General features: G+C 41.1%; 1 protein-coding gene and 1 pseudogene across 1 annotated transcript; one reads left to right on the top strand and one right to left on the bottom strand.

The window, feature by feature from the left end:
* The first annotated feature begins 20,044 nt into the window (after nucleotides 1-20,044).
* Nucleotides 20,045-30,503, top strand: LOC143110436 (myosin heavy chain, fast skeletal muscle-like; annotated as a pseudogene).
* Nucleotides 30,504-35,200: 4,697 nt separating this feature from the next.
* Nucleotides 35,201-45,676, bottom strand: LOC143110384 (myosin heavy chain, fast skeletal muscle-like). The gene is made up of 38 exons (XM_076273261.1): nucleotides 45,473-45,676; nucleotides 45,222-45,365; nucleotides 44,979-45,135; nucleotides 44,849-44,876; nucleotides 44,608-44,728; nucleotides 44,427-44,519; nucleotides 44,029-44,092; nucleotides 43,845-43,943; nucleotides 43,645-43,748; nucleotides 43,425-43,563; nucleotides 42,763-42,881; nucleotides 42,453-42,602; nucleotides 42,182-42,352; nucleotides 41,792-42,092; nucleotides 41,610-41,680; nucleotides 41,437-41,524; nucleotides 41,231-41,348; nucleotides 41,003-41,126; nucleotides 40,761-40,897; nucleotides 40,366-40,621; nucleotides 40,011-40,253; nucleotides 39,742-39,918; nucleotides 39,504-39,649; nucleotides 39,309-39,399; nucleotides 38,837-39,226; nucleotides 38,495-38,740; nucleotides 38,202-38,398; nucleotides 37,911-38,094; nucleotides 37,668-37,833; nucleotides 37,450-37,574; nucleotides 37,053-37,361; nucleotides 36,692-36,895; nucleotides 36,455-36,580; nucleotides 36,187-36,357; nucleotides 35,997-36,101; nucleotides 35,820-35,915; nucleotides 35,332-35,463; nucleotides 35,201-35,237 (listed from the first exon to the last, which is right to left on the bottom strand). Exons 1-38 carry the CDS (start codon nucleotides 45,674-45,676, stop codon nucleotides 35,217-35,219), a joined length of 5,817 nt encoding a protein of 1,938 aa, XP_076129376.1. The 3' UTR covers nucleotides 35,201-35,216.
* Nucleotides 45,677-72,089: the final 26,413 nt, after the last annotated feature.

Genomic DNA, 72,089 nt, shown 5'->3' on the forward strand with positions numbered 1-72,089 from the left:
GCTGCATGATGTCTTTGCGCCTGGCAGCGGTGCTTTGCCGGTGCTATGCCCGAAAATAGTTATGACCGCTGCGCAGCGAATCGGCGGTCATATAGGTTTAGTCAGATTCTTTTTTTTTTTTTTTTTCACATGGCCAAATTTCCGTCAAGGATTCCCGGGACACTGAAAGACCGGGGTACACGAAACTTGGTGGGCATGTAGCCCCACATGGATAGCATGGAACCATTGTTTTTTGTTGTATCTGTAGCCCCCCCGCTGGACTGGACCCCCCAAAAGGAGGGTAGGGCAGACATAGTTTTCTGTGAATATCTCGAGAACCGTAGGGCCTAGGACATACATGGGCAATATATGGCCCGCGGGCCACATCTGGCCCGTGGGCTTTCCCTGACCGGCCCGCGTAAGGTAAACAATAGTCAAGAGCCTAGCATAGAGATAATGCATGCAAATCAATATCGTTGTTTTTATTTTGAAAGCGACTGCTATTTGTACGCCCATACATTTGTGCGTGGATGCATACGACGTAAACACCCTCACTGATGTGCTGGTGAATAGAATTTATGCTTCTGCGTCGACACAATGCAGTTGCCTTTACGTCGGCGTAAACCTTTCAAAGTTTTGTGTCTCTGCGTCGCTCACCACCGCAAAGGTTGTTAGAACGAACTCCTACTGCTGCTCGTTGGCGATACGAAGTGTTCATTTCAAAACGTTACTGGCAGATAGACAGTTTACAATCAGATAACCCCGTAATTGTATACCAAAACATGTCTGAGTTTATTTGCAAAGCTTATGTTAGCGAACTAGTATGCTACTATACCCACAGGTTGCTTGAAGCAGCCGGCTCAACACACAGAGCGAGTTGACCAATCACAGTTATGTGCATAAAGTTAAAGCAAAAACATAGCCTACATTTTTAAAATAGTTTTCTTTGTGCATGTTGATCAACTAATGAAAGCCTACTATTGTCTGCTCCACATCTTCGTAGTCTAATTCTGCATAGAGTTAATTTAATGATGGTAATGATTTAATGATGAATATTGCTGAGTGTTGATGAAATGGTGGCACAGGCCTATCGGTTGTACTGACTTCTTCACATTTTCATGACCTAGCCTAATTATATAGATATTGTAGTACTTTTTTATATCAGTCTTTGAAAACTGAAAAAAATGTCAATGTCAAAAAATCATTTTCGAGAATGAGGATTAAATACTGGACATAGATTAAATATAGCTGTTTTTCCTTTGTCTCCCTCACATTTTCATCTGTTCTTACGACTAGTAAACAAAACCATATGATTTACTTAATGTTATACAAAAACAGAATAGAATTGAACAGAATTGAGTTCAGACTTGAGTTCGGTATTTTGGGTCCGGCCCTCCTCAACAGTCTCAGTTTGTCATGTGGCCCCTTGGGGAAATTAGTTGCCCACCCCTGGCCTAGGAGGACCACCTTTTTTTTGAATGCATGCCAAGTTTCGTGAACTTTCGTTCATGGGGGGCCATACAATAAAAAAAAATTTTTTTTTCTTTTTTGCATGTCCAAATTTCATCAAGGGTTCCCGGGACACTGAAAGACCGGGGTAGACGAAACTTGGTGGGCATGTAACCCCATATGTATAGCATGGAACCATGAATATCTCGAGAACCGTAAGGTTTAGGAGGACCATTTTTTTTTGTATGTTGATCTCAAGGGGCCATGTCAACCCATTCCATAACTATGTATAGCGCCACCTAGTTAAACACAAAAAAGTAAAAATGAGGTGTTGTAATCGCAGGTATCTGTAACCTAACATAGTCAGAACTGCACGAAATTGGAAGTGTAGGATCATTATGACACCCTCTGAATGCACGCCAAGTTTCGTGGAATTCCGTTCATGGGGGGCCACACAATAAATTAATTTATGTTTCTATACACCAACTGGCCTGTAGGTGGCCTCAGACAGTTTTCTGTGAATATCTCGAGAACCGTAGGGCCTAGGAGGTCCACCTTTTTTTTTTTTATGTTGGTCTTAAGGGGGCATGTCAACCCATCCCATAACCACTTATTTCATGTATAGCGCCACCTAGTTAAAAATTAAAAAGCAAAAAATTAGGTGTTTTCATCACAATATCTCTGGCTGACATGGTCAAAATGGCACGAAATTGAAAGTGTAGGATCATTATGACACCCTCCGAATGCATGCCAAGTTTTGTGAACTTTCGTTCATGGGGGGCCTTACAATAAAATAATTTATGTGTACATTTAGTGACCGTACACAAACAAGGATTCCCGGGACACTGAAAGACCGGGGTACACGAAACTTGGTGGGCATGTAACCCCACATGGATAGCATGGAACCATCGTTTTTCGTTTTGATCTGTAGCTCCCCCGCTGTACTGGACCCCCCGAAAGGAGGGTAGGGCAGACACAGTTTTCTGTGAATATCTTGAGAACCGTAGGGCCTAGGATGACCAATTTTTTCCGTATGTTTGCCTCCAGGGGTCATGTTAACCCATTCCATGTTCACACATGTGCATAAACAGATACACACGCACACACATACATTCACAGTAATCAAACGTATGACACATACTCACACAGTAGAAATATGTACGCATGCATGCACATGCACAAACACACATACGCAGGCAAACACACAAGCACATAAACATAAACGTGTACACGCACACATGCACACAATTCAAGAATTTCTCAGAATTATGAACAGGCAAGATGGGGGTGGGGTTGTATAAAATGAATTTTACATGTGAAATCTATGAACTAATCATGTTTTGGTACTTGTTGTCTAGCAGATACCAGTGAGAATTGAGTGTGGATAATGCATGACAGTTAGAATCATATAGGCCTTTCAGCGTGATTTATTTTTGTGGAAAAAATGTGCTGGACTGGGCGGCGGTCATATTTTGTACCGCTCTGCGGTACATCTAGTTCATATAGGTTTAGTTAGATTTTTTTTCTTTTTTTTTTCGCATGGCCAAATTTCCGTCAAGGATTCCCGGGACATTGAAAGACCGGGGTACACGAAACTTGGTGGGCATGTAGCCCCACCAGGATAGCATGGAACCATCGTTTTTCGTTTTGATCTGTAGCCCCCCCGCTGGACTGGACTCCCGAAACGAGGGTAGGGCAGACACAGTTTTCTAAATATCTCGAGAACCGTAGGGTTTAGGGGGACCACCTTTTTTTTGTATGTTGATCTTAAGGGGCCATGTCAACCCATTCCATAACCACTCATTTCATGTATAGCGCCACCTAGTTAAAAACAAAAAAGTAAAAATGAGGTGTTGTAATTGCAGGTATCTGTGACCTAACATAGTCAAAACTGCACGAAATTGGAAGTGTAGGATCATTATGACACCCTCTGAATGCACGCCAAGTTTCGTGGAATTCCGTTCATGGGGGGGGCCACACAATAAATTAATTTATGTTACTGTGCTGGACTGGGCGGCGGTCATATTATGTACCGCTCTGCGGTACATCTAGTTACACTATAGTCTGAACAACAAACAATTTTTATTGTTTCACTGATTTGATTTAAAAAACACACACTTTTACATCATGGTGATTGAGTCAGTCTGGTTGCTAGTTTTCACTAGCCTGACGAGCCAGACCCACATTAAAATGTAGGGTCTGGGCACTCACCGTTCACAGTGCTCAGTCCGAGGGGCGGGATAATCAGTTGTCTTTCAAATTCACGCAATAGGACAGCGGCAGCGCTATGAGTCCCATGCGTTTCCCACCAGCGGAGCTAGTTGGCTAGTTCAAACGTTTGCCAACATAATAAGAGCTTAACTCGTGTCACACTGTTCGCCAGCAGCAACATCCATCTCAACTCTGCCATCAATCATTATGTTAAGCCCACCTAATGACTCTACACGATTTCAATGGCCTGATTAAGTTTCGATTTCTGGAGCTCACAAGCCAACGGAGAGTTGATAGACTAGCCCTGGCTGCCGCTAGGGGCGCGTCTAGATTTCTAGGCTAAGTTTTTACATATTTGCTCACAAAATATCACAGTTTGCATTTAGTTTTTAGCAACTTGGACATGGATTATGGCTCAAAAGTTAAATTTACGAATACCCCCATCTCATTTTGTGAGCATGTTTTGCCCCTGACTCGCTAGCATTCTGCTTCTTGGTCAGTGAATGACTTGCGACTGATTGCGGCCGTCATATCCCACTTGCTGCAGCTTTAGTCAGGTGTTCCTTTAGTAACCATTAATAATTCAATTCAGCATTAAAACTCGTTATTTATGATACTTAAACAATGCACTTCACATGTATGCACAATGAAGACAATAACCGCACATGAAATCTGTAAAGTAATGAAAGATTAGGGAAATTCGAACCGTATGTTGTGCGGCTAACGTTTACGTTAGTGAGGCAAACATTCTTGCCAACATCAGGTCTATGTTATGCACGGCACATATAATATTCTTAGATGACATTTTAATTAATATTACACACCAGTGTTGCGCGGTCTGCCCGAAATTAAGCGGTCGCCCGCGGATGACCGCGGTCACCCGCGGTTATGAGTCATAAACAAAATATTTTAATGATATTCGGGTCATTTGCGGGCGGGTCAGTTAAAATTAATTAAATATATATTTTCTACAAATAGACCTACTTAAAATATCACGAGAAAGCTAGCATCAATACAGTAAAGCATCAATACAGTAAAGTCAACAGTAAAGAAGCAAGACGCGAGTTAAAATAATAAAGACACCCCTTCAGGAAAAGCGATATAGGCTATGGTTATGGTCTAGGCCTACTTCTTGCGAAGCCATTTAAAAGTATGACAGCCAAAACGGGCAGCCTGCAGGAATAAATGTTATGGCACAGACTACACAGCCATATCTACCGGTATGTATAGGTTCGCGCATGCATAAAAGTTACCTTAGTTCGTTGTGTTTGTGACTTTAAACAGTGGATGTGCTTTAGTAAAGCTTTGTGTTTCATTCAGCATTATAAACCAGTTCTTACGCTAACGTTTTGACCAGCAATGTATCTCTCTTGCCTACCTCGCCTCACCATTTCTGTTTTCGAAAGAAAGATGTATGTCCATGGCCTTCAAATCTTATCCTAGTGTTCTTATCCTTTGTGCGTTGCGTGCGTGCTTGCGCTCTTATTCTCATTCTTTCTCCTGCACAAACATTATGTCCTGCATGCTTACTGCGTGTAGTTCTACTGCATCAAGTTTCGTAAATAAATTAGTTTGTTTTTACAGAAATGGCCTACTGTCACACTGCATGCAGCCTATAACCAAAAGCACACATTTTGTAAATAAGCGGGTCGGATCGCGGGTCGGGTATAATTTTGTCCTAATTAATATTCGCGGTCCGAGTTGCGGTCGGGTTGATTAAAATATCGGGCGACCGCGGGCCGCTTGTGACCAAACCCGCGCAACACTGTTACACACATACCGGTATGTTCACTTCCGGAGTGTGTATGGTGGAGTGTTCAACATCTATAGCCATGAAATCTAGAAAGATTAAGGGTCTGGCCACGAGTAACTGTAATGGCCCAACTCAAGGAATGGCATGCAATTGGAAATATCACTGCACACAATTGAATAACACTACAACTAATGTTTGCTGATTGATTCCAGACTTCGACGATTAGTGCAGCTCGGTTTCATGGGCATAGGTAATGAGCATCATTACTCATTACCAGAGTAACTTGCTGAGCAGATTAAAATTGTGCTCTCGCGAGAACTCTGGATTAGCTTTAGGATGAGCCAGGGGCTCGAAACGTTGCACACAAAATAAAAAAAACTTTAAAGGGAGCTATATGGTGTGTGGATCTCTCTCTCTTGTTTTACTTTTGGAGTTTCTCTGATCAGACTTCTCTGATCCAGCACCCATCCAAAATTGTGAAAAGGTATGTGCGTGGTCACACTTCAACTAAGCTAAACCATAAATACGGACAGAATCCCAGGAACTACTGGGGTATAAGCCATAAAATTGTAACCGTCGATGGACTTAAAACCAGCTACGACATGACTAAGCGATTGTACGCTCATATAGACACCAAAAGTTCATGGGGCACTAACCTGGTTTTTAGATAAATGTCTTTTATTCGCAATGATTTGGATAAGTACTTCATTACCCATAATCCTGAACAATCCCACGGTGATGCCTCTGATTGGTGGAAAGTCCGTAACAGTAGGTTTCCACACAGCGAAATCACTGACCAACATGGCGTAGTCTTTTACTTTCTATGGCTATAACACAAAAATCTTAATGTGATTAAAAACTTTCTAGACGAACATTGGTACTTGTATCAACAAGGATTGTGGTTTATATATCACACAAACTTATTCAGGGCCTAAACACCATCAAATAGACCACTGTGTTAGTTTAAACACTCAAACTTCAGGTAGCTGACATTTCATTTGCATTTCATTGTAAGCCTAGCCAGGCAGCTAACATTAGGCTACATGCTGCAACACACGTATGAAATATATTATGTCTTAGTGACCTTGTTTTTCTATGAACATGAATTGTTCTATATAGGCAACATCAACTTAGTTGAGGCATAAAGACCCCTGTATATCTTCATAAAGTACTTAAACCTTTGAACTAGCTAGACATTCCAGTCAAATGGAAAACCTACTGTTAGTCTTTGCTGCTGTAGGCTACTGTAATGTTACTGTCTACTGTCTTCAATAAAAATATACATTTAAAAAAACTGTGTTGCGTTTTTGCAAGGTACACTTAGCATGATGGCTTTTTTCAAGGACGAGAAGTTTCACAAGTGCACAAAATATTTCTGCAGGTACGCATTTTTTTTGCACACAGACAAATTAATTCCACAGTTACAAAACAGTTCTACACTTGTGCAAATCATATTCTTGAAGACAAAACACTATTACACATGTGAATATCTTTTCACGGGCACACAATCTTTTTGGCGTTGTTCTGTCGCCGTAGACTGGGCAGTGCAGTGCTAAAGAGTGAGAGTGAGGAGAATCGAGAATGGGTGGCGTTACAGAGCAGTGGTGGTTGCTGCTCTTTGGAATAGGGAAAGCTCTGATAAAAATGGTCAATTATTAAATTAATATTATTAAGGTGCTATATTGTTCTTTGAGGGCAAAAATTATTCCAAAACCCAGAATAGACCAAACAGTATAGAGTTCTGAGACATGGCAGCTTGGGGGGAGTTTAAATAGGCTAGCCTACTAGAGTTATTTCTCTGTGACTATTCTGTACGTTCATCTGCCTTGCTGTTTCATTTTTAATCTCCCCTGGTAGGCTTTTAGCCAGGCTACACCGTTACAGTATATAGCAAGCTAAATAACTTAGCCTAAATACACAACTGAAACAAAAGCAAGTCACAAACTCTGTAACTCCACATAATGTCAGTTTCTATTTGTCTTTGTATACACAATGTGATTGGCCTGATAGAAGTTTCATTTTTCCAGCTCACTATGGCAAGCGATTTTATCATTTACCCGCTAAGTTTGACTATCTGGAATTAACATTGTAGATATCAACAACGTCTTTCTGACTAGTCGCAATTACATTTTGGATAGTTGGAATTGTCATTCAAGATATCTGTAACGTAACTGTGACTAGTCGAAACGTCAGATAGAGATATCTGTAATTTAGTTTTGACTAGGCAAAACTGAATTACAGATATCTGTCATCATGTCATTGAAAACAACATTCAACTCGTCACACATCTTAAATGGCAATTGCAGATATCTTTAATTCAGTTTTGACTAGGCAGAATTAAAGGTGAAGATATCTCAAACGTCATTATGACTAGTGCAAATTATTGTGCAAGACGTTGCTCTTTAGATCCGTAGCAGAGCCCGTCTACTTATTAGACATTATCTGTCCGTAGGCTAATTTCCCCTCCCCAACATAGGCTAATCGAAGAAGAAGTGGGCTTATTTCCTTATTTCTATGAATGGAAGAAGAAGAAGCAGTCATGGCTGTAATGTCTTGTTGACATCTAAAATAACTAAAACTCAGGGACACCGTGTGGTTTATTAGACTCTCACGTTATCAACTGGCTTGATCTCTGTTTCGTAGCCTAGGCTACTAAATGCACCAGCACCATCTACAGGAAACTCCATTCATAATTGTGTTGGCTGTAATCGAAAAAATCAAAGCAACATTGAATAATCAATTATTGCTGCCAGCTCCTGTCTTGCATAGGCTGCAGCATTAAAAATACAATTAAAAATTCGCCCTCTGGCTGCTCTGACATAGTGCTAATTACAAACAGGTGCTATGTGATTTGATGATTTGAACAACACGCTCTGCTGCTAATTTGCATAGCAATACAGATATCTCTAACGTCATTTCGCCTAGTTAAAACTCTAATTCAAGATATCTATAATTACATTTTGACTAGGCAGAATGAACGTTATAGATATCTCCAATTTCAGATATCTCTAATCAAAACTCATTCAAGATATCTATAACTTGCTAATAGATATCTACAATCAAATTATGACTATCCCTAACTCCAGTTTGAGATAGCTACAACGTCATTTTGACTAGTCATAATTCCATTTACAGATATCTACAATGTCATTTCGCCTAGTCAAAACTTAATTCAAGATATCTGAAAAGGAACATTTAGATATCTTGAATTGAGGTTTATTAAAGATATCTTCAACTGGAGTTATGACTAGTCAGAATCAAATTGTAGATATCTCTAACTGGAATTACAGATATCTACAATTCAATTGCAGATATCCGTAATTCACATAGTGGATATCTGCAACTGAATTGTAGATATCCGTAATGATAAACCCCATAGAAATGAATGGCAAATGTGGCGTCATTTGTCCTAGGAAGAATGTCTTTGTGGATATCTGAAATGACAATTATGGATAGGAAGAATTCAATTGCGGATATCTAAAATGTTCGTTTTGACTAGGCAAAACTGAATTACAGATATCTGCAATACATATCCAGTCTAGCGGGAAAATGTTAAAATCGCTTGCCATAAGCTCACAAGCCAACGGAGAGTTGCTAGACTGCCCTGGCTGCAAATAACATTTGCTGCCACTAGGGTGCGTCTAGATTTCTAGGCTAGTCGGTTTCCATTTGTCTTTGTAAATAGTATATGCTGATGAAATGACTTCTATCAGGCCAATCACATCATGTATAGAGTCGGCGACGGTTCCGCGTGAATTTCCTGCTACTTGAAAACAAACAAGATGGATGCTGCTGCTGGCGAACAGCGGTATTTGAATCGCTTTTTTTTAATCGGCAAAAGTTTGATCCACTAGCCAAAAAAAAGCCTAGTAAAGCCTAGTAAAAGCATACTTTCTGGATATTCAATTATGTTTTACTACAGCTGATTACACCACAGGTTGGCAACAACTTGAGATAGGAATCATGGCCGGATGTACCATCTCCCCACTTGCTTTTACAATGGCAATGGAGGTCATTATTAGGGCCTCAAAATGGGTAGTGGGCGGGGAGAAGTTGCAGGGAGGGCCACGCCTCCCCCCGATTCGGGCTTTCATGGACGACATGACAACCTTGACGACAACCGTTCCATGCACCAACAGGTTGCTGGGTAAGTTAAATAGTAATCTGCAATGGGCCAGAATGAAGGTGAAACCAAGTAAGTCTAGGAGTCTCTCAATTATTAAAGGGAAGGTAACAGATAAGAAGTTTGCTATAAATAAGGAGGTGATTCCCACAGTTCTGGAGAAACCAGTGAAGAGCCTGGGAAGGTGGTATGATGCAAGCCTTAGTGATAAATCACAGGTTGAAGACTTGAGACAGGTCACTAGGCAAGGTATTGCAAAAATTGACAAGTCGGGGCTGCCAGGTAAGCTCAAGCTGTGGTGTTTGCAGTTTGGTTTGTTGCCTCGGCTAATGTGGCCATTGACAGTTTATGAAGTTCCTCTGTCAAAGGTAGAGAGGTTGGAAAAAATGATCAACTCCTTTGTCAGAAAATGGCTCGGAGTCCCACGCTGCTTAAGCAGTGTAGCTTTGTATGGGAAGGGTATTGTAGAGTTGCCAATATCTAGTCTGACAGAGGAATTTAAGTGTGCTAAGGCTAGATTGGAATTGACTCTTAATCAGTCCAAGGACCCAGTGGTGAGGAAAGTTGCACCCTCAGTTAATGCAGGGAGGAAGTGGAACCCAGAGCAGGCAGTTAAGCAAGCTCAATCAGCATTGAAGCATAGAGATATAATGGGCCATGTGCAGCACGGGCGGGGGGGTCTAGGGGTGGGTGCAAGTAAACCCTTGTGGAGTAAGGCTTCTGCAGGAGAAAAGAGGAAAATGGTAGTGGAGGAGATGCATAGACAGGAGGAGGCTGTAAGATGTACTAAGGCAGTGTCGCAGGCAAAACAAGGGCAGTGGGTGAACTGGGAAGGGGTGGAAAAAAGACAGATTAAATGGAAAGATCTATGGGGCATGGAAGCTAGTAAGATCAGATTTATGTTAGGTGCTACATATGATGTGCTCCCATCTCCCAAGAATTTAAGTCAATGGTTTGGTGAGGATGATAAATGCATACTTTGCTCGTGTGTGGGCAGTCTCCACCATATCCTATCAGGATGCAAGGTAAGTCTCACCCAGGGGCGGTATACGTGGCGTCATAACCAGGTATTGAAATGTGTGGGAGCGGCAATAGAGGATAAAAGAAGAGAAGTCAATTCATTAGCAGCTAGTAAAGGGGTAAGGCAAATTAACTTTGTACGTCAGGGGGATAAACCTTGTTCCGCGAAGGCCAGGTGCAAAACCGGCCAGTTGAAAAATGGGGCGGGCTGGGAAATGAAGGTTGATCTTGGCCAGCAGATGGCGGTACCTCCACATATAGTGAGTACTAAGCTACGTCCTGACGTAATTCTATGGTCGGATTCAGAGAAGATAGTTTACTTCATTGAACTCACTGTTCCTTGGGAAGACAGAGTGGAAGTGGCCAATGAGCTGAAGAGAGCTAAATATACTGAAATAGCAGAGGAGGCAGCTAAGCGAGGTTGGAGTGCACGATTAAGGCCTATTGAAATCGGTGCACGTGGGTTTGTGGCCAGATCTGCTATTGGCTTGCTGTCTGAATTGGGCATTTGTGGTCGAAGTCTAAGGCAGGTGGTTAGTAACATGTCCTTAGCAGCAGAACGGGCAAGCGAATGGTTGTGGGTAAGGAGAAGTTACCCTTCCTGGGGCGCAAGCTAAGGTAAGCTAACTGGCTCATTTGTTTTGGTCGTGGGTAAGGAGAAGTTACCCTTCCTGGGGCGCAAGCTAAGGTAAGCTAACTGGCTCATTTGTTTTGGTGGTGGGTAAGGAGAAGTTACCCTTCCTGGGGCGCAAGGTAAGGTAAGCTAACTGGCTCATTTGTTTTGTGTTTGTGATGGACTGTGCCTAGGTTGATGGTACTTGGCTAAGGTTCTTTATGGTTTATGGTTCAGTCCACATCAACGGGACGGACCGACCTAGCCAACTTAAACCATGCCTAGGTTGGTTAAGGGTATTTGGATGCTTGTTGTGGTAATATGGGGCAGCATGGGGCGTAAGCTAACTGCTAACTGCTGGCTAATTTGTTTTGTGCTTGGGATGGGGCCTAAGATAATGGGCTAAGCTAACTGGCTAATTTGTTTTGTGTTTGTGATGGGCTGTGCCTAGGGTGATGGTACTTGGCTAAGGTTCTTTATGGTTTATGGTTCAGTCCACATCAACGGGACGGACCGACCTAGCCAACTTAGACCATGCCTGGGCTGGTTAAGAGTATTTTGAGTATTGGATATTTCAATGTGGTAATATGGTGGTAGCATGGAGGGGAGTGTCTCCAGGACGCTGGTTTCACTGTTAAGCCTTCATGAGGTGTCGTGGGCCTAACTTAACGAAACATCGGTGAATGAGGGTGCCCACTTGATAACCCCAATGACATGCCGCATACTATATAGGCTACTGCTGTTGGATAGGCCATTTGCATTGTGCTTGTGACCATTTGTTGGCGGATTTGTGGGTAGTGTGCTTTTTAAAGTTAAACTTGAGCAGGGGCTTCTGAATGTGTTTTTACCTTGGATTTTGGCACAAGGGATTTTAACATCTAATCCTGTGTATTAATGTAACTAGCTCCGCTGGCAGGAAAATGCATGGGACATGAGTTGTAGCACTATCCTATTGCGTGCAGAGGAAATTTGAAAGACAACCGTTTATCCCGCCCCTCGGATTGAGCAGTGCCTATGGTAAGTTCCCAGACCCTACATCTTGATGTGGGTCTGGCTCATCAGGCTGGAAACCGACTGTATTGCTCACAAATTATGAGAATTTGAGCTGCAACTTGCCTTGCCTCTTGACTTCACCTTCCAACACTAGTCAAGGCATCCCCTGAACTTAATTGAAACACTTCCTGTCAGATTGCGACATATGCTGTCAATCAAAAAAAATCCAGCCTCTATGACTGTTCCTCCAATCATCATACAGAAGCTCGGCGTCCGCTCGCCATCCCACTGTCCCATTAGGGGAGTTCGACTTGCGGCAGATCTGTGCAGATCTGACTTGATGTGATGCATGCTGGGTTGAACACAATGCATACTGGGATGGACGCAATGCATACTAGTTAGAAATTCTGTCCGACTTCTGTCAGCCGGGGAGGCACTTACCACCGTGACACCATGTCACATGGCCTTAAAATATCGCGGGAGTCTTAGCCTGCAGACAGATCTTGCAGTTGCCTTCCACGAGCTGCACGAGCTGAAACACGCCCTCATGACGTCAGTTCAAAGACGTGATAGGGCCATTTGGGAGGAATGTCCTCATGACGATTATGACTAGAGGCTCATGCTGCTGCCTTATGTTGGAATATGCGAAAATAAACAGAAATCGAAGGGATACCTTCTTATACGTGATTTCTGCAACAATGGTAGGCTAGCCTACTGAAAACGTTTGGATATTCTGTTATTTTCTGCTGTTGGCTAAATAGATACATATATAGGGGAAACACTTGATATTGAATTTATGTGCTACAATGCAGGCCTGTTAACTGTATGACAACAGTGGTTTATTTAAACTACATCATAAGAATTTATTTCGTCAGTCATCATGCTCATTTTAATGAGTAAGAATGAAAGTTCTGCTGTGTTTATTGCAAACAACATTCCGCGATATCTCCCGCGAGTCACGTCAGGCAGACTGTAGCCTTTCTGTCCGGGATGAGCTGCCCTCTGTTGTAGCTCCTCCCGGCTAGGCTCTGAAGATCATGTTTACGTAGTAAGCCAGACCAAGTCAGACTCAGCCGAAGTCAAACAAGCCTATTAAGTGACGTGAATGACGCGGAATGATGATGTTTTCACTCGGAGAAAGGTTTTTACGAAGCCCATGAACGCTAGGTAAGACTCCCGCGATATTCTAAGGCCATGTGACATGGTGTCACGGTGGTAAGTCCCTCCCCGGCTGACAGAAGTTGGACAGAATTTCTAACCAGTATGCATTGCGTCCATCCCAGTATGCATTGTGTTCAACCAGAGCCCGTTTACGGAGAGCCGGATCACTCCCTATTAACTCCATTGTACCTGCAATCTGCTGCAGTTCCGCTAGGGGCGATCACGAATAAGTGCAAAAACAATGGGGGTCTATGGAGCTAGACGGCTAAATGTGTCTCTTTCACCTGGTTGTCGTTGACAAATCGAAGATTGGATTGTGGTTTCTGCAAGATCAATATGGATTATAGGTCAAAAGTTGAATGAACGAGTACTTACGTCCTTTCGATTTCTTACAGGTTGGGTCGTTGTTGCCCACAACTCACTAGCTTGCTGCTAATGAATGACGTCATTGACGCATTTGAAAGGCTTTTTAGAACAAATAAGTGACTCAAAAAATATAATACTCAGCGGTGTATATTTTCTCTGCCCCCTCTTTCGCATGCAACATTCCAATTTCTGGCCAAAAAATTATATCCCGAGAAAAGTGGATTTGAGGGGTACAGCTCCATAGACCTCCATTCATTCTGCACTTATTCGTGAGCGCCCTCATGTGGAACCAGAACAGGAACTGCAACCAGTTCAGAAACCGGAAGTTTCCCGAGAGTGGCGGTTCTCCCCTTATTAGACAATAGGGGAGTTCGACTTGCGGCAGATCTGTGCAGATCTGACTTGATGTGATGCATGCTGGGTTGAACACAATGCATACTGGGATGGACGCAATGCATACTGGTTAGAAATTCTGTCCGACTTCTGTCAGCCGGGGAGGGACTTACCACCGTGACACCATGTCACATGGCCTTAAAATATCGCGGGAGTCTTAGCCTGCAGACAGATCTTGCAGTTGCCTTCCACGAGCTGCACGAGCTGAAACACGCCCTCATGACGTCAGTTCAAAGACGTGATAGGGCCATTTGGGAGGAATGTCCTCATGACGATTATGACTAGAGGCTCATGCTGCTTCCTTATGTTGGAATATGCGAAAATAAACAGAAATCGAAGGGATACCTTCTTATACGTGATTTCTGCAACAATGGTAGGCTAGCCTACTGAAAACGTTTGGATATTCTGTTATTTTCTGCTGTTGGCTAAATAGATAGACACACATATAAGGGAAACACTTCATATTGAATTTATGTGCTACAATGCAGGCTTGTTAACTGTATGACAACAGTGGTTTATTTAAACTACATCATAAGAATTTATTTCGTCAATCATCATGCTCATTTTAATGAGTAAGAATGAAAGTTCTGCTGTGTTTATTGCAAACAACATTCCGCGATATCTCCCGCGAGTCACGTCAGGCAGACTGTAGCCTTTCTGTCCGGGATGAGCTGCCCTCTGTTGTAGCTCCTCCCGGCTAGGCTCTGAAGATCACGTTTACGTAGTAAGCCAGACCAAGTCAGACTCAGCCGAAGTCAAACAAGCCTATTCTCTGGTTCAACCCAGCATGCATCACATCAAGTCAGATCTGCACAGATCTGCCGCAAGTAGAACTCCCCTAATGAAAGTTCTGCCGTGTTTATTGCAAACAACATTCCGCGATATCTCCCGCGAGTCACGTCAGGCAGACTGTAGCCTTTAGGCTTGTTTGACTTCGGCTGAGTCTGACTTGTTCTGGCTTACTACGTAAACGTGATCTTCAGAGCCTAGCCGGGAGGAGCTACAACAGAGGGCAGCTCATCCCGGACAGAAAGGCTACAGTCTGCCTGACGTGACTCGCGGGAGACATCGCGGGAGATATCGCGGAATGTTGTTTGCAATAAACACAGCAGAACTTTCATTCTTACTCATTAAAATGAGCATGATGACTGACTAAATAAATTCTTATGATGTAGTTTAAATAAACCACTGTTGTCATACAGTTAACAGGCCTGCATTGTAGCACATAAATTCAATATCAAGTGTTTTCCCTATATGTGTGTCTATCTATTTAGCCAACAGCAGAAAATAACAGAATATCCAAACGTTTTCAGTAGGCTAGCCTACCATTGTTGCAGAAATCACGTATAAGAAGGTATCCCTTCGATTTCTGTTTATTTTCGCATATTCCAACATAAGGAAGCAGCATGAGCCTCTAGTCATAATCGTCATGAGGACATTCCTCCCAAATGGCCCTATCACGTCTTTGAACTGACGTCATGAGGGCGTGTTTCAGCTCGTGCAGCTCGTGGAAGGCAACTGCAAGATCTGTCTGCAGGCTAAGACTCCCGCGATATTTTAAGGCCATGTGACATGGTGTCACGGTGGTAAGTCCCTCCCCGGCTGACAGAAGTCGGACAGAATTTCTAACCAGTATGCATTGCGTCCATCCCAGTATGCATTGTGTTCAACCCAGCATGCATCACATCAAGTCAGATCTGCACAGATCTGCCGCAAGTCGAACTCCCCTTTTCTGTCCGGGATGAGCTGCCCTCTGTTGTAGCTCCTCCCGGCTAGGCTCTGAAGATCACGTTTACGTAGTAAGCCAGACCAAGTCAGACTCAGCCGAAGTCAAACAAGCTTTTTTTGGCAGGATTGACCTTGGTTAGACTCTTAGCTTCCATTGGCGCATATTTCTCATGTTATTTCTCCGTATAGAAAATAAAGTAAATTTTTGACACACGTCTGTTGTTAGTTCATGACTTATGTAGGCCTATCATAAATAGTCAGATCCTATTCTATCATACACATTCAGAAAAACAGCCTTTGGGATGAGTGTTACAACTAACCCCGCATATGGGGCAGGTTGTAACATTTCACCTATCACCACTCTCGGTGGAATTGTAAAAGAACAGTAGCTCCTACAAACAAACTTCCAGTGCATATGTGTAACAGAGATATGTATGTTGCTTGTTAAAAAGTATAACTAGTGAAACTCAAATGATTTTAGAATTATTTAGCCATAACCAAAAAGTGTTACTTTGTGCCCCGCGCTCCCCTATTCACTCCCAGAGATGCCGGACTTCCCTGGAAATGACGATTTTGTGACGCTTGTCCAATAAACACCTAGCTTTTCTGCACTGAGATCAGCCAACTCTGTAGTGCCATTGAAAGTCCAGTGAAGCCGGGAGTCTATGGGTTTTTTGCATGTTTTTTTGATGGTTCATGCATAGGGTTCATGTCGTCACAGCATGTAGCCTATTACGGCTGTGAAATCACGATAAATGACCGGCAAAAGAGGAGGCTCCAAAAGTTGCTAAATGTGGCTAGGTGTGCTCATTTGCATATCAACGCCAGTACGTTGTACCTCCCCCCCCCCCCCCCCCCCCCCCATGGCCCTTTAATCCACTTTATTCTCTCTGAACTCTGTATAATAATTGATACACTTTATGCGACTTGTCATAGCCTACACCAGGTGGCTGAAAAGCAGTCATTTCCAACCTATTCCCAACTGCTCCTGCTTTGTACTGTTTGAAGTCTGATTTTAACTTCATCATTATGCACACAATTTAACCTTACAATGTCAATGTCAATGGAAATGTCAGATAGATAGATAGATAGATAGATAGATAGATACTTTATTGATCCCTAGGGGAAATTCAAAACAGTCTATATTTGGGATATAATATTTAGGCTACATAATGGGCTTAAATGTCACTCGGACAGACCGACAGATTTTTTTTTTTTTTACTCAGCCGACAGTCCTGCATTTACAACATTGGAACCACATACAAAACGAATGCATATTTTTTCCTAACATTAGCTATGCTCGATTTAGAACTATCTGCTTTGCTTGTGAATGAAGTTGTAGCCTACTTTCCTTTGTTCAATGTTCTTGTTGAACGATGCTGGCAAGCGTGTCCCTGTTTCCCTGCCATCATGTCATTGCTCTTGTCTCGTTGACTCTGGTTGTAATCTCACCCGAAGTTGCTGCACCTTCCATTGAGCTGTTATCTACTGTATAGAACATCTACTTCCTTGTAATAAAACGGGGTGATCATAAAATGGCCAGTCATTCGCCTATTTTTTATAATAATGGGACAACGCTTTGGGCGAATTCGCGATAATTCACTAACGAAAAAGGCATGAGAGGGGAGACTTTCTGACGTTTCAACAACGTTTGCCATCATTGCAAGAAGTTTTTTTCTCACGCTTTGTGCTGCTGCAGTCAGCCTGGGCAAACCGATGGAATCGGGATAACATGAAGGGAAAAAAGCCAGACACAAAAAAGTCGCCAGATTTGTTGTCAGTCGCTAGAAGCTTTTCAGTGGGCAGAGACGGCCAAAAGTCGCTGAATTGGCAACACTGCAGTATTGTAGCGAGAAAAGAAGCCAAAACTGAAGTCTGGCGAAGAACCAGAATGAGTGCACCTTTAGTCCCACTCCCCATCCGTCAACCACTCATCCTCTGGCACAGGAAGAACGGGAACCACTTCACAAACTGCAAATTTGACTTGATGAAGACTTTTTTAAAATCAGTCAATATAAGATGCCTGAGACTTACATTAGATTTCCTAATGTTTTGCAACGATACAATCGCCTTCAAACTGAACAGAATATAATACATAGTCTAATAATAAATATGACAACATGGTGTTTCAACTATGGAGATAGAGGCTGGTTGAGGCTTCTTTCTTATTATTTGTGATACCTAATTTTAAGCTTTAATTTCTTAATTGTTAATCTTTTGGTAGTGCAGTGTGTCCAGGCATATGGAGCTTAGAAAAAATCTGTCACCCAACACCAGTAATAAAACTGCGATGCTCTTCACTTTTGGAATATTGCCATAAAAGTTGCTATTTAAATCACTGCCAAAACTAGTGATAGATGCTACGTATGTGTTGTGATCATATATAGAATGCCACACATTAATTTTTGATGGATATATTAATTACATGCAATTTATTTGAGGGAGCCTACAAATCAGTGGGGAAACTAAATTTAGTAAAGTGATTTACAAACTATTGAAAACTCACACAAAGCTGCCAGATACATTTAAATACAAACAAGAAAACTTGAAGCACAAATCAAACAAACGTATGGGGCAGACATTGCGTGATATATGATAACAGTTGCATTTGTAGAATACTGACATCAAAGTATATGCCAACTGAACTATTCTGTGGATAAAACATTCATAACATCATCATTGCCACTTCCATTAACTTTTTATTCCATTTTTTTCTGCTCAGTTACTGTAAAAATAACCACAGATTTTTATCATAATGAGCTTCTCCAGGTGTCAAATGTTTCCAAGCACATCAATCAAACACATCTTGCCTTATAGAGCTCTGCTTAGTTGACAGAAAAGGGTCAATAAAAGCACCTGCTGGGAGGGAGGGCCGCAGCAGAGGCAGGGGGGATCCAGTGCACAGTAAGTCTTCCACAGACACAGACACAGTTAGAGAATGTGTCATGTGTCTCTTCATCGCTAAAGCAATTAATACACTTACGGTTACTATATTACGTTAATTGATATATTGATATACTAAAATACTTGTCTTTGTGCGTTTTTTTTTATTATTATTCTTTTTCAGATACTCATAACAACTGGAAATTTCATCTTCATTTGGGAGGAGAAGGTAAGGTACATCTGATTTACAATTTATCTGATTTATCTGAACAGCTAAATGATTAAAACAAACTACTTGCTTTCTAGTAAAGTAGATCTTTCAGGGAGCATTTACAGACTATTGCTATGGCACAGTTGTAGCTCCGTTCAAGGTCTTATTTGTATAGACATATGCAACCTTTCTTTCACCCATTCATTTCCATGTAAATGTAAGGGTTGCAGTGTTGTAACTGCATATCAGGCACTTCAGTAGACACTACTGCTTAACACCAGAGCCTTCCTCCAAGTCGTGAGCAGTTGTAACTGCAAACGTAATACCAAAAATCCAAAATGGCCGACAAAAGTCCAAATATGTTGACCTCCCATGTTGGAACTAATATCTAGTTAGTATTATAATTGCATTATTTTTGGCTATTGGCTTGGCTATTGCATGAACCTGTTAAGAGACGGGTGGCCTTTTATGGCACCCCAAGCCCCCTCCCCATCTCCCTCCAACATTCTAAATCAATTCAATTGTATGCACCATATTGCTATGTAGCATAGTAATATTATACACCATTTGAAAGTTTGGACTCTTGGGAATCCTTTTTCATGTACATTCTGTATAGTGCTTTACATTGTCAGATCTTACTATGTCTCAATTAAATTTAGTCGAAAATTCCCTCCTGCCCCTCATCCGCCTTTGGTGCTTCCCAAAGTTCTAGTTTCAGTGTATATCCTAAGCAATAAGTACATGTAGCATATTGGGCCTTGATATATTCACCTTGAGTGCTGAAATGCGGTCAGTTCAGAAATGGTTGTTATTAGGCAGAAAGAAAAACAATATTCTAGCATCTATAACTCTGTGGCAGTATTTAACACACTTATTCTGGTTGTTTCCTAAGCAACTACAGGGTCTTAGCTTTCTAAAGAGGTCAAGCATTTGATGGTAGGCCAAAATAGGTGGGAACAGTGCCCTCTGTAGTAGGCATAGTGCAATGTTGGGGGGCAATGATTGCGTTTTAAGGGAGAAGACATAGAATTTATCGAAGCATTTGAGACTGTCAACCACTTTATTTACAGTACCGTGCCTGTACATGTCTAATTGTGCAAAGCATTTTATGTTGAAACTGTTTGCTCTTCATGTTTATGATTAATACAGTAACCAGCAACCATGGGGGACAGTGATATGGCCACGTATGGCAAAGCTGCCATATACCTTCGTAAGCCTGAGAAGGAGAGAATGGAGGCCCAATCCAGGCCCTTTGATGCAAAGACTGCTTGCTTTGTGGTTGATAAAGAGGAGTTGTACGTCAAGGGTACAATTAAAAAGAAGGAAGGCGGCAAAGTCGTTGTGGAAACGCTTGAAACCAAGGAGGTACTTTAGCAAGGCTGTTGAAATTGTTCTGATGTTAAAATGACATTTTCACAGAAAGTTTCTTGAATACATCTGTTTGGTAAAGCTGTTTTCTACATTGGTTTTAGGAAAGGACAGTGAAGGACGACGAAGTCTTCCCCTTGAATCCTCCCAAATACGACAAAATTGAGGACATGGCCATGATGACCCACCTCAATGAAGCCTCTGTCCTGTATAACCTCAAAGAGCGTTATGCAGCATGGATGATCTATGTAAGCATTATACTTTTAAAAAAATTCAGAAAATAAAGTGAATTTGAAAAGCTGAACAACCAATCTTCTTTATTTTCTCATTCTAGACCTACTCTGGACTTTTCTGTGTCACTGTGAACCCCTACAAGTGGCTCCCAGTATACGACCAAGAAGTGGTGGATGCCTACAGAGGCAAGAAGCGTGTGGAGGCCCCGCCCCACATCTTCTCTGTCTCTGACAACGCATTTCAGTTCATGCTCCAAGGTATACTTTCAATTTTAAATCCATCACTGAATAATACATTATATATTTGATTCATTTATGTAAAATGAACCACTCATTGTCAATCTCTATTTTGCTCCACAGACAGAGAGAATCAGTCTGTCCTGATCACGTAAGTGTCCATGCATCCCTTTTCCCACTTTTTACATTATTAAAAGGCGAAACCTTTACTTTATCTTCTGTATACTCTTCTGGTACGCTTTGTAATTGTGATATCTTCTGTTTAACACAGCGGAGAATCTGGTGCTGGCAAGACTGTAAACACCAAGCGTGTCATCCAGTACTTTGCAACAATTGCAGTGGCTGGTAAGAAGTCATCAGAGGCACCAGCCGGCAGCAGTGGAAAAATTAAGGTACAGGACCCCTTGCATATTTATAGGCTAATTATCACATGGCAACACAGACATTAACTTCAGTAACAATATATCTATTGACTTGCAGGGCTCCCTTGAAGACCAGATTATTGCTGCAAACCCACTGCTGGAGGCTTATGGTAATGCCAAGACTGTGAGGAATGACAACTCTTCACGTTTCGTAAGTTTAGTTTCTCATCTAATCTCTTACATGTTGTTTTGTTTTTAGATAGAATCAACTTCTTAGGGTTATTCTTTTTAACTCAAACTTATCTAGCACTTTGTTTTATTTCTATTAGTATTTCTTTTTCAAAACATCCTCCAATGTCTACTTAAACCTCTACACTATCATATTTTGCTTTTTGAATTAATTAAGGCAGTATTGTTACTCTTAGGTCTATTACTGAATATTATAATATTTATTGAATACTTGAATATTTCCTCATGTGTAACCTGCTTTGGTGAAAAGCATGAGCTAAATGAATACATGTTATATCAAAATGTAATCTCAAACAGGGAAAATTCATCAGAATTCACTTTGCCACAACTGGAAAACTGGCTAGTGCTGATATTGAGACTTGTAAGTATAATTGTTCCAAATAGAAATGTTATTTTATTGCCTTAAATGTATACAAGTTAAAATACATCCTTCCCTGCGTAAAAAGACCTGCTGGAGAAGTCTAGAGTGACATTCCAGCTTCCTGATGAGAGAGGCTACCACATCTTCTTCCAGATGATGACCAACCACAAGCCTGAAATTATAGGTATAGTTACTATTTTCACCAAATGTTCAAAAAACAATAAATGTAATTCTGTATTTTCTGTATGAATTTGTAAAATCATTTTTTTAATCCCGACAGAAATGTCTCTCATCACAAGCAACCCCTATGACTTCCCAATGTGCAGTCAGGGTCAGATCACTGTGGCGAGCATTGATGACAAAGAGGAGTTGGATGCCACAGATGTAAGTCTTCCAATAATGGGTTTTCCTCTCTTCAATTTCTTAAAGATAGATTTAAAATAATCAAATAATTTATCATTCTAGGATGCCATTGACATCCTGGGTTTTAGCGCAGAGGAGAAAGTCACCATTTACAAGTTGACTGGTGCTGTGCTCCATCATGGCAACATGAAATTCAAGCAGAAGCAGCGCGAGGAGCAGGCTGAGCCTGATGGCACTGAGGGTACATTACACTCTACTGAATCAGTCAGTTCTAGTAATAACTACAAGGTACGCTTATTTATTGAGGTAATTGTATTATGTAAGGGATAATGTACTGTCCACCGGTAATTATCGGACAATAAGTCCCGACAGGGAGAACAGAACCCTGATGGGCAGCGGAGCCGCAATTTTATAAATTAAAGTAAAATATGACAGATATATTGTAAACACTTTTATCAAAAATGACAAAAACGGACTGGCACTGGCAGATTCGGAAAGTGAACCCGGGATGACTGATTGTCAAGCAGTAACGTTAACAATCCCACACTGTGCACACCATGTTATTTATCAACATATGTATTCTCATATTCTAAATTTCCCTCTGGATTAAGAGAGTATCTATCTTAATTTAAAGACAAACATTTCCAAAACAATGGTCACTCAGATACCTTTATGTTTTTGTGAGACATATAGCCTTTAACCTAACACTATGTTGGACAAACATTTTGATTTAGGGATATGAGATTCAAATCACCAAAATGCTTCACTGTTGCACTATTTTTAGATGCTGACAAAGTCGCTTACCTCTTGGGCCTGAACTCCGCTGACATGCTGAAGGCTTTGTGCTACCCAAGAGTGAAAGTCGGAAATGAGTTTGTCACCAAGGGTCAGACTGTGCCACAGGTATTATTTTAGTCACTAAATAGTTCACTTAAGATCACAAACCACTTGGCAGCATTTGGACAGAATTGCTAGTAGTAAAATTACATTTTTATCTTATAAACATTTTACTTTTTGGTCTGTGCATAGGATGACCACTGTTTGAATATTCTGTTTCAGGTCAATAACTCAGTGTCGGCCTTGTCCAAGTCCATCTATGAGAGGATGTTCTTGTGGATGGTCATCCGTATAAACCAGATGTTGGACACTAAACAGCCAAGGCAGTTCTACATCGGTGTGCTGGATATTGCTGGCTTTGAGATTTTTGATGTAAGCATAAGTTACCATCTTTCATATTGTTCACTCACACCACAAAGTCGTATAATTTCAGTAAGGGACATTCATATTACAAACTACTTTTTAATCACAGTACAACAGCATGGAACAGCTATGCATCAACTTCACCAATGAGAAACTGCAACAGTTCTTCAACCACACCATGTTCGTTCTGGAGCAAGAGGAATACAAGAAAGAGGGCATTGTATGGGAGTTCATTGACTTCGGCATGGACTTAGCCGCTTGCATTGAGCTCATTGAGAAGGTCAGTTTTAATCAGTCCAATGATCCAAGTGCTAGATTTGTATTGTTTTATAATATCCACTTTTAAAACTAAGCTCATTTTTCCAACAGCCTATGGGAATCTTTGCCATCCTTGAAGAGGAGTGCATGTTCCCCAAGGCCTCTGACACCACTTTCAAGAATAAGCTGTATGACCAGCATCTTGGCAAAAATAAAGCCTTTGAGAAGCCCAAGCCAGCCAAGGGCAAAGCTGAGGCCCACTTCTCCCTGGTGCACTATGCCGGCACTGTGGACTACAATGTTACTGGCTGGCTGGACAAGAACAAGGATCCACTGAACGATTCTGTTGTGCAGCTGTACCAGAAGTCAGGAGTAAAACTCCTGCCTGTCTTGTACCCACCTGTTGTGGAGGGTAACAAAAAAACTATACAAGTCTACAAGCTAATGCAAAAATATGATATATTTATATGTATATATGTGCATTATTCATACCTCAATTATTAAATAATGTGTATGTCTACAGAGACTGGTGGTGGTGGTGGTAAGAAGAAGAAGAAGGGTGGCTCCATGCAGACTGTGTCATCACAGTTCAGGGTATGCATATTAAACCAATAACAAACAAATCAATCATCTAAAAGAAAGGTGAGGGGATGTTTTGATTGCATTCTTATCTCAACAGGAGAACTTGGGCAAACTGATGACCAACTTGAGGAGCACCCATCCTCACTTTGTGCGTTGTCTGATTCCAAATGAAATTAAGAAACCAGGTAAAGGGCGCTTGGTAGTCAATAAAGATGTGTGCATTGTTCATGCATTACACTGAGAATAGAAGATCTCATGACATGTATTTGACAGGTTATATGCAGAACTTCCTGGTCATCCACCAGCTCAGGTGCAATGGTGTGCTGGAGGGTATCAGAATCTGCAGAAAGGGTTTCCCAAGCAGAATCCTCTATGGTGACTTCAAGCAGAGGTGAACTGAGAAAGCCAATGAAGTATTACACATATTCCATACTGCATTTAGAGAGGAAAAAGTAATGCTCTATATGGACATTTACCAGTATTTATTCCGTCCAGATACAAAGTGCTAAATGCCAGTGTCATCCCTGACGGCCAGTTCATTGATAACAAGAAGGCTGCTGAGAAGCTCTTGGGATCCATTGATGTTGACCACACACAATACATGTTTGGACACACAAAGGTAGATAGGTTTCATGCAATCTATTATCTGTACCTCATGAGTACAAACTAGAGCACAGCCTTTTTCTGTGTCAAATAGGTGCTTATAATTTCATTCATCCCTCAGGTGTTCTTCAAAGCTGGTCTGCTGGGTGATCTTGAGGAGATGCGAGATGAGAAACTGGTTGCCCTGGTCACAATGACTCAGGCTCTCTGCCGTGCATACCTGATGAGGAGGGAGTTTTCAAAGATGATGGAAAGGAGGTAAATTTGAATATCAAAAGAACTCAGAAGTCTGAAAGACTGCTATAAGATTTTGATATCCATACTTTCTACACGATTCATGTAATTATAATTCTACAACCTATAATTAAGGATACATTTCACCACCCTTGTTGTGTAGGGAGTCTGTCTACACCATCCAGTACAATATACGTTCATTCATGAATGTCAAGCACTGGCCTTGGATGAAGGTTTACTACAAGATCAAGCCTCTGCTGAAGAGTGCTGAAACTGAGAAGGAGCTGGCCGACATGAAGGAGAACTTTGGGAAACTCAAAGAGGAGTGTGCAAAGGCAACAGCCAGGAAGAAGGAGCTAGAGGAGAAAATGGTGGCTCTGGTGCAAGAGAGGAATGACCTGGCGTTGCAAGTGGCATCTGTAAGTGTAGTGTACCATTTCAATATTCATAATCATACAACTACCCAGTCTCAGCATTGTGTTTTCAATTCAAATTATGTATTGTCATGCTCTCATCTTATATTTACAATAGGGAAATGAGGGTCTCAATGATGCTGAGGAGAGGTGTGAGGGTCTTATCAAATCTAAGATCCAGCTTGAGGCCAAGCTCAAAGAGACAACTGAGAGACTGGAGGATGAAGAGGAAATCAATGCTGAGCTGACTGCCAAGAAGAGGAAGCTGGAGGATGAGTGCTCTGAGCTCAAGAAGGACATTGATGATCTGGAGCTGACCTTGGCCAAAGTGGAGAAGGAGAAACATGCCACCGAGAACAAGGTTTGGATTTATAAAGGGCCGATCAATGTAGTCTGTCAGAAATATAGTATCTTATCTACACTGTTCACTAATATAAAACTTTCTGTGTGCAGGTCAAGAACCTAACTGAAGAGATGGCCTCTCAGGATGAGTCCATTGCTAAGCTGACAAAGGAGAAGAAAGCCCTCCAAGAGGCCCACCAGCAGACTCTTGATGATCTTCAAGCAGAGGAAGACAAAGTCAACACTCTGACCAAATCCAAGACTAAGCTTGAACAGCAAGTGGATGATGTAAGTACAAAAATCAACATTTGACAACTTCTCACACTGAAATTTGACCATTTACAACATAACGGTACTCACCTCACACTTCAAATTGGCAGCTTGAGGGTTCCCTGGAGCAAGAAAAGAAGCTCCGTATGGACCTTGAGAGAACCAAGAGAAAGCTTGAGGGTGACCTGAAGCTGGCCCAGGAGTCCATCATGGATCTGGAGAATGACAAGCAGCAGTCTGAAGAGAAGATAAAGAAGTAAAGGCATTATTTATTACAAAATATCACTGTTCAATTTCCATGTATGCAGCCAACTTCAGAAATGATTCTTCCTTTTCTTTAATCTTTTTTAATCAGGAAGGACTTTGAAACAAGTCAACTTCTTAGTAAGATTGAAGATGAACAATCACTTGGTGCTCAGCTGCAGAAGAAGATCAAGGAGCTTCAGGTTTAATTATTCTCCACCAACTCAAACTCTGAGTGTTTTTGCAGTTTTCTGTCTTACTACCATAATATTTTTTTTTCAATAGGCCCGCATTGAGGAACTGGAGGAAGAGATTGAGTCTGAGCGTGCAGCTCGTGCCAAGGTTGAGAAGCAGAGAGCTGATCTCTCCAGAGAACTTGAGGAGATCAGTGAGAGGCTTGAGGAAGCTGGTGGTGCCACTGCTGCTCAAATTGAGATGAACAAGAAGCGTGAGGCTGAGTTCCAGAAGCTGCGTCGTGACCTTGAAGAGTCCACCCTGCAGCATGAAGCCACTGCTGCAGCTCTCCGCAAGAAGCAGGCCGACAGCGTGGCTGAGCTGGGAGAGCAGATTGACAACCTCCAACGTGTCAAGCAGAAGCTTGAGAAGGAGAAGAGTGAATACAAGATGGAGATTGATGATCTCTCTAGCAATATGGAGGCTGTTGCTAAATCTAAGGTTAGTGAGATGTTTACCCTCATGCTATCTTGTAAACAAATCAACCTACAATCATTTCATTAACTTTTTGCTACTAATGGACATTATCATAAATAGACCAATCTGGAGAAGATGTGCCGCACCCTTGAAGACCAACTTAGTGAAATCAAGGCCAAGAGTGATGAGGGTGCCCGTCAGGTCAATGACCTCAGTGCTCAGAGAGCAAGACTTCAGACTGAAAATGGTGAGCTTGGCCGCCAGGTTGAGGAGAAAGATGCTCTTGTGTCTCAGCTGACCAGAAGCAAGCAGGCCTTCACTCAGCAAGTTGAGGAGCTGAAGAGACTGAATGAAGAGGAAGTCAAGGTACTGTTACCTATGCATGACATAAAGAAATTGGATTACATCAATCACATTTGGGGAAATGCTTTCATAAACACCCTTACTTGTTAAAACAAACAGGCCAAGAATGCCCTGGCTCATGCTGTTCAGTCAGCTCGCCACGACTGCGACCTCCTTAGGGAGCAGTTTGAAGAGGAGCAGGAAGCAAAGGCTGAGCTTCAACGTGGCATGTCCAAGGCCAACAGCGAGGTTGCTCAGTGGAGGACCAAGTACGAAACTGATGCCATCCAGCGCACTGAGGAGCTTGAGGAGTCCAAGTAAGTGCTAAAGATGCAAAAACACAGTTTTGGATATATTTTGTTCACTTCTAAAAAATCATCATGTTTTCTGTCTTAAATCTGATGCTTTTTCCTTCAGAAAAAAGCTTGCCCAGCGTCTCCAGGAGGCTGAGGAGCAAATCGAGGCAACCAACTCAAAATGTGCCTCTCTAGATAAGACCAAGCAGAGACTCCAGGGTGAGGTTGAGGACCTCATGATTGATGTGGAGAGAGCCAATGGTCTAGCTGCCAACCTGGACAAGAAGCAAAGAAACTTTGACAAGGTAACACCTCCAAAACATCATTCATGTGTGGAATGTAGGTGAATAAGTATAAGACTCACAACAACTGTTTCTAAAAGGTCCTGGCAGAATGGAAGCAGAAGTACGAGGAGGGTCAGGCAGAGTTGGAGGGTGCTCAGAAAGAGGCTCGTTCTCTCAGCACTGAGCTGTTCAAGATGAAGAACTCCTATGAGGAGTCTCTTGACCACCTTGAGACCCTGAAGAGAGAGAACAAGAATTTGCAACGTGAGTAAAAATAGCCCAACGCATATCCCACTCAAAAAATATTTTCAAACTTTCAGATAATATGTTTACTCTAATATAACCGCATATTTGCAGAGGAGATTTCTGACCTGACTGAGCAGCTTGGTGAGACTGGAAAGAGCATCCATGAGCTTGAGAAGGCCAAGAAGACTGTTGAGACTGAGAAGTCCGAGATCCAAACCGCCCTGGAGGAGGCTGAGGTAGAAATTCAGACAGGCTTTCCTACACAGTGAGTAACGGAAATGATGATGTTTTATATATTTTAAAATTCTTCATTTTCTTGTTTAGGGAACTCTTGAGCATGAGGAGTCCAAGATTCTTCGTGTCCAACTTGAACTCAACCAGATCAAGGGTGAGGTTGACAGGAAGCTTGCAGAGAAGGATGAGGAGATGGAGCAGATCAAGAGGAATGCCCAGAGGATAGCCGACTCCATGCAGAGCACTCTGGACTCTGAGGTCAGGAGCAGAAATGATGCCCTGAGAATCAAGAAGAAGATGGAGGGAGACCTCAATGAGATGGAGATTCAGTTGAGCCATGCTAACCGCCAGGCTGCCGAGTCTCAGAAACAACTGAGAAATGTGCAGGGTCAACTCAAGGTCAGTTATGTAATAAAATAGTACAAGGACCCTATCTTACCATAATTACTATTTGGTTAATAGTTCAAGAATGTCCATAAATCAATATTATATGATTTTGTCCGAACTCTCTCTTGGTAGTATGGCACATATTTTGTCATTTTTTATTAGGATGCCCAACTGCACCTTGATGATGCTGTCAGAGGACAAGAGGACATGAAGGAGCAGGTTGCCATGGTGGAGCGCAGGAATGGCCTGATGGTGGCTGAGATTGAGGAGCTCAGAGTTGCTCTGGAGCAGACAGAGAGAGGCCGCAAAGTGGCTGAACAGGAGCTGGTTGATGCCAGTGAGCGTGTTGGCCTCCTGCACTCTCAGGTGGGGGATATATTTTTCTCACAAAAAAAAAACATTTTTTCAATCATACCCGCAGTTCTTTCAAAATATTTTTCGCCATATAACATATTTGAAATTATTTCTGAACGTTAGAACACAAGTCTGATTAACACCAAGAAGAAGCTTGAGGCTGACTTGGTTCAGATCCAAGGTGAGGTTGATGACATCGTCCAGGAGGCTAGAAATGCTGAGGACAAGGCCAAGAAAGCCATCACTGATGTAAGCAATGTTTTGTTTTGAACTTTAGTACTGTATATTATGAGCTAAATACTGTACGTAGCTTGCGTGATCTAAAACACAATTTCCAATTATTCAGGCTGCCATGATGGCGGAGGAGCTGAAGAAGGAGCAGGACACCAGTTCTCATCTGGAGAGGATGAAGAAGAACCTGGAGGTCACTGTGAAGGATCTGCAGCACCGCCTGGATGAGGCAGAGAATCTGGCCATGAAGGGTGGCAAGAAACAACTCCAGAAACTGGAGTCCAGGGTAAGTGACTAAACTTGGGTGAGATATTCAGAATGTAATAAATAAAATGAAGACATTGTGAAATGAAATCTTGCTTATGTAAAGGTTCGTGAGTTGGAAAGTGAGGTTGAGAATGAACAACGACGTGGTGTTGATGCTGTCAAGGGAGTCCGCAAATACGAGAGGAGAGTGAAGGAGCTCACCTACCAGGTACAAAGTTTCTTTCACCACTATTGAACAGCATTTATCTCGAGGAGGACAATGATTGACAGATTATTTTTCTTTCTGTAGACTGAGGAGGACAAGAAAAACGTCAACAGACTACAGGACCTAGTTGACAAGCTGCAGCTGAAGGTCAAAACCTACAAGAGACAGGCTGAGGAAGCTGTAAGTTGTTTCTTGTGTTGGCTATACGGTCAAATGTCTTACCTTTCGTCTTAATAAAAATGATGAAAAACACTGGACTTAAAAGAATAAAAGATTAACAACTTTTCAGTTCATCCAAACACCATCATCAGTTGTAATGAATGCAACAGGAAGGATGAACAGCAAAACATTTTGTATCTTTTAGTCCTTTCAGTCCGGTGTTTTTAAAGTAAACGTTTTAAAAGAACTGCTATCACCTGGACCCTAAATGGATCTTCATAGACACAAAAAATTGATTGGTTTGATTCAAAACAGAAGCCTCTGCACTCAAACATACTTTCTCATTATTAGGAGGAGCAATCCAACTCCCACCTGTCTAAGTTCAGGAAGGTTCAGCATGAGCTGGAGGAGGCTGAGGAGCGTGCTGACATTGCTGAATCCCAGGTCAACAAGATGAGAGCAAAGAGCCGTGATTCTGGAAAGGTAAATCTAATTTCCCATATGCCAATGTACTGTATAATAAGCCATCATATGTTAATACTCAATTTCATTTCATTCCTTAATTTCTCTTTCTCAGGGCAAGGAGGCTGCAGAGTAAATCCTGTGAAATCTTCTGACCAGTCACTCATTTGGATTAATATCCTGATTATTGTGGCCATTCTGTAACTCCTACATAATAAACATTAAAAAGTCTCTTCAGAACATGAGTATATTGTTTTTAATTAGAATCAGAATTAATTGTGGTCTGAATTATTCTGGTATGTTGGCTAAAACAGACTTGTTTGCCAATAATGAACGATGTGTATATCCTTGATAACCTTGATGTTCCCAATAGCAACTGCTCTTTATGTCTGTTTCATGAGGGTTTATCTAAGCTTACAGTAATAACTTATGTAAAACATAGAAGCAGCTCACCCACAAATTAGCATTGAAAACTTAAAAAAACACTTTACAACACTTGTTAATGTGTTAAAACACACATTAACAAAAAGTGTCAGTACATTTCAGTCACAACCTTGACATGAAAAGAACTGCAGACTACAAATGCACAAACAAATTCACAAACTGGAATGCTGGTTTCTTTTAAGGTTTCCAGATCTATTAATCTAAAATAATTCTGTTTTAGTAGCTGAGGACAGAGCCCAGAACAAAGTCTGTGATTGTAGGAAGACTCAAATCACATGTTACCACAAAGTATGCACCAAAATTGACCAACATTAGCTGGGTTAATGGATAATTCACTTTATGTTGATTCAGTGTTCACAGAAAGGACAAGCCTCCTGAGATGATAGATGGATGGATACATTAATAGATAGATAGATAGATAGATAGATAGATACTTTATTCATCCCAAGGGAAATTTAGGATCTTCAATGTCTGACCTACTGATGGCCTTTGGTCAAATTAGGACAGACTTTGGAACATGGTCTTTAGGAGAAATTCACCCATGGGAAACTATACCCTAATACCTCATTTCATGAGACACTACAAAGAATGAAATCACTTGCCATTCCCTGGATAAGATAGAGTTCAAGCTTTCACACAATGAATATGATGAGGTAGGTGTCAGTCAGCACACCTGTGAGTACACCTCCCCACTGTCACTGGCCCGTCCTGTCAAAGACAACGGTCCAGTAATGTCACTGCAGCTCCCTTTCAAATTACTCCAGAAAACACTTTTAACCTTTCTAGCCTTCTGAATCTGGCCAACTGGTTGCTGGTATAACTCTGTCCTACTTGAGAGAACCAGCTCCAGTGACCTGTACACCATCCACCATGAACGTCACCTCCGATGGGCTGGGCATGTTCATCGAATGAATGACACTTGCCTCTCTAAAATCTTATTATATGGTGAGCTGGCAAATGCCCCCCACAAACATGGTCGCCCCCGTCTACGCTTTAAAGACGTCATCAAGAGGGATCTTAAAGTCTTCTCCATCAACCTGGACAACTGGGAGGCACTTGTAGGCAACAGATCCAACTGGCGCACAGCAAAATTACCAACGGCTGCAGAGCCTCTCAGGAGGCCTGGAAGAGAGACGCTCAAAATGGGAAGCAGTTTGTGGCATGCGACATGAACGGCCATACCTGCCTCCCACCTGGAACTTCATTCAAATGTGAAAGCAGACGGTTGATCAGCTGTGTTCTAAAGAATGTTTGATTCAAGTTCAGCGTGTGTTGTTGCGAACTATTTGTTTCTCAGCAAAAGCCACGATGAAACGGTAACAAATTGGCTATAGCCTAGGGCAGTCTTGCGCGCGCAAAAACTGGTCTGCCGCTGCGCTGAGCAAAGCGCAGCACAAGCGGCATTTTGCTGCTTTGCCGCCCTTGCGTGTGCCGTGGTCAAGTTCAATCAGGTTGTACCGCGGCGCGCTGTACATGTAAGTCATTGGTATTTTGCGCTGAGCCCAGCGGCAAGCACAACAAAAATCTTTGAGACGTTACTTCAACCAAGAGCAACCTAGCGGCGAGTGCAGCGAATACCGTGTACAATGTGATAGCCCCTTAAGACATCTCCATACACGCACTCCTACAACTTTCCTGTGCTTGTGTGCACATTCTACAAAAGAATCATACTTTCCACAAGAAAGCTTAGAGTAAATTATGGGAGCCCAGTGTTTTCTTGAACTAATGTAGGCTGCTTCTCTCCCAATGTGAACCACACCTGACAAATAAATCAATCTTGTACAAATTATAGGAACCATGTGAGCAAATATATTGCCTATACTTTTAAGTAAACTGGCAAATGTATTGTCTGCATTTGTTAGAAACAGAGTTATATATGTAATACTTTACTTTTTAATTATGCTGGCATAAGTCTGTTTCTTTCCACACTTGCAACTGCCTGTACACTTTATGTGTGCCTCCTAATTTATTATTTCATTCTACTTTCTTTTTACTTTTAATCCTGCCTGCCTCCATTCTTTATCCTACAATGTTCAGTCACAGTGCTTTGAGTACATGATAAAGTCCTCTACAAATAAAATGCAATCAGAGTGCAGGTTTTGTACTGGGGTTTGAGGCCAGGTGGGGTGACTGCTTTCTCCTGTCGCTACATAATGCCAGAAGTGAAAGGGCTTGCTGTGATGCTAATGGAAGTGTGCTCAAAGTTTGAGCTGTATGAGGGACCCTTAGGTCAGGTTGACACCTGTATGAGGGCCCCCATGAAAAGGCGATGCATTAGTGAGGCACCCTGTGTCTGTGATTAACAGTGGATGGAAGGATGGAAGAGGGGCACCTGTTTGTGTGAAGTGCATGAGTGTGTTTCATGAAGTTTTACAAAATGCCAGCGCTATGGTTGAGTAGCCTATGTGCCCTGACTACCATACCAACATCCATTGAGGCAACAAATCTTACATAAATATATACATAAACAATATTATTATTACTATTTTTATAGTGTACATTTTTAATTTATGTTAAAGTTTTGCCACTTTGCCGCCCTTGCGCGTGCCGCGGTCAAAGTTCAATCAGGTTGTACCGCGGCACGCTGTAAAGTCATTGGTATTTTGCGCTGAGCCCAGCGGCAAGCACAACAAAAATCTTTGGGACGTTACCTCAACCAAGAGCAACCTAGCGGTGAGCGCAGCGCATACCGTGTACAATGTGATAGCCCCTTAAGACATCTCCATACATGCACTCCTACAAATAAGAGCAATTAAAACTGTACGGTCAAATTTGACCGCGAACAGTAAATTAAGGGGGGTAGCAACGAACAGTGTTTAAAGGTTAAAGCGTAGACGGGGGTGACCATGTTTGTGGGGGGCATTTGCCAGCTCACCATATAATAAGATTTTAGAGAGGCAAGTGTCATTCATTCGATGAACATGCCCAGCCCATCGGAGGTGGCGTTCATGGAGGATGGTGTACAGGTCATTGGAGCTGGTTCTCTCAAGTATGACAGAGTTATACCAGCAACCAGTTGGTCAGATTCAGGAGCTGTGAGGCTAGAAAGGTTAGATAGAGATAGAGATAGATAGATAGATAGATAGATAGATAGATACTTTATTGATCCTCAAGGGGAAATTCAAGGTTAAAAGTGTTTTCTGGAGTAATTTGAACCCAAACTAGTCGAACACCCCTGTGTCTTTGCAGATGGCTGTTGAGTCTCTAAACAATTTGTGGTGTCAGTTCATGCCTGATACCACTATGGGGCACTGTGGCTCTCAGTTGAGTTCTTTGATCTGTTGTCTGAAGATGGTGTTTTTTTTTTAATGGAAGGACACAGGAGAGGTGCCTGTATACTCCACCGTAGAGGGGAAAGCAAACAGAGCTTGGATGTTGGGCGGCAGGGAGCTGCAGTGACATTACTGGACCGTTGTCTTTGACAGGACGGGCCAGTGACAGTGGGGAGGTGTACTCACAGGTGTGCTGACTGACACCTACCTCATCATATTCATTGTGTGAAAGCTTGAACTCTATCTTATCCAGGGAATGGCAAGTGATTTCATCCTTGTAGTGTCTCATGAAACGAGGTACATTAGGGTATAGTTTCCCATGGGTGAATTTCTCCTAAAGACCATGTCCCAAAGTCTGTCCTAATTTGACCAAAGGTCATCAGTAGGTCAGACATTGAAGATCCTAAATTTCCCTTGTGATGAATAAAGTATCTATCTATCTATCTATCTATCTATCTATCTATCTATCTATTAATGTATCCATCCATCTAACATCTCAGGAGGCTTGTCCTTTCTGTGAACACTGAATCAACATAAAGTGAATTATCCATTAACCCAGCTAATTTTGGTCAATTTTGGTGCATACTTTGTGGTAACATGTGATTTGAGTCTTCCTACAATCACACTTTGTTCTGGGCTCTGTCCTCAGCTACTAAAACAGAATTATTTTAGATTAATAGATCTGGAAAACTTAAAAGAAACCAGCATTCCAGTTTGTGAATTTGTTTGTGCATTTGTAGAGTCTGCAGTTCTTTTCATGTCAAGGTTGTGACTAAAATGTACTGACACTCTTTGTTAATGTGTGTTTTAACACATTAACAAGTGTTGTAAAGTGTTTTTTTAAGTGTTCAATGCTAATTTGTGGGTGAGCTGCTTCTATGTTTTACGTAAGTTATTACTGTAAGCTTAGATAAACCCTCATGAAACAGACATAAAGAGCAGTTGCTATTGGGAACATCAAGGTTATCAAGGATATACACATCGTTCATTATTGGCAAACAAGTCTGTTTTAGCCAACATACCAGAATAATTCAGACCACAATTAATTCTGATTCTAATTAAAAACAATATACTCATGTTCTGAAGAGACTTTTTATGTTTATTATGTAGGAGTTACAGAATGGCCACAATAATCAGGATATTAATCCAAATGAGAGACTGGTCAGAAGATTTCACAGGATTTACTCTGCAGCCTCCTTGCCCTGAGAAAGAGAAATTAAGGAATGAAATGAAATTGAGTATGAACATATGATGGCTTATTATACAGTACATTGGCATATGGGAAATTAGATTTACCTTTCCAGAATCACGGCTCTTTGCTCTCATCTTGTTGACCTGGGATTCAGCAATGTCAGCACGCTCCTCAGCCTCCTCCAGCTCATGCTGAACCTTTCTGAACTTAGACAGGTGGGAGTTGGATTGCTCCTCCTAATAATGAGAAAATATGTTTGATTAGTATGAGAAAATATGTTTGATTAGTGCAGAGGCTTCTGTTTTGAATCAAACCAATCAATTTTTTGTGTCTATGAAGATCCATTTAGGGTCCAGATGATAGCAGTTCTTTTAAAACGTTTACTTTAAAAACACTGGACTGAAAGGACTAAAAGATACAAAATGTTTTGCTGTGCATCCTTCCTGTTGCATTCATTACAACTGATGATGGTGTTTGGATGAACTGAAAAGTTGTTAATCTTTTATTCTTTTAAGTCCAGTGTTTTTCATCATTTTTATTAAGACGAAAGGTAAGACATTTGACCGTATAGCCAACACAAGAAACAACTTACAGCTTCCTCAGCCTGTCTCTTGTAGGTTTTGACCTTCAGCTGCAGCTTGTCAACTAGGTCCTGTAGTCTGTTGACGTTTTTCTTGTCCTCCTCAGTCTACAGAAAGAAAAATAATCTGTCAATCATTGTCCTCCTCGAGATAAATGCTGTTCAATAGTGGTTAAAGAAACTTTGTACCTGGTAGGTGAGCTCCTTCACTCTCCTCTCGTATTTGCGGACTCCCTTGACAGCATCAACACCACGTCGTTGTTCATTCTCAACCTCACTTTCCAACTCACGAACCTTTACATAAGCAAGATTTTCATTTCACAATGTCTTCATTTTATTTATTACATTCTGAATATCTCACCCAAGTTTAGTCACTTACCCTGGACTCCAGTTTCTGGAGTTGTTTCTTGCCACCCTTCATGGCCAGATTCTCAGCCTCATCCAGGCGGTGCTGCAGATCCTTCACAGTGACCTCCAGGTTCTTCTTCATCCTCTCCAGATGAGAACTGGTGTCCTGCTCCTTCTTCAGCTCCTCCGCCATCATGGCAGCCTGAATAATGGGAAATTGTGTTTTAGATCATCCAAGCTACGTACAGTATTTAGCTCATAATATACAGTACTAAAGTTCAAAACAAAACATTGCTTACATCAGTGATGGCTTTCTTGGCCTTGTCCTCAGCATTTCTAGCCTCCTGGACGATGTCATCAACCTCACCTTGGATCTGAACCAAGTCAGCCTCAAGCTTCTTCTTGGTGTTAATCAGACTTGTGTTCTAACGTTCAGAAATAATTTCAAATATGTTATATGGCGAAAAATATTATGAAAGAACTGCGGGTATGATTGAAAAAATGTTTTTTTTTTGGTGAGAAAAATATATCCCCACCTGAGAGTGCAGGAGGCCAACACGCTCACTGGCATCAACCAGCTCCTGTTCAGCCACTTTGCGGCCTCTCTCTGTCTGCTCCAGAGCAACTCTGAGCTCCTCAATCTCAGCCACCATCAGGCCATTCCTGCGCTCCACCATGGCAACCTGCTCCTTCATGTCTTCTTGTCCTCTGACAGCATCATCAAGGTGCAGTTGGGCATCCTAATAAAAAACATGGAATGACAAAAGATGTGCCATACTACCAAGAGAGAGTTCGGACAAAATTATATAATATTGATTTATGGACTTTCTTGAACTATTAACTAAATAGTAATTATGGTAAGATAGGGTCCTTGTTCTATTTTATTACATAACTGACCTTGAGTTGACCCTGCACATTTCTCAGTTGTTTCTGAGACTCGGCAGCCTGGCGGTTAGCATGGCTCAACTGAATCTCCATCTCATTGAGGTCTCCCTCCATCTTCTTCTTGATTCTCAGGGCATCATTTCTGCTCCTGACCTCAGAGTCCAGAGTGCTCTGCATGGAATCGGCTATCCTCTGGGCATTCCTCTTGATCTGCTCCATCTCCTCATCCTTCTCTGCAAGCTTCCTGTCAACCTCACCCTTGATCTGGTTGAGTTCAAGTTGGACACGAAGAATCTTGGACTCCTCATGCTCAAGAGTTCCCTAAACAAGAAAATGAAGAATTTTAAAATATATAAAACATCATCATTTCCGTTACTCACTGTGTAGGAAAGCCTGTCTGAATTTCTACCTCAGCCTCCTCCAGGGCGGTTTGGATCTCGGACTTCTCAGTCTCAACAGTCTTCTTGGCCTTCTCAAGCTCATGGATGCTCTTTCCAGTCTCACCAAGCTGCTCAGTCAGGTCAGAAATCTCCTCTGCAAATATGCGGTTATATTAGAGTAAACATATTTGCTGAAAGTTTGAAAATATTTTTTGAGTGGGATATGCGTTGGGCTATTTTGACTCACGTTGCAAATTCTTGTTCTCCCTCTTCAGGGTCTCAAGGTGGTCAAGAGACTCCTCATAGGAGTTCTTCATCTTGAACAGCTCAGTGCTGAGAGAACGAGCCTCTTTCTGAGCACCCTCCAACTCTGCCTGACCCTCCTCGTACTTCTGCTTCCATTCTGCCAGGACCTTTTAGAAACAGTTGTTGTGAGTCTTATACTTATTCACCTACATTCCACACATGAATGATGTTTTGGAGGTGTTACCTTGTCAAAGTTTCTTTGCTTCTTGTCAAGGTTGGCAGCTAGACCATTGGCTCTCTCCACATCAATCATGAGGTCCTCAACCTCACCCTGGAGTCTCTGCTTGGTCTTATCTAGAGAGGCACATTTTGAGTTGGTTGCCTCGATTTGCTCCTCAGCCTCCTGGAGACGCTGGGCAAGCTTTTTTCTGAAGGAAAAAGCATCAGATTTAAGACAGAAAACATGATGATTTTTTAGAATGTTTTAGTGAACAAAATATATCCAAAACTGTGTTTTTGCATCTTTAGCACTTACTTGGACTCCTCAAGCTCCTCAGTGCGCTGGATGGCATCAGTTTCGTACTTGGTCCTCCACTGAGCAACCTCGCTGTTGGCCTTGGACATGCCACGTTGAAGCTCAGCCTTTGCTTCCTGCTCCTCCTCAAACTGCTCCCTAAGAAGGTCGCAGTCGTGGCGAGCTGACTGAACAGCATGAGCCAGGGCATTCTTGGCCTGTTTGTTTTAACAAGTAAGGGTGTTTATGAAAGCATTTCCCCAAATGTGATTGATGTAATCCAATTTCTTTATGTCATGCATAGGCAACAGTACCTTGACTTCCTCTTCATTCAGTCTCTTCAGCTCCTCAACTTGCTGAGTGAAGGCCTGCTTGCTTCTGGTCAGCTGAGACACAAGAGCATCTTTCTCCTCAACCTGGCGGCCAAGCTCACCATTTTCAGTCTGAAGTCTTGCTCTCTGAGCACTGAGGTCATTGACCTGACGGGCACCCTCATCACTCTTGGCCTTGATTTCACTGAGTTGGTCTTCAAGGGTGCGGCACATCTTCTCCAGATTGGTCTATTTATGATAATGTCCATTAGTAGCAAAAAGTTAATGAAATGATTGTAGGTTGATTTGTTTACAAGATAGCATGAGGGTAAACATCTCACTAACCTTAGATTTAGCAACAGCCTCCATATTGCTAGAGAGATCATCAATCTCCATCTTGTATTCACTCTTCTCCTTCTCAAGCTTCTGCTTGACACGTTGGAGGTTGTCAATCTGCTCTCCCAGCTCAGCCACGCTGTCGGCCTGCTTCTTGCGGAGAGCTGCAGCAGTGGCTTCATGCTGCAGGGTGGACTCTTCAAGGTCACGACGCAGCTTCTGGAACTCAGCCTCACGCTTCTTGTTCATCTCAATTTGAGCAGCAGTGGCACCACCAGCTTCCTCAAGCCTCTCACTGATCTCCTCAAGTTCTCTGGAGAGATCAGCTCTCTGCTTCTCAACCTTGGCACGAGCTGCACGCTCAGACTCAATCTCTTCCTCCAGTTCCTCAATGCGGGCCTATTGAAAAAAAAATATTATGGTAGTAAGACAGAAAACTGCAAAAACGCTCAGAGTTTGAGTTGGTGGAGAATAATTAAACCTGAAGCTCCTTGATCTTCTTCTGCAGCTGAGCACCAAGTGATTGTTCATCTTCAATCTTACTAAGAAGTTGACTTGTTTCAAAGTCCTTCCTGATTAAAAAAAAAGATTAAAAAAAAGGAAGAATCATTTCTAAAGTTGGCTGCATACATGGAAATTGAACAGTGATATTTTGTTTTATAAATAATGCCTTTACTTCTTTATCTTCTCTTCAGACTGCTGCTTGTCATTCTCAAGATCCATGATGGTCTCCTGGGCCAGCTTCAGGTCACCCTCAAGCTTTCTCTTGGTTCTCTCAAGGTCCATACGGAGCTTCTTTTCTTGCTCCAGGGAACCCTCAAGCTGCCAATTTGAAGTGTGAGGTGAGTACCGTTATGTTGTAAATGGTCAAATTTCAGTGTGAGAAGTTGACAAATGTTGATTTTTGTACTTACATCATCCACTTGCTGTTCAAGCTTAGTCTTGGATTTGGTCAGAGTGTTGACTTTGTCTTCCTCTGCTTGAAGATCATCAAGAGTCTGCTGGTGGGCCTCTTGGAGGGCTTTCTTCTCCTTTGTCAGCTTAGCAATGGACTCATCCTGAGAGGCCATCTCTTCAGTTAGGTTCTTGACCTGCACATAGAAAGTTTTATATTAGTGAACAGTGTAGATAAGATACTATATTTCTGACAGACTACATTGATCGGCCCTTTATAAATCCAAACCTTGTTCTCGGTGGCATGTTTCTCCTTCTCCACTTTGGCCAAGGTCAGCTCCAGATCATCAATGTCCTTCTTGAGCTCAGAGCACTCATCCTCCAGCTTCCTCTTCTTGGCAGTCAGCTCAGCATTGATTTCCTCTTCATCCTCCAGTCTCTCAGTTGTCTCTTTGAGCTTGGCCTCGAGCTGGATCTTAGATTTGATAAGACCCTCACACCTCTCCTCAGCATCATTGAGACCCTCATTTCCCTATTGTAAATACAAGATGAGAGCATGACAATAGATAATTTGAATTGAAAACACAATGCTGAGACTGGGTAGTTGTATGATTATGAATATTGAAATGGTACACTACACTTACAGATGCCACTTGCAACGCCAGGTCATTCCTCTCTTGCACCAGAGCCACCATTTTCTCCTCTAGCTCCTTCTTCCTGGCTGTTGCCTTTGCACACTCCTCTTTGAGTTTCCCAAAGTTCTCCTTCATGTCAGCCAGCTCCTTCTCAGTTTCAGCACTCTTCAGCAGAGGCTTGATCTTGTAGTAAACCTTCATCCAAGGCCAGTGCTTGACATTCATGAATGAACGTATATTGTACTGGATGGTGTAGACAGACTCCCTACACAACAAGGGTGGTGAAATGTATCCTTAATTATAGGTTGTAGAATTATAAGTACATGAATCGTGTAGAAAGTACGGATATCAAAATCGTATAGCAGTCTTTCAGACTTCTGAGTTCTTTTGATATTCAAATTTACCTCCTTTCCATCATCTTTGAAAACTCCCTCCTCATCAGGTATGCACGGCAGAGAGCCTGAGTCATTGTGACCAGGGCAACCAGTTTCTCATCTCGCATCTCCTCAAGATCACCCAGCAGACCAGCTTTGAAGAACACCTGAGGGATGAATGAAATTATAAGCACCTATTTGACACAGAAAAAGGCTGTGCTCTAGTTTGTACTCATGAGATACAGATAATAGATTGCATGAAACCTATCTACCTTTGTGTGTCCAAACATGTATTGTGTGTGGTCAACATCAATGGATCCCAAGAGCTTCTCAGCAGCCTTCTTGTTATCAATGAACTGGCCGTCAGGGATGACACTGGCATTTAGCACTTTGTATCTGGACGGAATAAATACCGGTAAATGTTCATATAAAGCATTACCTTTTCCTCTCTAAATGCAGTATGGAATATGTGTAATACTTCATTGGCTTTCTAAGTTCACCTCTGCTTGAAGTCACCATAGAGGATTCTGCTTGGGAAACCCTTTCTGCAGATTCTGATACCCTCCAGCACACCATTGCACCTGAGCTGGTGGATGACCAGGAAGTTCTGCATATAACCTGTCAAATACATGTCATGAGATCTTCTATTCTCAGTGTAATGCATGAACAATGCACACATCTTTATTGACTACCAAGCGCCCTTTACCTGGTTTCTTAATTTCATTTGGAATCAGACAGCGCACAAAGTGAGGATGGGTGCTCCTCAAGTTGGTCATCAGTTTGCCCAAGTTCTCCTGTTGAGATAAGAATGCAATCAAAACATCCTCTCACCTTTCTTTTAGATGATTGATTTGTTTGTTATTGGTTTAATATGCATACCCTGAACTGTGATGACACAGTCTGCATGGAGCCACCCTTCTTCTTCTTCTTACCACCACCACCACCAGTCTCTGTAGACATACACATTATTTAATAATTGAGGTATGAATAATGCACATATATACATATAAATATATCATATTTTTGCATTAGCTTGTATACTTGTATAGTTTTTTTGTTACCCTCAACAACAGGTGGGTACAAGACAGGCAGGAGTTTTACTCCTGACTTCTGGTACAGCTGCACAACAGAATCGTTCAGTGGATCCTTGTTCTTGTCCAGCCAGCCAGTAACATTGTAGTCCACAGTGCCGGCATAGTGCACCAGGGAGAAGTGGGCCTCAGCTTTGCCCTTGGCTGGCTTGGGCTTCTCAAAAGCCTTATTTTTGCCAAGATGCTGGTCATACAGCTTGTTCTTGAAAGTGGTGTCAGAGGCCTTGGGGAACATGCACTCCTCTTCAAGGATGGCAAAGATTCCCATAGGCTGTTGGAAAAATGAGCTTAGTTTTAAAAGTGGATATTATAAAACAATACAAATCTAGCACTTGGATCATTGGACTGATTAAAACTGACCTTCTCAATGAGCTCAATGCAAGCGGCTAAGTCCATGCCGAAGTCAATGAACTCCCATACAATGCCCTCTTTCTTGTATTCCTCTTGCTCCAGAACGAACATGGTGTGGTTGAAGAACTGTTGCAGTTTCTCATTGGTGAAGTTGATGCATAGCTGTTCCATGCTGTTGTACTGTGATTAAAAAATAGTTTGTAATATGAATGTCCCTTACTGAAATTATACAACTTTGTGGTGTGAGTGAACAATATGAAAGATGGTAACTTATGCTTACATCAAAAATCTCAAAGCCAGCAATATCCAGCACACCGATGTAGAACTGCCTTGGCTGTTTAGTGTCCAACATCTGGTTTATACGGATGACCATCCACAAGAACATCCTCTCATAGATGGACTTGGACAAGGCCGACACTGAGTTATTGACCTGAAACAGAATATTCAAGCAGTGGTCATCCTATGCTCAGACCAAAAAATAAAAATGTTTATAAGATAAAAATGTCATTTTACTACTAGTAATTCTGTCCAAATGCTGCTAAGTGGTTTGTGATTCCTTTAAGTGAACTATTTAGTGACTAAAATAATACCTGTGGCACAGTCTGACCCTTGGTGACATACTCATTTCCGACTTTCACTCTTGGGTAGCACAAAGCCTTCAGCATGTCAGCGGAGTTCAGGCCCAAGAGGTAAGCGACTTTGTCAGCATCTAAAAATAGTGCAACAGTGAAGCATTTTGGTGATTTGAATCTCATATCCCTAAATCAAAATGTTTGTCCAACATAGTGTTAGGTTAAAGGCTATATGTCTCACAAAAACATAAAGGTATCTGAGTGACCATTGTTTTGGAAATGTTTGTCTTTAAATTAAGATAGATACTTTCTTAATCCAGAGGGAAATTTAGAATATGAGAATACATATGTTGATAAATAACATGGTGTGCACAGTGTGGGATTGTTAACGTTACTGCTTGACAATCAGTCATCCCGGGTTCACTTTCCGAATCTGCCAGTGCCAGTCCGTTTTTGTCATTTTTGATAAAAGTGTTTACAATATATCTGTCATATTTTACTTTAATTTATAAAATTGCGGCTCCGCTGCCCATCAGGGTTCTGTTCTCCCTGTCGGGACTTATTTTCCGATAATTCGCGGTGGACAATACATTATCCCTTACATAATACAATTACCTCAATAAATAAGCGTACCTTGTAGTTATTACTAGAACTGACTGATTCAGTAGAGTGTAATGTACCCTCAGTGCCATCAGGCTCAGCCTGCTCCTCGCGCTGCTTCTGCTTGAATTTCATGTTGCCATGATGGAGCACAGCACCAGTCAACTTGTAAATGGTGACTTTCTCCTCTGCGCTAAAACCCAGGATGTCAATGGCATCCTAGAATGATAAATTATTTGATTATTTTAAATCTATCTTTAAGAAATTGAAGAGAGGAAAACTTATTATTGGAAGACTTACATCTGTGGCATCCAACTCCTCTTTGTCATCAATGCTCGCCACAGTGATCTGACCCTGACTGCACATTGGGAAGTCATAGGGGTTGCTTGTGATGAGAGACATTTCTGTCGGGATTAAACCATGATTTTTTCAAATTCACACAGAAAATACAGAATTACATTTATTGTTTTTTGAACATTTCGTGAAAATAGTAACCATACCTATAATTTCAGGCTTGTGGTTGGTCATCATCTGGAAGAAGATGTGGTAGCCTCTCTCATCAGGAAGCTGGAATGTCACTCTAGACTTCTCCAGCAGGTCTTTTTACGCAGGGAAGGATGTATTTTAACTTGTATACATTTAAGGCAATAAAATAACATTTCTATTTGGAACAATTATACTTACAAGTCTCAATATCAGCACTAGCCAGTTTTCCAGTTGTGGCAAAGTGAATTCTGATGAATTTTCCCTGTTTGAGATTACATTTTGATATAACATGTATTCATTTAACTCATGCTTTTCACCAAAGCAGGTTACACATGAGGAAATATTCAAGTATTCAATAAATATTATAATATTCAGTAATAGACCTAAGAGTAACAATACTGCCTTAATTAATTCAAAAAGCAAAATATGATAGTGTAGAGGTTTAAGTAGACATTGGAGGATGTTTTGAAAAAGAAATACTAATAGAAATAAAAGAAAGTGCTAGATAAGTTTGAGTTAAAAGAATAACCCTAAGAAGTTGATTCTATCTAAAAACAAAACAACATGTAAGAGATTAGATGAGAAACTAAACTTACGAAACGTGAAGAGTTGTCATTCCTCACAGTCTTGGCATTACCATAAGCCTCCAGCAGTGGGTTTGCAGCAATAATCTGGTCTTCAAGGGAGCCCTGCAAGTCAATAGATATATTGTTACTGAAGTTAATGTCTGTGTTGCCATGTGATAATTAGCCTATAAATATGCAAGGGGTCCTGTACCTTAATTTTTCCACTGCTGCCGGCTGGTGCCTCTGATGACTTCTTACCAGCCACTGCAATTGTTGCAAAGTACTGGATGACACGCTTGGTGTTTACAGTCTTGCCAGCACCAGATTCTCCGCTGTGTTAAACAGAAGATATCACAATTACAAAGCGTACCAGAAGAGTATACAGAAGATAAAGTAAAGGTTTCGCCTTTTAATAATGTAAAAAGTGGGAAAAGGGATGCATGGACACTTACGTGATCAGGACAGACTGATTCTCTCTGTCTGTGGAGCAAAATAGAGATTGACAATGAGTGGTTCATTTTACATAAATGAATCAAATATATAATGTATTATTCAGTGATGGATTTAAAATTGAAAGTATACCTTGGAGCATGAACTGAAATGCGTTGTCAGAGACAGAGAAGATGTGGGGCGGGGCCTCCACACGCTTCTTGCCTCTGTAGGCATCCACCACTTCTTGGTCGTATACTGGGAGCCACTTGTAGGGGTTCACAGTGACACAGAAAAGTCCAGAGTAGGTCTAGAATGAGAAAATAAAGAAGATTGGTTGTTCAGCTTTTCAAATTCACTTTATTTTCTGAATTTGTTTAAAAGTATAATGCTTACATAGATCATCCATGCTGCATAACGCTCTTTGAGGTTATACAGGACAGAGGCTTCATTGAGGTGGGTCATCATGGCCATGTCCTCAATTTTGTCGTATTTGGGAGGATTCAAGGGGAAGACTTCATCCTCCTTCACTGTCTTTTCCTAAAACCAATGTAGAAAACAGCTTTACCAAACAGATGTATTCAAGAAACTTTCTGTGAAAATGTCATTTTAACATCAGAACAATTTCAACAGCCTTGCTAAAGTACCTCCTTGGTTTCAAGCGTTTCCACAACGACTTTGCCGCCTTCCTTCTTTTTAATTGTACCCTTGACGTACAACTCCTCTTTATCAACCACAAAGCAAGCAGTCTTTGCATCAAAGGGCCTGGATTGGGCCTCCATTCTCTCCTTCTCAGGCTTACGGAGGTATATGGCAGCTTTGCCATACGTGGCCATATCACTGTCCCCCATGGTCGCTGGTTACTGCATTAATCATAAACATGAAGAGCAAACAGTTTCAACATAAAATGCTTTGCACAATTAGACATGTACAGGCTCGGTACTGTAAATAAAGTGGTTGACAGTCTGAAATGCTTCGATAAATTCTATGTCTTCTCCCTTAAAACGCAATCATTTTTTTAACCTTATCTGGGTACCTTACCTTACACCCCCCACAACCCCCCCACCCCCCAACATTGCACTATGCCTACTACAGAGGGCACTGTTCCCACCTATTTTGGCCTACCATCAAATGCTTGACCTCTTTAGAAAGCTAAGACCCTGTAGTTGCTTAGGAAACAACCAGAATAAGTGTATTAAATACTGCCACAGAGTAATAGATGCTAGAATATAGTTTTTCTTTCTGCCTAATAACAACCATTTCTGAACTGACCGCATTTCAGCACTCAAGGTGAATATCAAGGCCCAATATGCTACATGTACTTATTGCTTAGGATATACACTGAAACTAGAACTTTGGGAAGCACCAAAGGCAGAGGAGGGGGAGGAGGGAATTTTCGACTAAATTTAATTGAGACATAGTAAGATCTGACAATGTAAAGCACTATACAGAATGTACATGAAAAAGGATTCCCAAGAGTCCAAACTTTCAAATGGTGTATAATATTACTATGCTACATAGCAATATGGTGCATACAATTGAATTGATTTAGAATGTTGGAGGGAGATGGGGGAGGGGGCTAGGGGTGCCATAAAAGGCCACCCGTCTCTTAACAGGTTCATGCAATAGCCAAGCCAATAGCCAAAAATAATGCAATTATAATACTAACTAGATGTTACTTCCAACATGGGAGGTCAACATATTTGGACTTTTGTCGCCATTTTGGATTTTTGGTATTACATTTGCAGTTACAACTGCTCACGACTTGGTGGAAGGCTCTGGTGTTAAGCAGTAGTGTCTACTGAAGTGCCTGATATGCAGTTACACCACTGCAACCCTTACATTTACATAGAAATGGATGGGTGAAATAAAGGTTGCATCTATACAAATAAGACCTTGAACGGAGCTACAACTGTGCCATAGCAATAGTCTATAAATGCCCCCCGAAAGATCTACTTTACTAGAAAGTAAGTAGTCTGTTTTAATCATTTAGCTGTTCAGATAAATCAGATAAATTGTAAATCAGATGTACCTTACCTTCTCCTCCCAAATGAAGATGAAATTTCCAGTTGTTATGAGTATCTGAAAAAGAATAATAATAATAAAAAAACGCACAAAGACAAGTATTTTAGTATATCAATTAACGTAATATAGTAACCGTAAGTGTATTAATTGCTTTAGCGATGAAGAGACATGACACATTCTCTAATAGGAGCCACCTCCTCTCTGTGTCTGTGTCTGTGGAAGACTTACTGTGCACTGGATCCCCCCTGCCTCTGCTGCGGCCCTCCCTCCCAGCAGGTGCTTTTATTGACCCTTTTCTGTCAACTAAGCAGAGCTCTATAAGGCAAGATGTGTTTGATTGATGTGCTTGGAAACATTTGACACCTGGAGATGCTCATTATGATAAAAATCTGTGGTTATTTTTACAGTAACTGAACAGAAAAAAATGGAATAAAAAGTTAATGGAAGTCGCAATGATGATGTTATGAATGTTTTATCCACAGAATAGTTCAGTTGGCATATACTTTGATGTCAGTGTTCTACAAATGCAACTGTTATCATATATCACACAATGTCTGCCCCATACGTTTGTTTGACTATGCATTTGTGCTTCAAGTTCTTGTTTTCTTTCTTGTTTGTATTTAAATGTATCTGGCAGCTTTGTGTGAGTTTTCAATAGTGTGTAAATCACTTTACTAAATTTAGTTTCCCCACTGATTTGTAGGCTCCCTGAAATAAATTGCATATAATTAATATATCCATCAAAAATTAATCTGTGGCATTCTATATATGCCCACAACACATACGTAGCATCTATCACTAGTTTTGGCAGTGATTTAAATAGCAACTTTTATGGCAATATTCCAAAAGTGAAGAGCACAGCAGTTTTATTACTGGTGTTGGGTGACAGATTTTTTCTAAGCTCCATATGCCTGGACACACTGCACTACCAAAAGATTAACAATTAAGAAATTAAAGCTTAAAATTAGGTATCACAAATAATAAGAAAGAAGCCTCAACCAGCTGCCAGCACCATGCTGTCATATTTATTATTAGACTGTATTATATTGTGTTCAGTTTGAAGGCGATTGTATCTTTGCAAAACATTAGGCAATCTAACCAAGTCTTATTTATCTTATATTGACTGATTTTAAAAAAGTCTTCATCAAGTCAAATTTGCTCAACAGTTTGTGAGGTGGTTCCCGTTCTTCCTGTTCCAGAGGATGAGCATATTTTGGCCGTCTCTGCCCACTGAAAAGCTTCTAGCGACTGACAACAAATCTGGCGACTTTTTTTCTCTTCATGTTATCCCGATTCCCTCGGTTTGCCCAGGCTGACTGCAGCAGCACAAAGCGTAAGAAAAAACTTCTCGCAATGATGGCAAACGTTATTGACACGTCAGAAAGTCTCTCTCTCACCCTCTCTCTCATGCCTGTTTCGTTAGTGAGTTATCGCGAATTCGCCCAAAGCGTTGTCCCATGATTATAAAAAATAGGCTAAAGACTGGCTTATGTCGTATCAGACCGTTTTATTACAAGGAAGTGTTGGAATTAGATGTTCTATACAGTAGATCTAACAGCTCAATGGAAGGTGGGTGAGATTACAACCAGAGACGAGACAAGAGCAATGACATGATGGCAGGAAAACAGGGACACGCTTGCCAGCATCGTTCAACAAGATCATTGAACAAAGGAAAGTACAACTTCATTCACAAGCAAAGCAGATAGTTCTAAATCGATCATAGGCTAGGCCTAGCCTACTGTTAGAAAATGTTAGAAAACCCTATAGCATTCGTTTAGGCTATGTGGCTCCAATGTTGTCAATGCAGGACTGTCGGCTGAGTAAAAAAAGAGAGACATTTAAGCCCATTATGTAGCTTAACTAGATGTACAAAATATGACCGCCGACCAGTCCAGGGGGGTATTCCAAGTACGTGGTTTAGTGATAAACCTGGGTAACTTAACTCAGAGTAAGTGGTAAACCTCCTACAACAAGAGCCCTATGGTATTGTTTTGTTAGGAGAATGAAGCCATACAGCTCTTCTATTAGGAGGTTTACCACCTACTCTGAGTTAACTAACCCAGGTTTGTCACTAAACCTCGTATTTGGAATACCCCCCAGCACATTTTTCCACAAAAATAAATCCGGCGTGTCTATTCGTACCCCTGGTGGGCTATTCACACCCTGTTATAACAACAAAAACATGTTGCTCGCGTGCCCAAAAAACATAGCCGACATTCGTTTTTTCGTCAGCAGAAAGTGAAGAATTCTGAACAGTTTCAGCACTAATATCCGTTCAAATAAAAGTTGAGATGGAAAAGTTGTGTTTTATTTTCATAATCTTTGTTCATTGAACACATAGGCTACAACCGTCAGTTTGTTAGCTAACAGAAATTTCGTGAATATGACGTTCAGGCCTATAAACTAAAAGTTTACCTGCAAACGTAAATTTTTTGTTGAAGCAGATAGTGCAGTGGTCACAGGCAAGAGCTGGTACGCGGGAGACCGGGGTTCGATTCCCGTGTGATGCGTTTTGGCGGAGTGAGTGTGCATGTGTACCAACGTCTCAGGAGAGAAGGCACGCAATTTGAACAAGAAATCGTTTCTCAAACGGAAGTTTTGATTGCAACAATTAGCTAGTTCATGCACCAGGGTGTAAATAGCATGCAGTACTATAAACACCTGGGTACGAATAGCATCCACTTCTAACTGTACATTGATGCAAACAGCATACCTTATTCAGAGTGTCTATTACACAGCTGAGCTATTCACACTCTGTTATGTAACAACAAAAAAAACATGTTGCTTGTTTAAAAAAAAAAAATATTATTACATTGTGTGATCAGTATGCCAGATTAAATGCACAGGGGTGCAAATAGCATACACTGATATTTGTACCAGACAAGGTACTAATAGAACACTTTGCTGTGTGCACCGGGGTACGAATAGCATACACTGATATTTGTACCAGACGAGGTACTAATAGAACACATTGCTGTGTGCACCGGGGTACGAATAGCATACATTGATATTTGTACCAGACGGGGTACTAATAGGACACATTGCTGTGTGCACCGGGGTACGAATAGCATACATTGATATTTGTACCAGACGGGGTACTAATAGGACACATTGCTGTGTGCACCGGGGTACGAATTGCATACATTGATATTTGTACCAGACGGGGTACTAATAGGACACATTGCTGTGTGCACCGGGGTACGAATAGCATACATTGATATTTGTCCCAGACGGGGTACTAATAGGACACATTGCTGTGTGCACCGGGGTACGAATAGAATTCACTTCTTATTGCACCAGGGTACGAATAGCATACACTACTAATTGTACCAGGGGTGCAAATAGCCTTACCCAAATAAATCTCGCTGAAAGGCATATTTGATTCTATCACTAAATTGCATTGTGCACACTCAATTCTCACTGGTATCTGCTAGACAACAAGTACCAAAACATGATTAGTTCATAGATTTCACATGTAAAATTCATTTTATACAACCCCACCCCCATCTTGCCTGTTCATAATTCTGAGAAATTCTTGAATTGTGTGCATGTGTGGGTGTACATGTTGATGTTTATGTGTTTGTGTGTGTGTGTGTGCATGTGCTTGTGTGTTTGCCTGTTTATGTGCCTGTGTGTGTGCATGCGTATATATGTTTCGTGTACCCCGGTCTTTCAGTGTCCCGGGAATCCTTGTTGGTGTACGGTCACTAAATGTACACATAAATTATTTTATTGTAAGGCCCCCCATGAACGAAAGTCCACGAAACTTGGCATGCATTCAGAGGGTGTCATAATGATCCTACACTTCATGCAGTTTTGACCATGTCAGCCAGAGATATTGTGATGAAAACACCTAATGTTTTGCTTTTTAATTTTTAACTAGGTGGTGCTATACATGAAATAAGTGGTAATGGGATAGGTTGACATGCCCCCTTAAGACCAACATAAAAAAAGGTGGACCTCCTAGGCCCTACGGTTCTCCAGATATATTTACAGAAAACTGTCTCCGGCCACCTACAGGCCAGTTGGTGTATAGTAACATAAATGAATTTATTGTGTGGCCCCCCATGAACGGAATTCCACGAAACTTGGCGTGCATTCAGAGGGTGTCATAATGATCCTACACTTCCAATTTCGTGTAGTTTTGACTATGTTAGGTCACAGATACCTGCGATTACAACACCTCATTTTTACTTTTTTGTGTTTAACTAGGTGGCGCTATACATGAAATGAGTGGTTATGGAATGAGTTGACATCCCTTTGAGATCAACATACAAAAAAAAATGGTCCTCCTAAACCCTACGGTTCTCGAGATATTCACAGAAAACTGTGTCTGCCCTACCCTCCTTTCGGGGGGTCCAGTCCAGCGGTGGGGCTACAGATCAAAACGAAAAAAGTAGGTTCCATGCTATCCATGTGGGGTTACATGCCCACCAAGTTTCGTGTACCCCGGTCTTACAGTGTCCCGGGAATCCTTGACGAAAATTTGGACATGCGAAAAAGAAAAAAAAATGACTAAACCTTCGCTGCGCGGCGGTCATAAATATTATATCCCAAATATAGACATTGCCGTAAGGTTAAATTGTGTGTAGCCTATGATGAAGTTAAAATCAGACTTCAAACAGTGCAAAGCAGGAGCAGTTGGGAATAGGTTGGAAATGACTGCTTTTCAGCCACCTGGTGTAGGCTATTAAGTGTATCAATTATTAAACAGAGTTCATCACATACACAGTTATATCAGCAGGCTATATAACAAGCAGTGAAATGTAAGCGAAGTATATTAAATCAAAATTAGGCTCTTAAAGTTGCCTATATGAGTAGGTGAAAAACAAACAGGAGTAAAGGGGAACTAGTCAAAGTCGAATTACGACGTACTAGCGTCATTGGTATGCAAATTAGCACTGGCAAAGTCGAATTACAACGTACTGGCATCATTGATATGCAAATTAGCACATGGCATCACCTAGCCACATTTAGCAACTTTTGGAGCTGGCTTTAGCTACTTTCCATTTTAAATAGCTGGCCCCACAGCACTCTGTAGCGGAGGCGATTGCTCTATACAGGGGAAGCTCAGCCTCTAAAATATCACGGAAAATCGCATCAAATAATACTGTAGCCTACTTTTCCAACTACAAGATGCTAAAAACGTGTTTAACTTCATGGATAGTTCGTTCAGGGTCTCAATAAGGTTTTGCCGGTCATTTATCGTGATTTTGCAGCCATAGGCCTAATACATTGCTGTGACGACACGAATCATCAAAAAAACATGCAAAAAACCCATAGACCCCAAAAAAACATAAACCCATTGCACCATCACCATGACACTCACTCACACAGAGCACCTTACCTTACCTTACTATGCACAGAGAATCACGGGCTCAGTCCCTGCTTCAGTCATTGCAAGCGCCTCTTGATTGATTAATCACCCACTATGTGGATACTGTTTTTAGAATTGATTTAGATTAAGTGTTATTTAGTATAATTTGTACTTTAGTATATTCTTTGTCTTCTACTGTCCTTATTGCTTAGTTGTGTTTTTTATATTACATACTTTTAATTACTTTTTTCTGCTGTTAGTGAATATGTGTGTGATGTCTGTATGCTACTGAGACCCTGAATTTCCCCTGGGGATCAATAAAGTATCTATCTATCTATCTATCTATCTATCTATCTATAGACGCTTGGCTTCACTGGACTTTCAATGGCACTACAGAGTTGGCTGATCTCAGTGCAGAAAAGCTAGATGTTTATTGGACAAGCGCCACAAAATCGTCATTTTCCAGGGAAGCCTGACCTGCCAGACCCACATCAAGATGTAGGTGTTATGTTTAAACTGTCCCACTGGAACAAGCAGGAATAAAAACACTGTAACGAAAACACCAGACTAAAACGGCTGGAACGGTGCAACCTGTAAACATTGTAAAACATGTGAAAACATATTATCATTCTTATTACTGTCAAACATGAAACAATCACTCTTATTACTCTACATAGTCCCCGAGATAGCCCGGTCTGACCCGGACACGAGTCGGTCGCCTAGCAGGGTCGTCAGGGCCGGTGGGCCCTGCATTAGAGTTCTGTCTGTCCTCCAGGTCCGCTGCGGTAGGTGGCGGCAACCTCCGGAGGCGGCGGGCATGCCACCCCGTACCGTCGGACAGGCGGAAAGTAGCAGAGCCCAGCTGCTCAGTCACTTGCATAGAGTCGGACCAGAATGACCTGAGCTTATGGCCCCGGGTGGGTCTCCGGACCCTGACCCAGTCCAGGGTGGTCCAGGGTCCGTACAGTCCTTGACCATGGCTTTGATGTCCCCGGCTATTCCTGGCCACCAGACCACCTCTCTGCACCGCTGCTTCACCCTGACGATGCCCAGGTGTCCTTCATGAGCCATGGCGAGCACTGGGAGTCGGAGATGATAAGTGCTAAGTACCATGCAAAAACGCAACACAGTTTTTTTTAACATATTTTTTTTTTTATTAAAGATCGTACAGTAGCATTACAGTAGCCTACAGCAGCAAAGACTAACAGTGAGTTTTCCACACAGTGAAACACCTCACGAATTTCTGCCAGCGAAATGTTGCCTCGGGGGCATGGACAGCCAAACCGCTAACCATTGGACTGGAATATCTAGCCGGTGGTGGCAAAACGAGCTAATTCAGCTAATCAGCTAGTTCAAAGGTTTAACAAGGTTTCGGGAAACATGTTCCTGGTTACTGCTCTGCCGGATCAGGACAGCATTTACCCTACAAGTTGTTAAGCAAGTACTGTAGCAAAAAAACAACAACAAAAAACTGATTTAGCTAGGAGCCTGGAGGTGAAGACTTATGTTGAGAGGGCATTTTATAATGGTTGGGGATGTTCTCTAAGGTTGTTGGGTTTCTTTCGGGAAACATACTCCAGGTCCAGAGCCTTCACAGACTCAGGTGTTTTTTTTTTCAAATGTTGGACTTCAAAAAAAGATGAATGTATCTTATATCTTTTTGGTTGAAATCAAGATATAGGTTACACCACAATGGTCTTACACTGATGTTAATTTGAGCTGAAGAAATAGACTAGCCACTAGACAACAATATCTTCTTTTGAAATTTCCTCTCCACTGGGTTGAATGACACACAGCTGAAATAGACTTTATTACACTATAGTCTGAACAACAAACAATTTTCATTGTTTCACTGATTTGATTTAAAAAACACACACTTTTACATCATGGTGGTTGAGTTAGTCTGGTTGCTAGTTTTCACATATTTATTCACAAAATATCACAGTTTGCATTTTGTTTTTAGCAACTTGGACATGGATTATGGCTCAAAAGTTACATTTACGAATACCCACATCCTTTACATTTCTCATTCTGTGAGCATGTTTTGCCCCTGACTCGCTAGCATTCTGCTATAACTGGGGTATAAGCCATAAAATTGTAACCGTCGATGGACTTAAAGGGACACCAGGCAACGTTTTTGTGTTAATTACTCATCTTCGTAAGTCGGTATATTGTTAAATGACTCATTACAGGGCAAATGAAGACTATCTCGCCCGCCCCTACTGCCTGTAGGAAGAATATCCCGCTTGCAAGTTCAGTGTATCGTACCTGCCGACCGAAGCAGGATCAGTTTACATCCTGCATACAGCACAGAGGCAGGCTAATGAAACGCGGGAGCGTACCTATGTTCCCCAGGTCCTATGTTCCCCGCTTTGTATGAGACCAGGGAACATAGGACCCTTTTTTAAAACCATAACCCTAACCCCGAGCGGGGAACATAGGACCCGGGGAACATAGGACCTGGAGAACATAGGGATGACCCCACGAAACGCTAGCGATTGTTGCAAACGTGTGCATAATGGCAGAGCCAGCGAAGAAGCAGTGAAAACCCTTGACGGAAGATGCAAAGAAAAGGAAAAGAGCTTCAGACCGAGGCAGGGGGAGTTTCGTAGAGAAAAAGCATCAAGCTTGCCTGGTGTCCCTTTAAAACCAGCTACGACATGACTAAGCGATTGTATGCTCATAGACGCCAAAAGTTCATGGGGCACCAACCTGATTTTGAGATAAATGTCTTTTATTTGCAATGACTTGGATAAGTACTTCATTACCCATAATCCTGAACAATCCCACGGTGATGCCTCTGATTGGTGGAAAGTCCGTTACAGTAGGTTTCCACACAGCGAAATCACTGACCAACATGGCGGAGTCTTTTACTTTCTATGGCTATAACACAAAAATCTTGATTAAAAACTTTCTAGAATAACATTCATATCAACAAGAATTGTGGTTTATATATCACACAAACTTAGTCAGGGCCTATGGGCCCTAGTCAGGGCTCATGAAGGACACCTGGGCGTCATCAGGGTGAAGCAGCGGTGCCGAAAGGTGGTCTGGTGGCTAGTAATAGCCGGGGACATCAAAGCCATGGTCAAGGACTGTACGGACCCTGGACCACCCTGGACTGGGTCAGGGTCCGGAGACCCACCCGGGGCCATAAGCTCAGGTCATTCTGGTCCGACTCCATCAAATAGACCACTGTGGGAGTGTTAGTAAACACTCAAACTTTTCAGGTAGCCGACAGGCCAACTGCTAGCATTTCCAGACATTGCATTTCATTGTAAGCCTAGCCAGGCAGCTAACGTTAGGCTACATGCTGCAACACACGTATGAAATATATTATGTCTTAGTGACCTTGTTTTTCTATGAACATGAATTGTTCTTTATAGGCAACATCAACTTAGTTGAGGCATAAAGACCCCTGTATATCTTCACTAAGTACTTAACTCATTGAATGCCGCGCTGTTTTCGGAAGCTTTGGCCCAGAGTGCCAGCAATCTTGATCATTGTTGACGATTTTTGTAGAGCCACAGCATATTCAATGTTATAGCTATGGACACATACAATGGCTTGTTTGAAACGTGAGACTTTAAGCTCTCAGTGGGTACAATCCGTTTATTTCTACATGCCTCTGTTACTAAGAAATCCCAAGCTAAACAGTGGCTAGTTTTCAGCAAAATCGCTGTTATATTTTAAGAAATGGAGATGTAGCATCTTTGATGAAATATGAAGTGTTGCCTGTAAAGATTCCGGGAAGTGACCTAGCGAGACCTGGCGAGACTGCCACCTAGTGATAAACCCACGAAAATGGCCTGGTTTTGACCTGACGTGCATGTGTCACTGATTCAACCCAAAACGGCAACCATCAAAAGCAGAGTTTTAAGATTAAATGTCCAGATAAAATGTCCAGATTGCGTTTTCATGAGTTTTCGATCGTCATATATTTCATTTCCATTCATCACAGAGTTTCCAAAATCACTTATAAGGTGTGTTAGAGTGTCTAGTTTCGTAATTTAAAAAAAAAAGCTAAAAACGTAATATTAAGTTTTTGGCACTCAATGCATTGGCACTCAATGAGTTAATGCTATGTTGTTTGTGAGTTATACATTAAAACTCTAAAAACCTGAAACTTTCGTAGCTAGCTGCACTCTATAGCTGTATATTAGTGTTGGATTATGAACATGCTTTGCCATAGAGAAACACACAATGTGTTATCTGATCCCTTTTACCCAGAAGGATGTGGTATGTATTAATGGATACCTAGACCAACAGTAGTCTGTAGAAAGAGATCTCCGAATTCCTGTACCATAGCAGCTGTTTTCCATTTCTATTCTGGAGGGGTGGGGGGGTGCAGTGTTCCTACCCCAACACCAAACCTCCTATCTGTTTTACAAGCGATAAGACCTATTCAGAGTGTGGCAGAGGTAACGTTTGCCCTATTAAGAGTTTATTGAAATTATTTTGGAAACATTATTTTAAGGTAAAAAAATACTCTTTACGAAGCCCTTATTTTAATAAAAAAAAAGGAAAACAAAACGTCAGAATACATGTATGTCCTTTTATTATTAATCCCTTTAAAATGTGAATCTGAGTGTTGCCCACACTATACACATCCTATTTGATAATTATTACATGTCATGACCATCAAACAAATCTCACACATCCTCCAAACTATGTCAATAACAATGTTTGATGTCTGAAATGTGGATTTAGCCAGACCCAGACCAGTACTGAGACTATTGTTTGCCATGTATGCTGGGAAAAAACTTATTTCAGTTCTTAACTGTTACATAAAGCATATGATTAGAAAAATAGAATAATTTGGGTGATGTTGCAGTTGACCTTGGTGATTTTGCAGTCTTGTGTGCATATATCCCTTCTCTTCTTCCAGTTAGCTAAACTACCTTCAGAACTCTATTGGGATATGTTGTGGTCCCTTTTGGAAAATGCTTACTGATCTAGAAGGTCAGGACATGTGCAGGGGGAATTTCCAAATGTCTATTTGGAAATTTTCCCTGCACATGTCCTGACCTTCTAGATCAGTAAGCATTTAGTACTAGTGTGGTCAGCATGGTGCTTAGTTTCAGACCAATGCTTAACCTCTTTTATAAATACTTTCAAAACACTTCATTTAGGCTGAAGTGATTGGAGCCAGACCCAACTTAATTCCGGCCACACAAGATAGCCCATTGACTTTAAAAAATAAATATATATTCCCCCAAATGTCGGTTGAAACACACCCCATAATCACACCCCAATCACCTGTGTCAGACTCAAATTCTCATTAGAATTGAGTATGACTATGTCTGGCTAATCCCACTCCCCACAAATGTGAACAAAGTGTCCTCTGACTCTGTCCCCTTAGATTTTTGGACTAACACGAACATAAAATCCTTACAAACATGAATCCCTTTCTGTAACTGGAGAACACCTATACATTCTTTTGTAAAAGTGACATGCACAGACTTAATTTGCTCATATTTCCTAAAGATTGACTTGGGTTGCTGAAGAAATGGACAATCAAAGGACAATCAAAATTCAAAACCAAATAAAGCTTGTGCCAATATCTTGTGATTTAAAGGTTCAAAGTCCTCAACATTTGACATGGTGCATTGGTACCATATTCATATACAATTTTGTGAAATTCTACCCATGGGAGTGATGAGTGCACGTAGCCAAGCTAAATTGATGAAAATACTTTCAGTCCTTGGTGGAAACCAGTACCTTGGGGTACAATTGTGTGATCTTGTAATGAGTGAGTGTGATGTGCCTTTGAACACATATATTTTTGTACAAGAATGTTGTACATGTGAAATTCACATGTATACATAACCAACTATTTGGAAAATTATGGAGTGAGGATTGTCTCAAAATGATTAAAATATATATAAAAGGATATATATACATGTACATACATTTATAAATATCCAAATACAAAATACAAATATAAAAATGTGACATACAAATACATTTTTGTTTTGTAGTTTTGTACATGCAATTATGCAAACCAAAATGAATAAATGGTATAATGGTAACAACTATAATTGCTATCGTTTAGTTTATTTGACGCCTAATTATGACAGAAATGGCCCCTGTAAATATCCCTGGATAACATTTTGTAAATATATGTATTATTGAAACCCTGGTGATGAAACATTTGGGTGTATGAGGAGAAACTAAGGGTAGATGACTGTGGAGGGGGTTTGGGTGTAGGAGGAGAAACTAAGGGTAGATGACTGTGGAGGGGGTTTGGGTGTAGGAGGAGAAACTAAGGGTAGATGACTGTGGAGGGGGTTTGGGTGTAGGAGGAGAAACTATGGGCAGATGACTGTGGAGGGGGTTTGGGTGTAGGAGGAGAAACTATGGGCAGATGACTGTGGAGGGGGTTTGGCTAGTGCCCAACAACTTTTCTCCATGTCATGTTGTCAACACTCTTTCAGCAGCTTGTTATGACTTCCCAAGTAAATTATGTATTGCCAGCCTTCAACCCTTCCCCTAAGCATTTACTACTGGCAGTATCATGTTCCCAAATAAGTCAATATAAATGGATCCTACGTTCCTCAAATAATGTTCCCCTCTAGATTAGAAATACATTATTTACATATAAATTGAGCTGTATCAATGTGGCAATCCTTTTTCCTATGGGTCTGACCAAACCAAATCATTGTTTATTCTTACAGTGTTATATTTTATGGGTCAAACAAAACAAATGTACAAAGCAGCATCTAAATGGTGGCCTGAAAACACAAGAATACTGTGCTGTTACAACTGATATTAAGAAACAAAAATGCATGAAAAAGTATTTTATTAAATATACCAACTAGTTAAAAACACATGGGCTAGTTGCCATGTTTAATTGACGGCCTTTTCATATTATTTTTCTAAACATAGTGCCTTTGTTACTTTTCTTTTTTGACTTTACTCACACCCACTTCAAAAGAGCACCTATTTGAAGTTATTACTGACAAAAGTCTCCAAGTAGCTCTCTCAGCCATTTTATTAATAAATGAATAATCTACAAACATATGGCTACTAAGATGGCAAAGTCTGAAAGTCATTAATTAAGACTTCATCATATAAGCCCCATTACTGGATTAGATCAATTCAATGTCATATTTTCAACGTGTAGCAACCTTTACACTAGTACTTGAAATGTCCCACAGACTCTGCCAAAATATTTCACTAGTGTGCATGCAAGTGTATAAATAATTACAGATATTTCAAAAGATATTTACTTACCGCTTGGATCGTAAAGCTGTCCCGTTTGGACTGCCAGCAGCTCAGCCAGATTGTAACTAAAGTGCTAAGACCCTGTCCCATACAAGGTAATATGGAGTGTGTCTGATCAAGTTACTTATTCACACACACATATCTGAACATGGCAGCTTTGACAACAACATTTTGCTGTGGCTGCTTTATTTATTTCTGACAGCTGCAACAGTTGCAAAATCAGTGACTGGGCCATCAGAATATAAATCTTGGTGAGATCAAATGTTATTGCTGTTTAAGGCGTATAGTGCCATTGAAATTAACTAGGCATATGCCCGCACAAATTTTTTAATACTTTAACGTTTTAAAGTGCTCTTTTAATTACTGTATACTGCCATCTTTGTAATGTGTATTTTTAAGATTTAAAAATATAATTATTTCTAACATTGTTATTATATCATACTGTATCTCATAAAGTCATACACCCTCTTCTCCAAGATATTGGTTTCTTCAAAAAGTTGCATGATGATATATCTCTTCAGCATGCAGAGCGGTTTCGGTTTTCTTTGCTTTTCAGGCTCTGACAGTAGATTTACATCACTGCAGTTCTAGGATCAGACCTTTAGGGTGTCTTGAATATCTTTCAGAATGGGCCTACATGAAAGGTGCTCTAAGCAATGTCATACGTTTTTTAGGCTAAAACATTTTTTGGCACTTATAGCAAATATCAAACTGTTCCAGCAAATCACAGACGAGATGTGATGCGCATTTAGGGGAGTTTCAATTGCACGGGGGGGGGGGGTGGGGGGGGATAGATCATCAATCTTCATCTTGTATTCAATGTTCTGGAGGTGTTACCTTGTCAAAGTTTCTTTGCTTCTTGTCAAGGTTGGCAGCTACTGTAGACCATTGGCTCTCTCCATATCAATCATGAGGTCCTCAACCTCACCCTGGAGTCTCTGCTTGGTCTTATCTAGAGAGGCACATTTTTCGTTGACAGCCTCGATTTGCTCCTCAGCCTCCTGGAGACGCTGGGCAAGCTTTTTTCTGAAAGGAAAAAGCATCAGATTTAAGACAGAAAACATGATGATTTTTTTGAACATTTTAGTGAACAAATTATATCTAAAACTGTTTTTGCACCTTTAGCATATTAGACTCCTCAAGCTCCTCAGTGCGATGGCATCAGTTTCGTACTTGGTCCTCCACTGAGCAACCTCGCTGTTGGCCTTGGACATGCCACGTTGAAGCTCAGCCTTTGCTTCCTGCTCCTCCTCAAACTGCTCCCTTAGAAGGTCGCAGTCGTGGCGAGCAGACTGAACAGCATGAGCCAGGGCATTCTTGGCCTGTTTATTTTAACAAGTAAGGGTGTTTATGAAAGCATTTCCCCAAATGTCATTGATGTAATCCAATTTCTTTATGTCATGCATAGGTAACAGTACCTTGACTTCCTCTTCATTCAGTCTCTTCAGCTCCTCAACTTGCTGAGTGAAGGCCTGTTTGCTCTCTGAGCACTGAGGTCATTGACCTGACGGACACCCTCATCACTCTTGGCCTTGGTTTCACTGAGTTGGTCTTCAAGGGTGCGGCACATCTTCTCCAGATTTGTCTATTTATGATAATGTCCATTAGTAGCAATACGTTAATGAAATTATTGTAGGTTGATTTGTTTACAAGATAGCATGAGGGTAAACATTAGCCTGGCGAGCCAGACCCACATTAAAATGTAGGGTCTGGGCACTCACCATTCGCAGTGCTCAGTCCGAGGGGCGGGATAATCAGTTGTATTTCAAATTCCCTTTGCACGCAATAGGACGCAATAGGATATTTGTTTTCAAGTAGCAGGGAATTCAAGCCAAACCGTTGCAACTCTGCCATCAATCATTATGTTAAGCCCACCAAACGACTCTATACACGATTTCAATGCCTGATTAAGTTTCGATTTCTGGAGCTCACAAGCCAACGGAGAGTTGCTAGACTAGCCCTGGCAGCCGCTAGGGGCGCGTCTAGATTTCTAGGCTAGGTAAACATCTCACCAACCTTAGAATTAGCAACTGCCTCCATATTGCTAGAGAGATCATCAATCTCCATCTTGTATTCACTCTTCTCCTTCTCAAGCTTCTGCTTGACACGTTGGTGGTTGTCAATCTGCTCTCCCAGCTCAGCCACGCTGTCAGCCTGCTTCTTGCGGTTAGCTGCAGCAGTGGCTACTAATGCAGCTTCTGGAACTCAGCCTCACGCTTTTTGTTCATCTCATTTTGAGCAGCAGTGGCACCACCAGCTTCCTCAAGATCCATGATGGTCTCCTGGGCCAGCTTCAGTTCACCCTCAAGCTTTCTCTTGATTCTCTCAAGGTCCATACGGAGCTTCTTTTCTTGCTCCAGGGAACCTTCAAGCTGCCAATTTGAAGTGTGAGGTGAGTACCGGTATGTTGTAAATGGTCAAATTTCAGTGTGAGAAGTTGCCAAATATTGATTTGTGTACTTACATCATCCACTTGCTGTTCAAGCTTAGTCTTTGATTTGGTCAGAGTGTTGACTTTGTCTTCCTCTGCTTGAAGATCATCAAGAGTCTGCTGGTGGGCCTCTTGGAGGGCTTTCTTCTCCTTTGTCAGCTTAGCAATGGACTCATCCTGAGAGGCCATCTCTTCAGTTAGGTTCTTGACCTGCACATAGAAAGTTTTACATTTGTGAACAGTGTAGATAAGATACTATATTTCTGACAGACTACATTGATCGGCCCTTTATAAATCCAAACCTTGTTCTCGGTGGCATGTTTCTCCTTCTCCACTTTGGCCAAGGTCAGCTCCAGATCATCAATGTCCTTCTTGAGCTCAGAGCACTCATCCTCCAGCTTTCTCTTCTTGGCAGTCAGCTCAGCATTGATTTCCTCTTCATCCTCCAGTCTCTCAGCATTATAATACATCATTTGTATTGAAAACACAATCAAAGGGCTTGGATTTGGCCTCCATTCTCTCCTTCTCAGGTTTACGGAGGTAGATGGCAGCTTTGCCATACGCGGCCATATCACTGTCTTAATCAGAAATGAATCAATTAGACATGTACAGACACGGTACTATAAATAAAGTTGACAGTGATTAGGGGACAAAACCACAGTTCTTTGTCAGACCTCAATATGGAGCTTATCAATGTACCAGGGTTTCCGTTGTCCGGTAAAAAAATTAAATGTCCGACAAAATTAAATATCTCCGGTCAAATTGTTTAATTGAAATTGACTAGTAATCCCGTCCCCCTAACACAATCTGAATTTGAGAATAAGCCTAAAACGTAGGCCTATACTAAAGCAAGAATACGTCCTTTGGCTATGTTTTAAAGGAACAGACTCTACCATTTGAAAGTTATTAAACTAACACGCATATGCTGCATTTCAAATAAAGTGAACGCTTAAAATGTCTGTTACAGTTTTTTACAATTGTTTACACACGTTTTCAAAACTCTGTGTCTATTTTTCAAAACTCCACACACAAAACCCACAACTGCTCACACAAAATGCAAAATGCCCCAAATCTCCAGCAAAATGACACACAACATTCAAAATGTCAAAAACACATGTTTAAAGCAAACATTCGCCTCACATTACAAACACTTTTGTCATAATATGACATTTTGGATACATCATGTAAACACTGTTGCTCAAAACCTAAAGCTCTTCTGTCTTAGGCTTTCTATATGTATTTCCATACAGGAGTGAAAGTTATGGTATCAACAAAGAGAAGTTGAAATACACAGTAAAAATGCAAGCAATATTGAAACCAAAAATAGTGTTTGCTGTTTGCTGTTGTGAATACAGTATTTTACAGCAAACAAGAAAAAAAGCAAAGAAGAATACAGTGACCACCAGATGTACATGGAGTTTTGAAAACACTGATTATGTTTTTTTCTAAAGACAAGTGTGTGTGTGTGTGTGTGGGGGGGGGGGGTCGTGTACAGTATGTATTCATAGGCCTATAGACCCTTTCAACTGCAGAAACAAACAAACAATTCTACAGTAAGCGTTCCTAAGGCATTTCTGGAGGCACAGAAACATGTATTGAGCTAATGGTATACTGTAACATGGGGACAAACAAAAATAGAGTAAAAAGACAAATTTTACATAAAGTCAACTTTGTAGAACATTACTGTAAGCTAAAGTCCGATTACTGTAATTTTCAAAGTATCTGCATTGGTTCTGAATATTTCAACCAGAAATCCTCTAGGAGCAGATTGAAAGGTTCTATACCTATATAGAGAGTATATCTATTCATAGACCTATACTAAGGCAATGATTGGATGATGTTCAGTAAAGTAATGAGTGTTTACACATGTGAAGAGGGAGACTGAAGCACTGGTGATTTAGTGTGGCATTTTGATGGGTTGTGTTGAAAAATGAAATCAAGTTACTTCCTGTTAGATTTTTGTGTTAAGTAGAAAATTGTGTCTGGTGTTTTGCAAAATGTGTTTTAGTAAATTGAAAACTGAGTCAAACACTGAGAATTAGTGTATGGTTTTGCAGATTTTGTGTGGGGTTATGATGTTTGGACGACATGTTTAGAAAATTGTGTGACAAGCAAAGATTTAGTGTGTAAGCCATTGAAAAAAACTGTAAATCTCTGCTGTTTTTTTTGTTCATGCTCCATCAGTAACATTGTGCTCTGATAGCACCACATTCTATACAGTTACAGTTAGTTCTATACAGTGTGTTGATAAACACATCAAGATATAAGCTTAAAGTAGAGGGGTTCACCACATAGGCTAGTGGACCGTGTTTGACACCTTGCATGAGCCCATGCTGTCACAAGCTCTTGTCAAAATCTAGCAAATAACTACACAAGTAAAAGGCTATGAAGCAACACCAACAGCCTAGTTTACACAAAAACTTGCTAATGCGCTAACTGGCATCTATTTGAAATGTTATCAGCAAAGTTTGTTTCAGGGCAGTTCCAGTGTTATGGATGTGACAGTTGGACTCATATTGGTAAACAAAATGCCTTGGAGCAGGGGCAAAATTAGTAACAGTGAATTAATTTGCATAACTTTTAATGTAACCTCTGTTCTCTGAATACTGACAAATTCTCAAATTTCATATAATAGTTTACATCCTAAGAATACAATGCATTTTATCAGTGTTCTGTGACATGAAATAGACACTTTTATGAGAGATTGCATGTTTTCTACAAGCTTTGTGAATTTTCAAGGAAACTGCCGAAACCATGATATATGTAGCATGAAGGAGACTTGATTGAACACAAAAAGTGTGATTTTGAAACTATGCGCCATTTTCGTAATGCATTTTGCAGGAAAAACTGCCGTTATGGATGTGACGGTTTCACGTTATGGATGTGACATGTCTGAACCAGTCCTCCAAAAACTTGATTTGAAACTATTGAAATAGTAATTATGAACTAGAAAAGCAATTCCGAGGAATTACAGGAGGGGAAGCAATTTGGCTATTGAGCTTGCAGCTAGCTGTAGAGTAATTGTGATACCTTCAAAGGTGCTTTTGGAGTAACCAAATTTGAATCTTGTTTGACAAGGCGTTCTTGAGATATCACACTCAAGGTGTTTTTATAGTAGATGGAATTCACTATCTTGAAATCTCCTGGCTTCTTCCTCTTATTGTTATAGTGGATGGAATCCACTATCTTGAAATCTCCTGGCTTCTTCTTATTATAGTGGATGGAATCCACTATCTTGAAATCTCCTGGCTTCTTCTTCTTATAACCTTTTCTTTTTACCTTTTCAAGAATAAATGCGACTCTAACCGCTTAACGTACAGACATAGTCAAGTCAAGTCAAGTCAGTTTTATTTGTATAGCGCATTTAACATGCACAGAGTGCAACCCAAAGCGCTCCACATATAAGACATTGTCATTGACATATACACTAACAAAGACAATAGCGGACGGAGCGGCGTAGTCGCCAGCGTACCCGTGACACCAAGACATAGAACTACATTTAAGAAATAACAAACGCAAAAGATGCCGGACGGAGTGGCGTAGTCGCCAGAGTACCCGTGACACCAAGACATACAAGACAGACAACAAACAAATTAATAAATAAAATAAATAAAAAATAAAAATAAAATTAGTCCAATTTCCAACCGGCTGAAAATGTCCAAGGGCAATGATGACTCGCGTGAAACTGTGCACAGCTGTGTCTCCACAACCGATGCAACGCCAACAAAGTTCTTTACACTCACTGGCAGTCTGGAGATAACGTGAACGTTAGGCCTTGTTAGTCTGGAGATCACTGGAAGCAAACCAGTCCGAAAGTCTGTTGTTGACATGTTGAAATAACCGTTGTGTAAGTCTGGAGTTGGACAAGAGAGTTATTAGATTGAAGTTGATCAGATTTTTTTTTGGAGTTGATCAGATTTTTTTTAAAAGTTTATACTTTTTGAGAAATAGGGGATTAAAAATGTTAACTACAAATGTAATGCCAGAGGAATTACAGTAGTGGATGGAAAGCTGCTGGCTTAATGTTGGTGGGAGATTCCTGAAAAAAAAACATTGAATCACTTAATCTTTGGGTTCATACAAACCCTCGTACCAAAAAACCTTGTGTGTCAAGGCATTCTTGAGATATAACGCTCAAGGTGTTTTTGAACTTGACATTTGACCTTTGACCTCCAACATCAATTCACTTCATTTTTGAGTCCATACAAACACTCATACCAAATTTCAGGCATGTATGTCAAGGCATTTTTGAGATATCACGCTCAGAGTATTCATGGACTTGACCTTTGACCTCCAACATCAACTCACTTCATCTTTGAGTCCATACAAACACGTACTAAATTTGAAGCATATGCGTCAAGCCGTTCTGGAGATATAATGCGTAAAAGAATAAGATATGGCTGTGACTTTTATTTTGACACACGGAATACACTTTAACAGGATGTGTAGTTTTAGGGAGAGCCAGATTGTATGCATTAGAAGCTGAGACAGTTGGATTCACAGGTAACACCTGTGCCAGTGTTCTGATTAGCCCGGGAACTACACTGGGAGCTTAACGAGCGCAGCTGGCTTTAGGCCATTATGACATCACAGCCATTCAAGTCTATGGGGGAAAAATGAGCTTTTTAACATTTTTAGTCCTCTATTTCTCAAAAAGTATAAACTTTTAAGAAAATCTGAAAAAATAACTCTCTTGTCCAACTCCAGACCTACACAACGGTTATTTAAACATGTCTGTACATTAAGCGGTTAGAGTCGCATTCATTCTTGAAAAGCTAAAAAGAAAAGGTTATAATAATAAGAAGAAGCCAGGAGATTTCAAGATAGTGGATTCCTTCCACTATAATAATAATAACAACAAGAAGAAGACTTTGGATAACAGAACAGTGCATTTTCATGCACTGTAATAATAATAATAAGAAAAATAAGAAGAAGAAGAAGCCACCGGATTTCAATATGCATCCCCTCTAAAAAACTAGCAATGAAATGATTGCTTCCTCAGTGCCCACTGAGATCCACAGGAAGAATCAGGACAAGTCATTTAAAATATAAAAAATATATAGTTTTTTTCCTTTACTGTGCATGCAGACACACACACACATACATAAACACATATAGACAGGCAAGAACACACACATACACATGCACAAACACCCATCCACACGAATGGACACACATAAACACACACACAGGCACGCATACGCATGTGCGCATGCACATAAACACACACACACACCGTTAGCACCCTAACACACACACACACACACACATACACAAAAGCAAACTCACATATGCACACACTCATTTACATGCACATGACTTGCAGGAGTAGTAGATGGAGACAAATTGACAAGCGTGATTTATTGACAATTATGACTTTGCACATAGGCCTATGATGATTGATATAATATTTGATTGATACAGCTTTTTTCTTTATTATTGACACATAGGCCGAGCTGCCTGTCAGTCATGATGATTGGCGCCCTTGGGTGCCCTGCCTAGGCGGGTGCTGAATGAATGGTCATGTGTCTGACGAAGATCCAAGGGGATCGAAACGTTGCTATTAAATTAATAAAGTTTATATTTTGGAGCAGTTGCAGTGTGCAGACCACACTTTTTCAATGTATTCACAACACACCACATGATTGGCTCAATGTATTCACATGTCAACATTTTGCCGCGGAAGGGGTGGGACATGTGTAGACAACTGCCATATTGGCGTTACTAACCCCATGCATTTCTATAAAGGATTTTTTGAGTGCTTTGTCTCTTCATTAGAAAGTCTGGTTACACCACTGCAACCCATACATTTACATGGAAATGGCTTTTGAATAGCTGTCCACTGTAGTGACCACCGTGCGGCACAGGGTTAATTGACTCTGATGATGATGTAACTTTCCCAAGTTTTCCATTTCCCTGTTGAAGCTTTTAAGGCGGTAAGATATCAATGAATTGTGGTGGAGGGTGGGGATGTTTGCACGTAAGCTTCCGTTCAAGATTCATGAAGGCACTAGTGTCCTAACTAGTGACATTAGGTAATTAATGGTGTAGGCATATTGGACACTGTTTGCAAGGATTGCATATTTCTATACCAATAAGACCTTGAAAAGAGCTACAATTGTGCAATAGCAATAATCTGTAAATGCCCCCCGAAATATAGACTTTATTAGAAAGCAAGTATCTAGTTTGTTTTACTGTAACCATTTAGCTGTTCAGATAAATCAGATAAATTGTAAATCAGATGTATCTTACCTTCTCCTCCCAAAAGAAGATGAAATTTCCACAGTTGTTATGAGTATCTAAAAATGATTAAAACATAAATAAATAAAAACATACAAAGATAAGTATTTTAGTGTATTAATAAATGTAATAGTTGCTTTAGAGATGAAGAGACACATGACACATTCTCTAATAGGAGCCACCTCCTTTCTGTGTGTCTGTGAAAGACTTACTGTGCACTGGAACCCCCCCCCCCTTCTGCAGCCCTCCCATAGCCTACTCCCAGCAGGTCCTTTTATTGACCTTTTTTCTGTCAACTAAGCAGAGCTCTAATAAGGCAAGATGTGTTTGATTGCTTCAAGCTTTCTTGTTTGTATTTAGATGTGTCTGGCAGCTTTGTGTGAGTTTTCAATAGTTTGTAAATCACTTTACTAAATTTAGTTTCCTCGTTGGTTTGTAGGCTCTCTGAAATAAATTGCATGTAATTAATATATCCATCAAATATTAATGTGTGGCATTCTATATATGCCCACCACACATACGTAGCATGTATCACTAGTTTTGCCAGTGATTTAAATAGTAAATTTTAGGGCAATATTCCAAAAGTGAAGAGCACTGCAGTTTTATTACTGGTGTTTGGTGACAGATTTCTTCTAAGCTCCATAGATGCCTGGACACACTGCATTACCAAAAGTGCAAAACGGACAATATAGCTAAGAAATTAAAGCTTAAAATTAGGTATCACAAATAATAAGAAACAAGCCTAAACTGGACTCCATCTCCATTGTTGAAATACCAGGCTGTCATATTTATTATTAGACTGTGTACTGTATGTTCCGTTCAGTTTGAAGGTGATTGTATCTTCCCAGTGTGTTGTAAACTGATTCAGCTTACATTGCAAAAATAGAATCTAACCAAATGTTATTAATCTTATATTGGCTGATTTTTAAGAAGTTTTCATCAAGTCAAATTTGCTCAACACTTGTGGTGGTTCCAGTTCTTCCTGTGCCAGAGGATGAGGAGAATGGGACTAAAGGTGAGACACTCTTGATGCCCCTGAGTGACAGCCTTGGCACTCGTTCTGATTCCTCGCCAGGCTCCAGTTTTGGCTCCTTCTCTCACTCCATTCCTGGTTGTTCTGGCTCCTCATCCCTCTGTAGCGCTGCCCATTCTCGATTCGCTGGCCTCACTCTCACTCTATAGTAGCCTAATAAATCTTTCCTCTGCTTTCAAGTTTATCCAGTGCAGATGGCTTGCCATATCTTTAAATGTTAAAACGGCTTGCCTGGAACTGCCGGGTCATGGACAGCAGCAATTGCAAGAAGTCGTATCTATGGTGCCAGCATTGGCGCTCGTTCTGGCTCCTCAGCCCTCTGTAGCGCTGCCCATTCTCGATTCGCTGGCCTCACTCTCACTCTCTAGTTATCATGTGGCATGTGTATGCATTTAGCTGACCATGGACGGATTATGAACTTTCAGGCCCCTGGGCCCAGATGTACTGTATTAACCCATTTACTCCTAAAATGCCTGCTAAAACCGCCTATAGAATCCTATGGCATTCTAGACTAAATAACCTTATTTCCTGAGGGTTTTCTGAAAACATACTAAAAATTGTCAACGTCTACCAAAATGTAATATCTAAGCCTCTGTAGCACCTAGAAACATGAAATAAAAAGCATGCTGCGCTACGCAGCATCCAGCGGGAGGGTCAATGTTGCGCTACGCAGCATCCAGCGGGAGGGTCAATGTTGCGTCATGCAGCATCCAGCGCGAATGGGTTAAGGGCCCCCCACTAGTTGTCGCATATGTGGGAGGTGGGGTTTGGGGGTCCTCCCCTAGAATTTTTTTAATTTGTTTGATGTGATTTCCTGTATTCTGGTGCATTTTGGGGATGGCCAATACTTTAATTCAATCAGATTCATAGCCTACATCCTGATTTGTTGATATACAGTAGAGGCAGTGATTCCATGCAAAGGTTGGGCTTCAGGGCCGCCTGACCCCTTGGGCCCCTGGGCCTGGGCCCGGTAGGCCCGTGCAGTAATCCATCCCTTGAGCTAATTAACAAATTAATTTGGCCTAGTTGTTAAACTGGAGTAGGCTATAAAAATAAAGGCTTTACTTCCAGTTTGAACCATTGTACCATAGCAAAATGGCTGGTTAACAGCTAGGCTAGCTTCTGTATGCAGTAAGGAGCATTATTTCTAAAAGGCAACAGGAAAACCTATTTTGGCTGCTTCACTTGAACAGAGAGTAAAGACAGAAAGAGGATGCATCACAAGGGAGAGCACCATACACTACCCATACACTACTATGGCCCAAAGCAGCACACTGGGAAAACCCAGTATCGTAAGGATTTGTTGTACTGTCACATTTGGTTAATCTATTATTCATGCGGGGGTTGGAGGAGCTGGTAGTACAGTGTCTTGTGTAATCTCGCTGAATTTTCTTGTGAATTTTTTTTTGCATATTTTGCTAGTATAGAGTCTAAGGAACAAGTTTTTTTTGTCTTCAAATATTCACGATCCATTTTCACACTTAGATGACATCATCATTTATATAATGCATAATTAAGACTGGGACTACCATCACTTGGGGATCAAATGTGAGAAAATGCTGGTAAAGAGGGTATTTTGCCTAATTTTTGGGTGCTGATTCTGAATATCATATTTACTTAGCTGATTGTTTTAGTTTTAAACCTGCTAATTAGCATTTGCGGCCTAAAACTGGCCTCCATAGGCAACATAGAACGGGTGTATAGGGTAAAAAATGTAACTCCTTGATATTCTTATGAAACTTTACTAGTTGATTATTATGACCGCCGCGCAGCGAAGCGGCGGTCATATAGGTTTAGTCAGAATTTTTATTTATTTATTTATTTTTTTTTTTTTTTTTTCTTTTTCGCATGCCCAAATTTCCGTCAATGAGTCCCGGGACACTGAAAGACCGGGGTACACGAAACTTGGTGGGCATGTAACCCCACATGGATAGCATGGAACCATCGTTTTTCGTTTTGATCTGTAGCCCCCCCCATTGGACTGGACCCCCCGAAAGGAGGGTAGGGCAGACACAGTTTTCTGTGAATATCTCGAAAACCGTAGGGTTTAGGAGGACCATTTTTTTTTTGTATGTTAATCTCAAGGGGCCATGTCAACCCATTCCATAACCACTCATTTCATGTATAGCGCCACCTAGTTAAACACAAAAAAGTAAAAATGAGGTGTTGTAATTTAAGGTATCTGTGACCTAACATAGTCAAAACTGCACGAAATTGGAAGTGTAGGATCATTATGACACCCTCTGTATGCACGCCAAGTTTCGTGGAATTCCGTTCATGGGGGGCCACACAATAAATTCATTTATGTTACTATACACCAACTGGCCTATAGGTGGCCGGAGACAGTTTTCACTGAATATCTCGAGAACCGTAGGGCCTAGGAGGTCCACCTTTTTTATGTATGTTGGTCTTAAGGGGGCATGTCAACCCATCCCATTACCACTTATTTCATGTATAGCGCCACCTAGTTAAAAATTTTCATCACAATATTTCTGGCTGACAAGGTCAAAACTGCACGAAATTAAAAGTGTAGGATCATTATGACACCCCCCGAATGGGGGTCATCCCTATGTTCCCCGGGTCCTATGTTCCCCGGGTCCTATGTTCCCCGCTACCGGGGAACATAGGACCCTTTTTTGAAAAAAGGGTCCTATGTTCCCCGCTGCTTCCAAGTAGACTGCAGCCGCACGGCAAGGCGCGGGTTGGTAAAGTGCTGTCGCGCGTGTTTGAGCTCCGAGTCGCCTCTTTTTGGAGGAAGAGCGCATGTTTGAATCTGCAAGCACGTTAATTAATGAACATTTCTTGACGAAGCTGGCCTATCTTAGCGATATATTTTATATATCTTAGCGATACATTTGAGTGAAATGTCCAGTTACAAGGCAAAGACAAGCACCTCACCTAGCAAATAACATCACGAAAAAAACTTGAGTAGGACAGGCGCCTCGATCGCGACAGTATTATGCCTTTGAGATTTCTGAGCGAAATCGCTGA

This window comes from Alosa pseudoharengus, unplaced genomic scaffold, assembly GCF_046254945.1.
Source record: "Alosa pseudoharengus isolate Yale_2024_CS ecotype anadromous, Long Island Sound unplaced genomic scaffold, YU_APseudo_1.1 YU_APseudo_1.1_scf_7, whole genome shotgun sequence".
NCBI lineage: Eukaryota > Metazoa > Chordata > Actinopteri > Clupeiformes > Clupeidae > Alosa > Alosa pseudoharengus.

What these genes read in the sequence shown, in the direction of transcription:
- LOC143110384 (XM_076273261.1), bottom strand. Translation starts at nt 45,676, where the DNA reads ATGGGGGACAGTGATATGGCCACGTATGGCAAAGCTGCCATATACCTC. An exon ending in GCAGCAGTGGAAAAATTAAG is followed by an intron (nt 44,520 to 44,607) that starts GTACAGGACCCC and finishes ATTGACTTGCAG; the next exon opens with GGCTCCCTTGAAGACCAGAT. An exon ending in CCACAAGCCTGAAATTATAG is followed by an intron (nt 43,749 to 43,844) that starts GTATGGTTACTA and finishes TAATCCCGACAG; the next exon opens with AAATGTCTCTCATCACAAGC.